Here is a 69,764-nt window from a genome sequence, read left to right on the forward strand (position 1 = left end):
GTGAAAATTATAAATGTAATTGCTGAAAATCTTTGCAAGATCAAGGATAATGTTCATTCAAGTTGTGCCTTCTTATTCAGCTCTAAAATAACTTGTCCCACATTGTCTTTCTGCACTGCATAAAATTTCCTCGTATGATTGGATAACTTATCACCGTATAATTTAATAACGTTAAAATTGTAAATACTAATAAGGTAGCATTCAAAGCCTTAGCAGTTTGACCATAAAAAAGCAGTTTGGAGAGAGTAAAGAAGAATATTGCAGTTACTGTCACAAAATTAAAACTTGTTATTCAAATAACAAAACAAAGTACAGCAGTAAAACATACTGTAATATGGAAATCAGAATGTTGAAGTATGCAAATTGCAAAGCCATTTACGATTAATCAATTTATGGTTGTAGATAAGTTATGAACCTGGCAGGTAAAAATGTTCAGAAAGGAAACCCTTTGTTGACAATTTTCTTGGAGGATTCAGCCAATCTCTTACAACCTTTTGCCTCTTTATAGAAGTTCATCAACTCTTGAGCAACATCTTTTGGGTGACACAAAACAAATACCTTAAAAAATCGCTTTTCTGTCATTCTCATTGCCCTCACTATCATAGGTGCTTTAATTTGAGGACACAGATTCATGTCCTGTATCTTCCATATGGTAAGCATCCGTGGTTTCAACACGACCTCCAAATTATTATACAACAAATACGGGCACTGAAGGACAACATTTGCAGGCAGCTTCATCGTGCCGACAATGAAGGTCATATTCCTCTGAACTTTATCAACTGATAGTGTCAGAAAAAGCGGAGACCGCCCAAAAAAACCCCAAACTTCTTCATCAGAAAATCCAAACTTCTCAAAATTCGCCACCTTTTCACGAATAGTCTCATTCTTCGAAATGCCAATGAGAGTAACCACATATTTATACATCTTAGACTCCTTCGAAACCCCCGTTTTACGAATATACTCCGTCTTCTGATCATCAAACGAAGTTCTCGGAATCAAAGTGGGCCTCGACAAAAGCATAGGAATCAAATCTTTCTTACAAACACCCATTCTTTCATACAATGCAATAGCAGGCTTAATACTATTGTGAAAATCATATGTCAGAAGTGAAGGATTCCTGACAATAGCCTTCACTAGAACTTCCTTGGAACCAAACAATGTCATAAAATACTCCAAACGCTCATCAAAACAGTTATTAATGCGACAACTAAGGAACCTTGGGCGACAATTAATGATCTTAACAAGATCATCAGACTTAATACCTAAGCTCTTAAGTAAAAAAAGCTTAGACTGAAGGTGAGTAAGATCAGCATTGCGTAACGAAGGTCGGCGTGATAAAATCTTTTGTAAATCATTTTCGTTACAACCCCATTTCTTGAGAACATCAATAGAGTTTTTTGGTTGCTCTGTGCCACCATTAATGCCGTTTTCTAGTTCGGCTTGGCATATCGTCGAACAGGTGGCGTGCTTAGTGGTAATGAAGAAAAGTGGAGACTTTTTAACTGGGTTTTTTTGCAAAAGGAGAAATCTTTGGGAGGTAATGATCAAGGAAATGAACTTTGTTACGGAATTGGGATTTGGGATCATGTCAATTTTTAGAGTTTCGGACAAATTTTTTGATTTTGAGAGTGTTGTCATATAATTAGAGCAAAGACTAAATTTTTGGCTATATAGTTATTGAGAGCAAAAAAACATAACGGCTATCAAACTGTCCAAGATAAGAAATTAGTTTTCTTTATGATAAAAAATAATAATTTCTAACAACGGAAATTACTGCCAAACGCTTATATTATTTGAGTTATAACTCATTGGTAACAGCGGAATGTTTCAGTATTAAAGCTCAAGTCAATTATGAGGATACAATAACAAAAAAATTAACCCAATTCTACAATCCAGTAACACTAGGAAACCATCTGTTCAAACCACAATTAACATTTCTTCTAAAAAAAAACTACATTTGACACAAAAAAGTATAGTTCTAGTCAGCATGATTCTTCCTTTTTTTCACATTCACCAGCTATATTGTCATGTTCAGTGTTGCAGCAGATACTGAAATGTGCCATCTTCAGCATGTTTTTGCTTCTATCTGGTTGTATGTAGTCAAATTTGAGCTCTCGGTGCTATTTTCACATGCAGGACTAGCTGATCTCCCACAAAAACCTTCTACAGAATTAACATACCATACATAGTTAACACTAAGATTAACAAGTTAAAGATAATAATTTATACATTAATGGTCATTAAACTTAAATATCGTGCATCGAGTTAAGAACCTGGTCACACGAGCAAGTTGAGGAAGAAGATTCCTTGGAATATAGATTCCGCTGAGGATCAAGGACCAATGTATCAGACACTGAAATCCAATCAATATAAGCCACGTCATCACTCAACAGACTCCTAGAAGATCCAGTTGCTGTAATTTTATCAAAATCACTCATATCTGCGGAGCTTTTTCTACGCAAATTATTATTAATTATCGTCACTTTGCTTGTAATTAGCAGCAGAATACTTGATGATCAACCGAGCTTTTTGATCTCTGAAAATTGCTTCATTTCGTAGAAGAAGTATTATCGCCACTTTGCTTGTAAACGCGTCATGTTCTTTCCAGAATCATCATTTGCAGTTCCTAGAAAGGGCAAATTACTTCTCAATTTTTCTGTAGAAGTGCGATGTTCTTTGTAGATTGTAGGAGGCTGTATCCCCGAGACTTTTTTAAGCTTTTCTCTTCCATTAATTTTCTCATTTTCCAGGCATTGTCCCATGCACCAGCTCCAGCATATATGCTTGCTAATACTACATAGTTTGCTGTATTATCTGGATCCATCAAGAAAAGGCGCGACGCTGCTGCTTCTCCCAGAGACCTATCACCGTATATACTGCACGCCCCTAGAATCGCACCCCACAAAGAGGCATCAGGCTTGATATCCATCTTCCATATCATACTCAAAGCTTCTTCCAAGTTCCCTCCACGTGCTAGGATATCGACCATGGAAGAAAAATGCTCCGGTCGTGGTGAGATGTCATATTTGTTAATCATATTGTTAAAGCATTCCCATCCCTCACTGGTCAATCCTGAATGACTGCAGGCAAAGAGAAGAGACAAGAATGTAATATCATTAGGCTTCAGACACTCACACTCCATCTTCTTGAACAGAGCAATTGCATCATGTCCATATCCATGCTTCCCATAGCCAGTAATCAACGAAGTCCAAGAAATCACATTTTTCTCTTTCATCTCGTGAAAAGCGCGGGTAGCATCTTCAATTTCTCCGGATTTTGCATACATATCGATCAAAGCATTGCGTGTGGCTATATCATGACTTGGTTTGTGTTTCAAAGCCAGAGCATGAATTTGTCTTCCCATGCTCAGGGATGCTACATTGGCGCATACATTAAGCATAGCGCAGAACGTGACATCGTCTATCTTCATGCATATATGTTGTGCATCTTTGAAGAGATCCAAGGCCTCATTAGCACAAGAGCTGTCGTGTGCATATCCGGTCATGAGTGCCGTAAAAGATATTGCATCTTTCTTTTTCATACTCTTGTATAAATCATAAGCATTTTTTGTTCTTCCACATTTTGCATATGAATCAACGAGCGATCCATTCAAATCAACATGTGACCCAAATCCAAGATGTATAATAATTCCATGTATTTGACAGACTTCAATGACGCAATTACCTCTGCCGCATGCCTTCAAAACACTCCCCAAGGAGAAACAATCAGGGATCATACCTATTAAATTTCAGTATTTCAAAATACTATAGAAATCTGAATATCAAACCACAAAACTCAGTAACGTAACAAGAGCATGGTAAAAAATGTTCAGAACAGGCTCATCCTAGTAGGAAATTTTGATTTAAAAGCATCCAATAGATTATAGCTGGATTTTCTATTATATTAATGTATTTTACCTTGTACAGATCATAAAATTTGTCTCAAAACAGACTCATCCTAGTATCAGCTTATCTATTTATCTAATTTTCACTACTAAGGTGACCTTTTGGGTTTACATAAACAGTATGCCTATGACATCCACCAAAGGAAGAAACATACGATAATCAATGGAAAACATTAGTTTTTTCAAAGAACAATCATACCTTCCTTCAACATTGAATGAAATATTCGAAATGACTCATCAGCGAAACCCTGAGCAGCATACCCACCAATCATTGCATTCCAAGAGACCAAATCCCTCTCAGACATTGTTTGAAACAAATAAAAAGCATCGTCCATGCTTCCACATTTCGAGTGCAAATCAACCAATGCACTCTGCACAAACAAATTGCCAAAAAACCTACTCTTCTGGATACAGCCTTGTATTTGCATCCCTCTCCCCAAACACCTCAAACCAGTACATGCCCGCAACACACTCCCATAAGTAAACTGATTGGCCCTAACTCCTGCTCGAATCATTTCTAGAAAAACTAACAAAGCATCATGGCAGAACCCATTTTGCGTATAACCAGAAATGTGGGCGGTCCATGACACTACATTTCTCTCTGGCAATCTAGCGAACACCTTGCGAGCATAAATTGTATCCCCAAGTTTACTATAAAAGATTATCAATTTATTGCCTAAATGGATATTTGAAGCCAACCCCTCTCTTATGATGTGGCTATGAATCAAACGGCCTCGTTCCAAAGCTTTCGTCTCAAGGCAGAGTTGCAAAATTTTCATGTATAGAGAGGAGCTCATATGAGTTGGGATGGGGGGTATAGTTCTCTGCATTCAGTGTGATATTACTCACAGTTTATGCTATGGTTTGTTTGTGGGGACACAGTTCTCAGCTTGGTTTGTTGAATACCCTTTTAATTTTTTGGTATTCAATGGTAAATTGGAAACTCGACATATTTTTTTCTAAAAAAAACATTGAAAAATATCACAGCTTATCATTACTGATAAAAAAAAAACTTACAGCACAAAATTTTCAAAATATGAAAAAATACAAGTGTTACTATATATTAAACTACAGAGACTAATAACTCAATGGGTGTTCTAATGTAAACCAAGACAATTTTTGAAGAAACCTTCAACTAGAGGCCAACTTGCACCAGTGCCTGAATCAAAATAGAATTGTCAATCGTAATCCCTCTATGCAAAAGAGAGACTAAAAAGATTCTACCAGGAAGACCATGTTTAATGTATGTATGAATTCTTTCGTCATCTTCTTGCACAAAGTTGACATTGCCAATCTCATCACCTTCTCTTGAATTTCTTCGACGACTTATTATGCTTGAAACCCAAGTATTTTTCTATTTCTTCTTCCTCACCCTCGTCTTTACCTCTTCTCTTCTTTTTTCCGTCAGCATTATTCTTTATACTCTACAAAAACAAAGATAATTTCAATAATCAATTATTCCTTCAACTGAAAACAGTAACAGCAGCAACACAGTGGATACTGTAGGTTACAGCTCAGGTAATCGAACCAAAAAAGGATAGACATTGTTAAGGAAAAACAATGTTAAAACTTGAAAACAAGCAACTAATTGACAGCTTGAGATATTAACAGATATGAGTTTGAATAAGTTAATACCATCTGGGCAAATCTTTTGGCTTCAGTGACTCGCTCCAGAAAATACAAGACTTCCTTTTCTTGAGCATCATACTGTGGTAACTTTTTACCTGAAACAAAGCAAACAGTTTAGTCTACAAAGCATACCCAACAAAATTAATGCAAAAATAAATATATGTAGCATGAACAGCTTACCAATAAGTTTCTCTATCTGTATAAACCATTCAACTTCATACTGATTAACAAGTGAGATTGCAACCCCAGACCGTCCCGCACGAGCAGTCCTTCCAACACGATGAATATAATCCTGCAACCTCCTCTAAATCAGTAAAGGGAAAACAAAACTAAAATGGGCAGAAATTTCTATTCACCATGCCAACAATCTTCATAACACGGTCAATCACCCAAAAAAATACATGTACTTTTTACGCGGAAAAAAAAGATTCTTCTAATTTTTCTGATAAGCAGTTAAGTTATTCACTTAAGTAATCCATACCCATAGTAATCCCAGAGTGTATAACCAGTGGTTCACAATTTTGAGTAAATCTCTTCCTAGCTCTTAGTAGGAGAGGAAGTAACTATTTGTACAGAAGGGAAATAACAATTAAATCTAACAAACCAGACCTATAACATAGAAAGCTAAAAAAACAAAAATATTACCTTTGAGTTCGTGGGGATATCATAATTCATAACCATATCCACAGAAGGAATATCAAGTCCTCTACTTGCCACATCTGTGCATATAAGAATATTGCACTCTCCAGCTTTGAACTTATTTAAGGCTCCTAGTCTTTTTGACTAACATAAACATTTCACTAACAAAGTGAGCCAAATTGTTATGACAAGAAAAATGATCTTGCTTAGAACATAATTTTGACGTAGTCATACCTGAGTCATGTGGCCATTGATAGGGATGGCCCTTAGACCAAGATTCCGAAGTATTACGGCCAAAAGATTAGTTGCATCGCATGTTCGAGTAAAAACCATGGATGTACTTCCAGACTTCTCATTCAAAATATACACAAGATAGCAATCCTGAAAATGTAACAAACATCAATGAAGTTCACAAGTCATTAAAACCAGTACTTAAAACATCACAGTGAGTGCAGCAGCATAAGAAATAGAATTCACAACTCCTTGTTACTGATGGAAAACTGATATTTAAACAAACCCAAAGGGTGAGTCCAAAGGCATGTCACAATTATTGCAGATTACAAGCATAAATTCATTACAAACATGTCAGACCGAGTGTCATTTCAATGTTCATTCAGACGTTTGCAAACTCTTTCGACAGAACAGAACTCATTTCTACAAAAAATTCCAACTAATAATAGATATACTATCGAGGGTCCATAAAGTGAAATTCTAACTATAAATACAGTCATATTCTTGCATAGTAGTCTAGCCCCCATTTTTAATTAACAAAAACTGCATAAGTAATCTAGCAAAGAACAAGAGTCCACCTTGTACTTTGCAGGTACAAAGCAATATTCCTGCTTCAATGTGTCAACAGTAGAATATTTAGAAGATGCTTCTATCTGAGAAAAACACAGGACTCAAATGAGTTACCAAAGGTATGAGTAATGAGTATGGAAAAAGATTAATATGGAAGGATGGTATACCTTCACTGGATTTCTTAAACAAGCCCTCTGGAGCTTCTTCACCTATAAAAACAAGAGAATAACTTCATCAAACACTTGTTTATTTTTGAGCCACTTTGCAATCACATCAACAATTCTTAAAGTAGTGTTACAAGTCTGTTCAACCACTCATTCTTAAGCTGTATTAAAAAGCTAACATTTTCAACATTAAAAACTGCAGCTAAGCGGCTCCCACTGACAACAGAAAATCACAGTACTAATTTTGGGCAAGTATCTATAGCACTGATCATTTGAGAGCATAATATTTTGAAATGAGCTTTTATAGCTGATTGTAGATAATGTAATGTCTATACATTCTATGACTCTGGAAAACAATTCGCCATCTCTTTGCATTTACCAATGCAAATTTCACAGGCAGGTAATACGCTCATCTAGAAACTGATCAACCTCTTTAGGCAATATGCATAGGCCACAGCCATTAGAGCATTTCAAAAAAAAAAAAATTAGCAATAAAAGAAATTGAGTGTCAGCTCTGAAATTATGCATAGTCCATGACCTTAAAAAAATGGAAAAATGTGCAAAAAAACATCAAGCCTTCAGAATGATTTGCAGAGACCAAGTTTCATGTGCACAAAATCACCACATATTTTACATACCTTCTTTGTCATAGTTGCAGAAAATAAATATGTTCTTCGCTGCCCTGGAATAACCTTTAAAATTTCATCAAGTGATTTCTCAAAATCCTCATTCAGCAATCTATCTGCCTCGTCCAAGACCTTTTCAATAGCAAGAAAAAATAAATCAAACATTGAGCATGGGTATAACTTAACAAGTCATCCTATATTTTAGCTAAGCTAGCGGTGAAAAGTTACTTAGGAAGATAACAAATAGATCATACCAAGAACTTCAATGTCCGAAGAGAAAAACCTTTCGTATTTGATAAATGATCCACAAGACGACCAGGCGTAGCAACCTGCAAAGGTGCGAGAAACTGATCAAGAAAATGAACGGCCCTATTTCTGATTGCCAATGTCATCACTAAATATGTATGCCATGGTACGGAAATTACGGAGTATCAGTACTAGCAAAAACAATCACTTACAACAATATGTGGTCGTCTTCCTAGCGAAATAGACTGTTGCATCATATCTACCCCTCCAACAAGCTGTCGAAAAAAAAAACAGATAGTCAGAAATTTAAATGCCAGACTAATATCAACACCATAGCAAAGTTCAATTAGAGCGCAAAAAAAAAAGACGTACCACAACACATTTGACACCAATGTCAGACCCTAAAGCTTCAAATTGCTCAGCAATCTGAATTGCCAACTCCCTTGAACAAAAAACAGCAATAATTAAAGCCAACAGAAATAAGCCAAAAACAAAATTAAGGGGTAAAATGGGCAAAATACCTAGTAGGAGACAGGACACAAGCAAAGAAAGCTTGCACAGATTTCTCAGAAGCTTCGAGAAGAGACTGTAAAATCGGAAGAGCAAAAGCTCCGGTTTTACCAGAGCCGGTTTGAGCAAGACCGATCAAATCTTTTCCTTCAAGTGCATGAGGAATAGCTTCCACTTGAATCTTTGTAGGGTTTTTCCAGCCTAAATTATCACAAGCGCTTATCAATTGTTCGCATACTCCTAATTCCTTAAATGTTTTCAATTCTTCTATTTCATCTTCCATTTTTAACTGTTCAGCTGGTTCTAATTCGTTAATCGTCTTCAGTTCTTCCTTCTCGTCTTCCATTTTTGTTTTCAGCTTCTAATTGAAGCTTTTCACGGTGGCGCGTAGGACAGCAGTTAAAACAAGGGAAGGAAGAAGAGAAGAAATGGTTAGGGTTTAGCAGAGGGGTTTATCTGCGCGTGATAAAGAAAGAGCGAATTTTCTGGTTAAAGGTGCAAAATAATCCTACCAGTTATTCAAAAAGAATTTATAGACCTATTAGTTTTATTGTTGTACACTTGGGTAATCAACGTTCTCAAACATTGCAAAAAAGCCCATGAAACCTTTTTAATTTATTTTCCAAACACTTTTTTTTGTGTCAGAGATAGATCTACTCTAAGTTAGTTATTAGTGGGGATTAGCAAAAATTAATATGCATTTTTGAAATTTAAACTAGGCAAACTACGGCCTGACTTAACCCCATAAATGTTTAGTTATTTCTGTAGTATTTTTAACTATGAGGTTCATTTGTACCATTTAAAATTATTACATACTTAAAGTAGTTTATAAAAATTATAACGATTTATGTGCTCTTTTTGAATATCTTGAAGAATTTGTATATATCTAATTTTGCCAATTTGGTTGACTAAAAATTATTTTAACAAAAGGTTTATTTGGTCCCTCAATTTAATACAAAATATTAATTAAGGACAAGTTTATAGCTTCTAACAAAAACACCCACAAAATTGGTTAATTTGATTCATATTATCCCTTTTACTAAAGTGGTAAAAAATAATTGGAAAAATTAGGAGTGAGATGACAATTTTATTGGTCCATTTAGATCTAAAAGGGTCAAACAAGACAAATTTTTTATTTTTAAAAGTTTTGTTCAAAACCATGAGCTAAAATGAACCTTTGTTGAAAATTATTTTTTAAAAACAACGACGGCCACGTCACATTATTCTCCCGCGAACTGGGCTTGTTTCAAGACCAAGGTAAGATGGGCTTGTCCAGAGTCCATATCGGCCCATATTGAACAGAGAAAATATTTGAGCCAAAATCGACGTCGTTTTCGTAGATTAAAAAAAAATACTGTCTCCCTCTGCAAGAAATCTCGGTTGCAGTAGTCTAAAATCAATCTCTCCCTGTAGAAACCCTCAATTTGATCAACTGAATTTGAAAAACCCTACTGCAAATCAAAAGTTTTAGCTACACTAATCAGTAATCACAGTTATTAGTGCATAATGGGTGATAGTCAGTACTCGTTTTCTCTCACAACTTTCAGGTAAACTAGCTCCCTTGTTTTTAATCCAATTCAATTTTTTTGATTTGTTTAATTAATGTATTTTCATTTCCAGTAATCTGATTTACTTTGTCGTTATGTGTATTATTGTTGAATTTGCAGTCCTTCCGGAAAGCTTGTTCAGATTGAACATGCCCTAACTGCCGTTGGATCCGGCCAAACTTCTTTAGGAATTAAAGGTGGTTTAATTTGTTTTTTTGCTTGATTAAACACGGTTTAGAATTAATGTACTTGAAAATTAGGTGGGTTGCAGCTAATTATTGTATTGTATGTTGTGGATTGTAGCTGCTAACGGCGTTGTCATTGCAACCGAGAAAAAACTGCCTTCCATTCTAGTCGATGAATCATCTGTGAGTCCCGTATTTTAATTTTATTTATTTTACTTGTATTTCCTGTAAATTTAATTTGTAATGTTGTTTTATTTGGATATTGTTGATGGCCAGGTTCAAAAGATTCAGACTTTGACACCCAACATTGGAGTTGTTTATAGGTTTGTTCTCTTATGCTTGTCATTATCGCAGATGCCGGGCTGTTTATTTTTGTTTCATTATGTGATTACATGTTAACTCATAGCTTCACTTATATTTTGCAGTGGCATGGGTCCTGATTTTCGAGTTCTTGTTAGAAAAAGCAGGAAGCAGGCTGAGCAATATCACCGATTGTACAAAGTAAGTACTAAAACAGCTACCTTCTTTTACCTTTTTAATTGGTTTAACCTTTCGTTTCTCATCATAGTTACCAAAAGGATACACTGGGGTTATGTTTATAATTATATTTTGTAGTTCATTATTGTACTACTGTGTGTACAGTTGTCCATTTTGATTATGCTGCCATGAGTTTTAATGCAAGGAATTGTTTTGATTCTACTCGCAGGAACCAATCCCTGTTACACAACTTGTAAGGGAAACTGCCGCTGTTATGCAGGAGTTCACTCAGTCTGGGTAATTATAAGTTCTGTTGCTGTTTATATCCAACCACTTGTTAAGATGAAATGAGACTGGTTGCTGTTATTTATTGTTGTTTCTTGCCCAAATTAAGCAATTATATGCAGCGTTCTACAGATACCTGCTAATTTTTTATTTTTTTATTATTTTAATATATAGTGAGATTGCTGATTTTTCTACTTCTAATAGGTTTTTTGTTTAACTGCTAATTTCTTTCCTATTTTAATTCTGATAGTGGAGTCAGACCTTTTGGTGTGTCACTGTTGGTTGCTGGGTACGATGACAAAGGTCCACAATTATATCAGGTATTTTCATTTATTCACGTTGAATTTTTATTTTTGCTGTCATAGCATTAAATTGAATGTCATAGGAGATGCTAATAACCTGGCCATGGCTGATATTACCATCTTAATTGTTGCTTAAATATTATTTTGAGCCTCCTCCAGAAGTGATATTATTTATGGCAAGTGCTTGTGTACTGTTTAATGATCGCGATTTTTGTTGTTCATAAACTCTCTCATTTTTGCCAAGTTTGTCCCCTTAATTAGTTGTTCAACCGTTCAGCGTCACTTTCTTGTTTAGAGTTAAATCATTTTGGTTGTATGTATTATTCATAGTAGGAAAATAATACTGTTGCACCAAAAGCAGAGTATTAGCATTTGAACACTTTTCTCTCTGATTGAACTTTTTTTGCTATGAAATTATGCCTCTACACAACTGACATGGTTCGTTGGAATTCTGTGTTTTCTGTTTTACCTTAGGTTGACCCATCAGGTTCATATTTTTCCTGGAAGGCTTCAGCTATGGGGAAAAATGTTTCTAATGCAAAGACATTTCTCGAGAAGAGGTGAGCTTAAGTGCATTGCTTTACGTTGCAACGATATTTCTACTTGTCTTTTTTGTCTAAATTTTTTAGTTCTTTTCCAACTTCCTATAATTGTTTTTGCTGAACTTTAGGATTCTGAAGCAGAACAAATTTACGGATTGATTAATTTTACTTGTTAATTATTATCCATTCATTTTTTCTGCTGTGTGCACCTTTTAACTTCCTGAAATGGTACACTTCAAATCAGTTTGTTTGTTTGTTTTCTTATAGGTATACTGATGATATGGAGCTTGATGATGCAGTTCATACAGCTATATTAACTTTGAAAGAAGGGTAGGCATTTAACTTCTTCAATTTTCCTGTGGAACAGGATCTGTTTTAGTACTTAATCGCCATCATACATGAAAAGTGATATCCATTTTTCATCTTTTAGATTCTTTATTGTAGCTAAGAATGATGAATAAGCTAAAGATCATGTACTGTAAGCAAATAACAGGTTACCTGTTTAACTGTATCTAGGACTTTAGGCCTAATGCCCAGCAGAATCTACTGAGTGGGTTTGCTGAAGTGCCAAAATTATCTTGCACTGGACTCTGTGTGCTTATTTATGTTAAGATGATATAGTAATCCTTGTTATGAATCTGAAATCAATATCATTGTGTAACTTGTACTCCTGCTGTTCTGCAGATTTGAAGGACAGATCTCAAGCAAAAACATTGAGATTGGAATCATCAACGCTGACAAAAAGTTCAGGTAATTGATCATTTCTTTTTCTACTAAACTACCTGGTTGCCACTCTGTATTTTATTGAGAATTATCATTGTGCTTTTCCATGCGGGCTTGTGCTTAGAGTAGACATTTGATAGCTAATGTGGCTTCGGTGTGTTTCAGGGTATTGACACCAGCTGAAATTGATGATTACTTAGCTGAAGTGGAATAGACTGTTTCTCATATTCCTGCCAATTTCATTTTTCAAGATAGAAATTATCAGACATTTAAGATATTGACCTTCAACGTTTGATCATGTGCTCCTCAGCTGTTGTAGTTATGCCTCTTTTTCCAGTCCATGGAAACTTATCACACAGAATTTATATGTTATTCATTTGCTTTTCATTAGGAACAAAATATCCTGCCATATGCATTTTTTTACTCGGTTTAGTACTTATCAAAATATTAAGTACATTTTCCGCTTCATCTAAAGAAAATTAGGGCTGGGATGATGTATTTAGTTATTGGTAAATGGATAACTAAGAATGTATGCTCAAATGGTGAAATGCTTTCTTTGGAAAGAAAAAGGGCGGTTGACCAAACTGATCAATGCACAGCAGAACTGATTGATTATATGTGGTTGTCTGATGCCAAAGGTATATCATGTTTTTTTTCAGCTCAAACAGAAAAATCATAGAATAAAAACAAAGAATTGAAAAGCTCCATAGGACAGCTAAATGATTTTAATAAGCATTTAGGTCAGTTTGGTTTTTACGATTTTTCAGTTACAAAAAACAAAATAAGACCAAATTCATATTTTCAGTCTGTTCTGGTTCAGTCTACATATTTGAAAGAAGAAAAATGAGAGATTCTTTAGGTCAACAGCTAAAAGGGCTTTCTACATTTGGTGAAGTGGGAGTAGCTATGGAGAAGACAATTTAATCTAGATCAAAATTTCTAGAGAATAAATAACTTGTATCACCAATAGTCAGCACAAGAACATTTACCTTCGCTGAAATGGTGAAAGCGATAAGGGTCTTTTAATGTGATTTTCCTCCCAAGAACTTCACTAACAAACTTGTATACAGAGTGACAATCACCACAAACACGAAGGTTCTTGAATACTTTTAAAGTTGAAGATTCAGGACTACTTATCAAACCAAATGCAAGAGCCAGTCTTTCACTGTGGTTCCAAAGATTATGCTCCTTTTGTTCTTCATCCGTGTCATGCAAGGCATTGCTCGTATCAGGAACATAACCTGCTTCTTTAACCATCTTCTTCAGCTCCTCCAACTTTGCATATATCTGACTGCTCTGCGGATGGGACTGATCCCCCATTCCAAATGAATTGATTGTGTTTTTCAATTTCACCCAACTGTATGCAGGTTTCTTTTTTATCTTGTTTGATCCCATTTCATTCCTAATGGTCTTCGCATCGTCCCACCTTCCGGTTGAGGCACAGATATTTGAATAGAGAACATAAGCCGAATCATCCGATGCATCTAATTTCAAGAGGTTTTCTGCAGCTTTTCTTCCAAGATCCAGATTGCCATGGGTTTTGCAGGCTGACAATAAACTCCGCCAAACAAAGTCTGTTGGGGGAACAGGCATTTCCCTGATAAACGCATCGGCCTCAGCAAGTCTTCCTGCTCGTCCTAAAAGATCGACAATGCATACACAATGCTTTATATCTGCTGAAATACCAAACTCCTTTGTCATTGAATGATAGTACTCCAGACCTTCCTTCACTAGACCTGCGTGACTGCATGCGGAAAGAAGAGAAATAAAGGTAACATTGTCGGGTGTCATCCCAAATTTTAACATTTCATGAAAAGTTTCCTTGGCCATCTCGAAATTCCCATGTCTCGCATAAGATGATATCAGTGTGTTCCATGATAATCGTGACCGCTCAAGCGGTTGAGGAATTATCCTTCGCACGTCATCCAACTCCCCACACTTTGCATACATATCCATTGTAGCGTTTGTGACAAACGGATCCGAGTCAAATCCCAGTTTTACTGCCAAGCTTTGAAGCTGTTGACCTTCCTCCAACATTGCCAACGTAGCAGCAGAGGAAAGGCATCCAGAAAAGCTAAACTGATCTAAATCTACCCCAGCTTGTCGCATTTTGACAAGAAGTTTCAAAGCCTCTTCCATCTCACCGTGATGAGCATTTGCAGCCATAATTGTATTCCAAGCTACAGCATTCTTCTTACTTAACCCATCAAAGATGTAGTTGCTTGAATTGAGATCACCACACTTGGCATACATTAAAATAAGCGAGTTTTGCACATACTCAGCCGACTCCAATCCTGTCACAACTACATAAGCATGGATTGGCATTCCATGTATCAGTAAGTTATTTGGAGACGAGAAAGCACCCAGAACGTTAGCTATAGTAATATAGCTTGCTGGTATACTTTCTCGCATTAATTTGAAGCCGTTTACTGCCTCATCCGATTCTCCATTATTTGCATAACCACCAATGAGTGCATTCCAAGTCACTTCATCCTTCCCGGACATAATCTGAAATATCTTATTTGCTTCAATCATTTTACCACACTTTGCATATAGAGTAACCAATGCATTGCCAACAATCAGACTTTCATGTAGGCCTGTCAGAATTACAAGGCCATGAAGAATCCTGCCTTCAGTTAAGAAATCAGAATCTGAGCAGGCAGCCAATGCACTTGTAAACGTCACAAAGTTAGCACTTTTTTTCTCATGAAAAATTCTAGTAAAAATTTCCAAAGCATCTATGCACTTCCCACCCTGAGCATAGCAGGCCAACATGGAGTTCCATGAAATCAAATCCTTCTCAACCATTCTATGGAAAACCAAGTGTGCATATTCAGAATCCCCAGCACCAGAATACATAGCTATAAGAGTGTTGCATACACAAACATTTGAGTCTAACCCGAGCTTGATTACTAAAGAGTGAATTCCTCTACCCCATTTTATATAATCGACAGAACCACACCCCGACAACAAAGCCGAAATTGTGGTGGAATTTATATGGACATGAACATGGCGCATCCTGTGAAAGCATATCAGTGATTCTTCACAAAGACTATTATGCACATAAACAGAAATCATCGAGTTCCATGAGATTGTATCACGCTCATTCATATCAATAAAAACATGGCAAGCGTCTTGAGCTCTCCCTAAAGCACCAAACATCGATATTAAAGAATTCTCAACAGAAACATTAGTTCTCAATCCAGACTTTACAACATGCCCAAAGACTTGACGGCATAAGAATTCATCCTCAAGTGAGGCACAAGAACTAACAACAGCAGCCAAAGTGTTGGCATTGCAAATCAGTCCTTCCCATCTCATTTGTGAGTATAAATTCATCACCTCCATCGGATCCCCAAAATCCGCATAAGCAACCATGATTGCAGTCCAAGAAACAACATTCTTCTCAGGCATCTCCTCAAAGACCTTCCTTGCATTAAAAGCCAACCCATAAGTACCATACAAATGCAAAAGCGAAGTCCCAACAAATACATCACACAACATCCCAAATTTCACAGCCAAATCATGAAACTGAATCCCTTCACTCAACATACACCCCGACCTCTCACACCCACTAATCAAACTAGCAAACGCAAACCCACTAGGCTTAACACCAAAATCCCGCATCTCATTAAACAACCCAATTGCTTCCTGATAAAGCCCAGCTCGAACAAACGCAGAAAATATATGGTTCCATGAAGCTTCATTTCTCTCAGGCATTTTATCAAACACGTGACGAGCAAGAGTTATATCACCAAATTTTGAGTACATATTAATCAAAGTATTACTGGAAAACACACCTAGATTAGATAGACCAGTAATGCAGATAGCGTGTAAGGCTTTCCCGGTAATCTCATTGGTGATTTGAGAGAAACCTTTCTGATAAAAGCAGGAAATTTCGTGGTTCGGGTGGTTTGAGAGGGTTATGAAACTCCCATGATTTACAGCACTTGTGTTTGTGGGTTCTTGTTCTAGTTCTCGGCATGGTGAAGAGATTACTGAGATGGGTCTTGATTTTAAGAATTTCCGGCGGATATGAATGCCGGGAATGGAAGATTCTGGTTTGAAATTATGGAATTTTATAGAGCACCTAGCCAGCATATGAAAGTTTTAGAGGTGCTAATGAAATGACTAAAATCGCAACATTTACACTGAAAAAATTAAAAAATTAAGGTTAATTATTACTCCTACACTCATTAATAAAGGTTTATTTGCACTTTAAATTCTGACTTTTTTTATTTGTAGCGATTTTAAGTTAAAGTTTAAAATGTTTCATCGAATATTATATATTTGACAATTCTAGACATTATGTATCATGTAGTCTTTTTTAACAAAATATGAAAGTGTAAAATGTGTGTTAAAATGGTTGTTTTAGTATTAAATTATATCGAAAAAATAAAAATACACTACACAATATAAAAAAAATTGTAAAACAAAATATACCATTCAATATTTTAAACATAATTGATGCCCTTTTGGCAAAAAAAAAACATAATTAATACCCAGATCTATCAATTATGTTTAAATTACTCCAAACAAAATATATTAGAACTCAATATATTAATAACCTTTTCATAAATCGAAAATTGAATTCAATTTTTGAGTGATATTAAATATAAATAAAATAATTTATAATAAAATAGAATTGTATACTATATAGTATATATTTCAATTTTATCATATAGTATAAAATAATAAATTCGAATTAATAAATTATTTTTATAAAAATAAGTATTATAGTATCATATTGTTTTTTTTTTAGTTTTTTTTATTATTTAAAATTAATATAAAATATGTCGTATTTAAATTTAGGCCAAATTTAGAACTTTGTTGCATGAGTGCCATTTGTCATATAAAATTATAAAATAATTAAAATTAAAATCCAACTATCGTTTTATCATCTTCTTCATTGACTTCCAACTATTGTTTTTTTCTATCTGCAGATTTCCACACAACAAAGGTTTCAAAACTAAAACATATCTGCAGAACACTAAGGTTCGAATCAATCCCATATCCAACGATTGATTGCTGTCTTTGAGATTAAAACCGGATTACGGCAGAATTAGTTGACGGAAAATGGCGGGACCGTTAAAGGGCAAAGTATGCGTGACCGGAGCTGGAGGATACCTAGGTTCTTGGGTCGTCAAGCTTCTCCTATCCAACAACTATCTTGTCCACGGAACCGTCAGACAACCGGGTTAGTATATCTATTCTATCTGTATTGGGTCATTACCCTTTTTGTAATCTTTCATTTTGATGCAGCCGATGAGAAATACAGTCACCTGAACAAGCTTGAAAAGGCAGCTAATAATCTGAAACTTGTGAAGGCGGATTTACTGGACTACACCTCTCTGTCTTCTGCTATTCAAGGTTGCACTGGAGTTTTTCATGTTGCTAGCCCGGTTCCGTCCGCTGCTGTTCCCAATCCTGAGGTAAGGTGCCGATTCTAGCTTCTTTAAGATCAGTTTCAATGTGAATTAATGGACAGTTTGCCTTGCACTCATGGGCTTTAGGTGGAATTACTAGAGCCGGCTGTGAAGGGAACTTTAAATGTGCTTAAAGCGTGTGCTGAAGCGAAGGTTAAGCGTGTTGTTGTTGTGTCCTCTGGAGCTGCTGTCTCCATGAATCCGAGCTGGCCTAAGGGGCAGTTGATGGATGAGAGTTGTTGGTCTGACAAGGAATATTGCAGAACGACGCAGGTCAGTCACTAACCTTAAAATAGTTCCCTATGTAAAAAATGAAGTGTTGCTACTGAAACGTCAAGTGTCCGAAACATTTCTGAAACGTGACACGTCGATTGAATAAAATGTCGGTGCTACCTAGTTGTTTAATCATTTTTTAGCTTCATAAGTTTGCATTGTTTATTCCTTTTGATTTTGTTTTATAATCTGTAGTTCTTTGTTCGTCCTAGAACTGGTATTGTCTTTCCAAGACGGAAGCAGAAAGTGAGGCTTTTGAGTTTGCGAAACGGAGTGGTCTGGATGTTGTAACTGTTTGTCCCACCATCATTCTCGGGCCAGTTTTGCAGTCGACAGTTAATGCAAGTAGCCAGGTCCTCATCAAGCTTTTGAAAGGTACTGCTATCAATATCCTGCCTATGTTATGATACTTCGCTGGGCATGAATGCAACTAGATGGTCTTTTTTTTAACATGAGATTATATGCAAATTGCGATTATGATGTGAACTATTATGTTTTCTGGATGAAAGCTTGCGTGCTTATGAATTATGATTTCAGGATTGTTGTAATTTCAAATGTTACTTTGTTTTAAATTGTCAGATAAGTTTATTATTCTGAATTCTGTATGTATGCAATGCAGAAGGGTATGAGTCCCTGGAGAACAAACTTCGGCCGATAGTAGATGTACGTGATGTTGCTGAAGCACTGCTTTTGGTGTATGAGAAGCCTGAGGCAGAAGGGAGATACATATGCACGACACAAGCGATCAGGACAAGAGACATAGTCGATAAGTTGAGGAGCATATATCCTAATTACAATTATCCTAAAAGGTACGAGTCTTAATAGAGAAAATATGTTCTGCTGAAAAATCATGATTTTACCCTTTATACTCATTAGGACGTGAAGTTTTAATTACCTAGTATTTATCATCTCTTATTCGTATAGTTTAAAATTTGTTTCCCCCCTAATTTGTTATGCATATCTGGTTGTTACTTGCAGCTTCACTGAGGGAGAAGAAGGAGTAAAGCTGAGCTCTGAAAAATTGCAGAGATTAGGATGGAGTACCCGTTCACTAGAGGAAACGTTCATCGACTCTGTGGAGAGTTATCAAAAGGCTGGAATGTTGGACTAGTTTGACATATGGTTTTTATTCGGAGGTTTGTAAACTTCCTCGCACGTCTGTCATCATGGCTATTACATTGTATAAATAAAGGGACTACTAGTGTATTATTAGTTCACGAGGTTATGCTAAGTTGTTTAGGTGGAATTTTTTTTATATATATAGTTATCAAGTTTGTGCTTGTGTAATGAAACTGGGAATCTGGTATTTTCAGTTTTCTTCAACTAAAATTATCCTTTATAAAGAGGTTCATTTATATAAAACATAAAAATCAAAGAGGGAATAGTAATTTTTTTCAAATTGAGACGGTAACAGTAGATCTGAACTCATGAAATAATAATAATAATGAACTTATAAATTAAAAATGATATTCACAAATTAACTTTTTTTTTATTCTATCACCGTTTCAAATTATCGATATTGATCTATGATGAATTTATATCGATATGACAACTGACCCTATGCTGCCTTCAGATCCGGTTATCCCATCAGCATTCATCAAAATTTAATTGCATTTGCAAAAACCCCAAATTTATATGATGATGCAGTTTATTCTGTTGCATTTAGCTTCAAACAAAATGAATCAATATTGCAGTTCATAAAATCAAGAGATCAAAGACGAATCATAGAAAAAATTGAGGGATACTACAATATATAAATCGAGTATTATAGAGAGCTACATAAAATATTTATCCCAAATTCATTTCGAGGTCACTTTCTCTAAGAAAATTCGTGAAAAAACCTGAAGCCCTTTTAGATCTCAATCTAGTTAAGCATCCTAAAGAAAAGTAAGAATTCTCTCATACAGAATGCTTGTTAACATATACAAACGATAACTACTGATAAAACAAATACCATCTATGCTATTTTTAGTTACTTCCGAAAACTCCAGCTATGAGCACACCGAGGCCCGCTTGAAATGCCTTCGTAGTATCGTGGCTCCAGCTTTCGATTGTTCCAGTCTTTGACAAAGCCAGAAAACTTTTCCCGTGCAGACTCAGAAGAAAGATCAGAGAAAAATACATCTTTCTCCTCCTTTAGCCAGGTTGCGAACTCATTGTTCTTGCAGAAGTAATCATCATTGGAAATCTCTTGGAAGTTCTGCAAGAAACCCATAACCAAGAAATATCAATAGGATTGATATCAAGCATAAACCATTAGATGATTCTCTCATAGTATAGATTTCATGCAAATTCTAGACATCCTGGAACTCTTGCAAGCATGGTAAATTTCTACATATAAACTGTTGAAGTCATAAGTAGAATTACACTAAAAGTGGAAAATAAGCATACTGAAGAAAATCATGCATAGAGGACCAACTCTAGCCAATTAATCATTTTAATCAACGAATGTGTGTCATGAGAGTTTAAAATGGCACAAATTACAGCAATCGACTCTTATCTCACAGGAGGTGAGCTGTAATGTTATCTTTACTTAATGATGCTAGTTTTGTCCGTCACTCAAACTATAGCTGCTACCAGCCCTAATTGTTTTAAGGCGTAACGACAAGTTCAAACACATCTAAATTTTCACCAACACTCGACAAGCTTTGTATTTCTTTCCACTCAAGGATTCCTATTAGGTGTAAGTGCCAATTAAGTTTAAGTAAGATATTTGACACACAAGCAATGAAAATAGAACTTAAATGCCATGAAACACGAAAGCTCACTGCTATAGGTAACCGAAAGAAGTCACATACCGGAATATGATAGCTTTTGTGTTTGTCATGTTTATCTTTGTGCTTATCCTTAGACTTGTTTTCTGGTTCAATAACAGCTTGTCAATTTCATAGACACGGATAATTTTTTAATCACAGGCAATCCTAATTATTAATTAAGTCAGAATGAATTTAATTAGCCATATTTATGTTGCCTAATTGCCTTAATTTTTTTTTTGATAATTACCTAATTGAACTTGATTAATTAACAAAATAAACCTTTATGGGAGCGGTGTTTATGAGACTTCTTGTCCTTTCTCTTTTCACTCCGCTCAGTTTTACTGCTTCGCTTTTCACCTCCGTCTTCTCCTCTTCTGTGCCGTTTCCGGCGATGTTCTTCATCTGAATTATTATTTAGATTCAAAATTAAACCAAAACGATTTGAATTGAAAATTTAATATAAATTAATATACAATACGATATGAAATAAATTAAGAAATTACCTTACCATCAGATGTTGATAATGGCGGGCTTCTCTTCCTGCTTTTCTCCTTCTCCTTCTCGCTTACCATTCTTCCGATCAGATTCTCCCTCTGTAATACAAAATCGGATTGCAAATTGCAGCAAAAACGGGTCAGAGAAGCAACCCTATATCGCATCCGCTCTTTTAAGCCCAATTAATTTGTAATCCTCACATTTGGGCTTTTTGGCCTGTGCTATTCCAGCCCATTATTCAGCCCTTCTGTAAAATTGACAATTACACACCAGCTAGAGCTCGACTCGACTCTAAAATCTGAAATTCGATCTCGATCGAATTTCATTTTAAGAGCTCAAACTCGAACGCGACAGAATAATTGATACTAAATCTCGACTCGACTCAATTATTTATATAAACAATTTAAAAATAAATTTTAATATAACAATAAAGGTATTATGATAAAAATATATAAATATAAAGGTAAATTGGTAAATTAATCGAAGTTCGATTAGGCTCGCGAGCTCATCGAGACAAGTATTTTAACACTTAAACTCGACTCGATAATTAACTCGAGTAGCTCGAACTCAAACTCGACTTTTAAGTATTTTTCGATTCAATTCCGAGTAGATCGTGAGCTAGTTCGACTAGGTTACACCTCTACTCTTAGTTGCCGTTCAATGAGAAGGGTATTTTGGATATTAAGAACATAACCGCCTCATTCCTTAGTTTCCCGCTCTCTACACCAACAACCCTCTCTTTAATTCTTCTACAACTTTACACTGAGAAAATAAACAAACAAAAATGGCGCATTTCCTAAGCAAGAAAAAATATTTCGTTGTGGCTATGCTCATAATAGGTCCTGTTCTTCTCTCCCTACGAACTCCAAAGATTAACCAACTCGAAGACATTAATTTCTCAGTTTTTCTACAAAGAGATGAGATTCTTGGATCCTATTCCATGGCCGATACTCATGATCTCGAGTACGATTTCTATCGCCAAATTTGCCCTCAAGCTGAGTCCATCGTCAAATCAAGAATGGCTTCCATTTACTCGTACCGGAATGATATCTCTGCCGCTCTCTTAAGGCTCTTTTTCCATGATTGCTTTATCAAGGTGACGATCTTTTTTGAATCTTTTTGCATTCTTGATTCTCGTTGCGGCTTTTTCACAAACGGGTTGTGTTCGTTTCTTTATTATTGTTGTTTATGCTCTTCTTTTCAGTGTTCTGTTGCAATTTTGTGTTTCTTGATTAGGGTTTTGATTTCTTGCTGTAGACGTAATTGTTCATTAGTTTGATTTATTATTGAAATTGATTTAAGAGAGATTACTTTATATGGTTGTGTTTTATTTCACTCGAGATTTTATGATTTAGGGTTTTATCATGAGGTTGGTTTTTGTTTATAAATTTGTTCACTTTAATTATTTTCTCATGTGGGGATTGAAGATTTATGTTCAAATTCAAGTGAAGTATAAAACATTTTAGTATGAAATTTCTTGATGTTGATACTAGTTTGATTTTTTTCAACATTGTTGCTTCTTCTGAAACAGGGTTGTGATGCTTCGGTTTTCTTGGATGATAGCAATGGAAATGCTAATATTTCCATTGAGAAGCAAGCCATTCCCAATCAGACCTTGAGGGGTCTGGATAAAATAGATATGATTAAGGAGGAGCTTGAAGATGCTTGTCCGGGCGTGGTTTCTTGTGCTGATACACTTGCACTTGCTACTCGAGAAGCCGTTGTTCTGGTATGCTCTTCTGCTCCTTTACTTCTTTATATCAACTTACTTATAGCTTTAAGCTGTTATGTCACTGAATCATTTAGATGGTTAATTCTAGTTGGTATTCTAAAGAAGTTAGAAAGGCCTTTTTGCTTAAGTTTAGATATGTGATGCGTTTTTGCTTGTCAAATGTGGCAGGCTGGTGGTCCTTATTATCCAGTATTTACAGGCAGGAGGGACAGTAGCCATTCCTACTATCAAGAAGCCATGGCTGAGATTCCGAAGCCCACTGAGAACATCAGCCGAATTCTCAACCTCTTTGCCCTCAGGGGTTTTAACGACAGAGAAACAGTCAGTCTTCTAGGTATGTTATTCTGGATATTTATTTGCAATTGAAGATAATAGAGAACTAGGTATGTGGACTCATTGATTTCTTAATTGGCTATAGGAGCACACAATATCGGAAAAATCGGCTGCGATTTCATCAGGATTCGCCTATACAATTTTGAAGGAACAGGGCAGCCAGATCCTTCTATGCCTTCTGATTTCCTCAATGTGATGAGACTAAATTGTCAAGACAATAACCACACTGCCAATGGTGTCATGACTGCAATATCATCTGGATCAGGTTTTGATACTCACTACTATAGAAACTTGCTGAGGGGTAGGGGACTTATGTATGCTGACCAACAATTGATGGGTGATGAGAGTACTGCAAGATATGTTAGGCTTTATGCTTCAGATGATGGAACAATCTTCCGAAAGGACTTCTCTAGGTCTATGGTCAGGATGTCGATCCTTAATGTGCTAACCGGAGCTCAAGGTCAGGTCCGAATTAAATGCTCATTGCCTGTCACAAGCTCTTAAATTCATATAAAACTTGACTCGTTTAGTTTGATTTGATTTGATTAGTGAGTTCTTTATCTCTTACAAAAATCAAGCTAGTGTGAGAGTAATGCTAATCTAGCAAATCCCTGACTGTTGGTAGAGGATAAGTGGTGCTATCTGTGAACATTGTACAGAGTTTCTTGTGAGCTGATAGTTATACTAATTAGTAATTACTAATTAGACAATGTCATGTAAATGTGATTCTGGTCTGTCAAATTCTTTTGTATAGTATTAGTGACAGATCAAGATGCATCTGATGCTTGATATCATGATTTACTCAAGTTCTTATGTTGTTCAGCCGAGCGCGAGAGCAGCGAGTGCCAAGGTCTTAAGCGTATCATGTATATATGTTATGCATTCTGCTTCGGTTTCAGTTTCTGATGAACATAAGATGTATGATTTCAGGTGTCAGGATTTTATTTTTCTCTCTTTTTAGTATGAATTTGGAAAAAGGTCTAAATTTGCCCTTAATGCATTGGTTAGGTTATCAATAAGGTCCTCATGAACTTTTTGTCCTGAATATACTATAAAAACTTTTAAATATGCCCTTCTTTCAATAGTGTTAACACTCTGTTTCACGGTAGGATATAATTGATTTATTTTTAAAACATTGAGAGTATATTTAAGACAAAAAAAATTCAAAAATGTATTATTGATTTTTAAGATAAACCTTAAGGGTATTTTTGCACTTATTTTCTTTTTTATTTTGATTTTTTAAATGAAGATCTAAATTTATTACATAATGACTAATTTATTGAATATTAAAATATACCATAAGTGGTAAATTATATCAATTTTAATACAAAAAATGAATCACACTGAATTTTAAAATCTCGGAATATAAATTAATATTTTCTCAAAAACAATTGAACAAAAATTTGTAATCTATTCACATGATGACATGATAAAAATTATTGTTAATTTCAAAAAATGACAAATCTACGAGTGTAAATTATTTTCCAATTGATAATCTTATTTATTAACTGATATGTTTTTTAATTAATCGACTTTTTTCACATTAATTAAATAGGTTCTATATATTATTTAATTAAAAAATTATTAAATATTATATAAATTTTTCATAAAAAGTATAAATGAATTTATTAGGTAAAATAATTAATTATTAACTGTAATACAAAAAATTATTAAATATTTTAAAACTACACAATTTTTAATTGTAATTTTAAAATGAAATATTTTAGGCAAAAGGTATAAGAAACCACTGTGGTTTTTCAAATCATTCAAATATCACCCTAAAGAAAGAACAAATATAGCCTAAAAGTCAAAAAAACTGACCCTCATTCAACACCATTAGTAACGAGTCTAATTTAATTTCATTAAATAGTTAGAGTGAAGTATTTATACTTTAATATATAAATTAATTATAATTAATTATTGAAAATTATATAGGAATTAAATTGTAAATTTTATTAATTAAGTTATTATATAGGAGTAATTGATTTTCTATATTTATATTTCTATCAGAATTTATATAATTTCTTTAAAATTTAACTATTTTCTTTTTTTATTTAATGTAATTCATCGTTTTATAATTTTAAAAATAAAAAATATACTAAAAATAATTTATAAGAGCAATAAATCTCAATAATATGTATCTATTGACAAGAACTACTATAAGCTTTTACTTAACAACTAAACCTTGGCACACAAAAAAACAACTAAACCAAACGGACTCGTAATAGTCTTTGAAAATAACAGGTTACTTTAAAACAATAGATTTAAACAGGATTAATGGAAACAGAAAATGTTAGTTAAGCAATAAAGTAAAAAACCATATAAACATGTTAGTTTGATGAACATTTTAAACTTCAAAAACAGTGGGTTTTACTCAAAATTCAAGGTGGTTTGAGACAAGTAATAATTTTTCTGCAAATGTAGACATATCATTATTTGTTATGTTCACATTATGGTCAAGATTAATTAGACAAAGCTTGAGTTGATTAAGCGAGTAATTTGATGGATGATCATAAATAAAGCTATAGAATACACCTTTTAATTGATAGATCACCTGATTACATTTTTTCATAAGTATCTCTATCATACACTTAATATGACAAATCTCAAACTTGGGAGCAAATCATTACCATATTTAAATCTACTTGTTTTCTTGTTAATTCTTATATAATAAGCATGGTTTTTGATGCTTTATTTTTAATGTTATAACTGCAGAGGTTCAAATGTCTAATTTTTTAATTGAGGAGATTAATTAAATACCTAATATGTTATTTCAAAATTTGGGACTTCTCATCTGATAGTCATGTCAAATTAATTAATAATGTTTACATATTGGTGATAAAAAAAAAAAAGACATCAAATTCATGTTGAAAAATTATTATCTAAGCGGATCTATCAAGAATAAATATGAATACGATAAATCAAACATTAAAAAATAACAAAAATAATTTTAAATTTTTTAAACGTGTAATTGGTTTTCATCAATGCATCTTGCATATACCGGATCTAGACAAGAATCTCACGTAAGTGAGAGATATGTGTGTCATAATCCTGTTGGCTTAATATGTGTATTTTTCCACAACAAATATAGGTGAGTGTGGTAGCTAGGAGAAGTCGCATAATTAATCTGTATTGTCATCTGATGAGTTTCAAACTGAAACAGACAGAATTCATAAAATAATTATATAGGCATTGTATCGGCTCAAAAACATGAACCGGCCAATTACCAAAACAGGACATATATGATGTATGCATTCTCATTCATTTTCCTTAAGCTTTAAACCAGCAAAGAGTTATTTGGGTCCTTTTATTTATATGTCGAAACTCGAAATTAATTAACTCGCACTTAACCATTTTAATAAATTGAGGATAATACTCTTTAGATTAACTACCGATAACGCAATGATAACATAACATAAGGACGAAACAATCTCACGAACATATAATATCACCAAGTCAAACAACAACCGGCATATTTCAGATAGATCTACCGAGATAAACATGCAGCTAGTCCAAAGAATATCTCGGCACACACCTGGCAGCTCATCCGATATATGTAAGTCGACTCAAAACCATTTCAAGGTAACCCAGATATTCCACTGGGCGATAACCGAACTATCATATTTGAGATAGCATAAGTATGCCTAACAACCTGAGGAGATCATAGAAAATTTGCTAACTCGCGAGTGTCCCCCGCGTTGCAAGCACTTGACACAACTCGAAGCCCAGCAAAATTTGCCACCTCAGCTAACAGAAAGTGGGAACTAAGGAAAGAAAATTTCAAACGGCCGCGCGGGTTGTTCTATATAAACCAAATTAAGTGCAAATCTTAAAGGTATTTTTTCATTCATCATTTTGACTCTACTCCTTTCTTTTCTCTGTTCTTTTCTCCACTAAACTGACTTGAGCGTTAGCGTTAAAGAGAACAGCCGGAGAACTCCTTCGGTGTTCCATCTGACCTTTGTGTTCTCTGTTGCACATGACCTTTTTTAGCTCGGAGACCTTTGTAATGCTTCAATGATTTAACAACTCTCAAATTGTATAAAATGAATGAGTTCAAAAATCTCGATAACTCAATTATGGAGTTGATATAAAAACAAAGAGTATTGTCCTAATTGATCTTGACGTACAAGTTCAGCATCGCGATATCCTTTATTTAGCTTTAAATTATATAATTTGTGTAAAATAGTACGTTTTGGTTCAGTTTGATATTATAAAAAAGTTAATTTTTCATTTCGGTTAGGTTAGATTTTGAATATAAAATCTTCAGTTATATTTTAATGCAACCGGACTAAAAAAAATCAAGTGAGTCTACTAGTTAGATCTAAAAAATAATAATTCTTAAGAAATAATATTCAACTTTAAAAATGAAAATAAAATGATTTTAATTTTTAGTTTGATTCAATTTAAACCGAATGTATATTCTTTGTTCCATTTTGTTTAACCGAAGAGGATATTAGTTAGTTTAGAAAAAAAAAAAAAAAAAAAGAGGATATTAGTTATATTCATAATGATACTTCATTATATATGGTTAGACTTAGTTCTATTGTCAAAATCCCAAAACTAATGGCAATTGTACTTTCAAAATATACCTGGAATTTTCAACATGGTGTGACAGACTTAACGTCACAGTTTAATTTGTAGTGTGATGAGTAAAGTCCATTACCTACTTACCCACTCATAATATATACTTGAACATCAACGTTTTCAATGAGCTTTGAAAAAACTTCCCATTTCTGGCTAATTTCTAACTAATTTACTTAATTCGAATGGTAATTTGATAGATATTTATTGCTGTTATTGTTGCTATTGGTAAGTTTTAAAAGGATAAACCCATTTTCAGGTCTCTATACTATATTATTTTGGTTTATCAGGTCCCTCAATTTTTATTTGCCTTCTTCATGTCTTTAAACTTTCGTTTTTTGATTCATTAAGTCCTTTAAATTCTTAAACGGAGATCCGTTTAAAGATCAAATGAACCAAAAAATAAAGATTTAGGGACCCAATGAACAAAAAAACGAAAATTTAGAGATCCAATGGACCAAAACATAAAATTTTAGAGGTTTGAGAAAGTCAAATAGAAATTGAGGAATCTAATGAACCAAAATCTTATAATTTAAAGACTCCAAAGTAGGTTTAGCCTTTTTAAAAGATATACAAACACCGGCGGAGTCAAAAAAATTAACTTAAAATAGCCAAATCGTAATATACCTCATATATGAGGAGTCCATTTTTAAAAGTTAGAAGAATCCAAAGTGTAATATAGTTCAACTTTATATACTGATTTCAACTATTTTAAAAAGTTGAAAGGGGGGCCAAGGCCATCCCATTGCCTCCCCCCTCTTCATCCATGATTGGATATCAATGCAAATACAAAAAATAAAGATAATAAAATATGATTTTTATTGCTTGCACGGGTTTGATTTAATGATCTAAACTCCAGTTATGTAAACGTCAAGGTCGTGGGTTCAAATTGTATCTACGCCCATTTTTAAAAAAACTGAATGGTTGGAGCTGAGCTGTTAGCCATTATAGCCCGAATTTGACAGATATGTGGGCTTGCGATCAGTCCAAATTCCGAATTTGACAATGATCTTGACTTTCGACTCAGGAGAATGAGTGCTCGTCACCAAAAAAATGATACAACTTTTATTTAGATTCTAGTTTGTTACTATAATTCATCAGTAAATCTATTATTTGATGTTACACTAATTAGAAATGTGAAAATTATCAAATTACTAAATTTAAAATAACAATTAAAGTAAGAGAACAATTGTTTTTTAAAAGTGAAAGTATTTGATATGGTTAAAATTAATATTAAGGGTTAAAATGAAAATTTATACACCAACTTTAACCTAATTTGCAATTACAACATAAACTTTTAAACTTGACAATGTCGGTAATGAACTTTACCCTTTTGGCAAATCGATTCACCGATTATTTTCCGGTGCTGAGTTGGAAGCCGGAAAGAACACGTACACTGACACAATGAATTTCAGTATTTGCCACGTAATTTGGCACGTTTGCAAATGAAATCACAAACTTTAGCGTAATTTGCAATTACAACACTAATTTTAAAGTTTTAACAAAAACAGGCATCAATTTTTATTTTTTGGCAAATCGAAACACCGTTTATTGTCTAACTTGTCAGCCTACGTGGCAATTCCGACTTCCAACTCAGCTGAAATGTCCGTGAAGAATATCGGTGTATCGATTTGCCAAAAGTGCAAAGTTCTTTACCGACATTGTCAAGTTTAAAAGTTTATGTTATAATTGCAAATTAGATCAAAGTTGGTGTATGAATTTGCATTTAATCCTAATATTAAATTACGGAATAAATTATATATAAAGAAAAAACTGAAGTCTGATATAGGATAAAACTGAAACCAACTGTTAAGAGTTCAGAATTTTTGTGATAATTAAATCTTGCATTCATACTTAAAATTTTAAGCTTTTAAAATTAATTTTATCGATGATTAATTATTGATTAAGAAGTTTTTCTAAATTCTGACAACATGTTGAATATTTGCTATCAACTACTTGGCTGTGGATAATTTCAACTCTATCCTGATGAATGATAAAGTTATGATCAGCTGTTTCATCTGATGCCCTATTTCATAAAAAAAAAATTGATGAATTTCAGGCATTACATTTTTAGTCACTAAACTTTTATATTATTTGAGTTTAGTCTTAAAACTTTAATTTATTGTAATTTAGCCATTAAACTTTAAACTTATAAACAACTTGTGAGTTTTTTTTAAAGATTTCATCCTAACTAATTAAATCTATTGAAAAACTTAAATAGATTTTCAGCGAATTAATTAAATTGAGATAAAATTACAATTTCAAAAAAAATTAGCTAGATTTCAAAAAGTCAAAAAAGTTTATTTTTTTATACTAAGTTACCAATGAGTTATAGTTTAAATGTCATTTTACTAAATCATGAATTCAATTTCCTCCACAAACGCTTCACCTCTTCAATAATATAAAAAAAATAACAGAGAAATTTATTGACTCCAAATATTTAATATGGAAAACCATATTTTTATTATTTAACAACAGAATACATGATCCATCCCTTTGAAGTATTAATTCATCATCTCATATATTTTAATTCTAATATTACTAGTAGTTGACTAGTGTAAACTCTAAAGGATTCATAATCATCATCATATACATCAGCAAAGACCTAATTATCTGTTCTTGTAAAGTTAGGACTATATAATATAATATCACTAAACTCTATAAACCAAAGTCAATTTTACAAAAACTACATTATAATATTTTTGTTCTTCATAGAAAATTAAAGGTTATTTAATTAATTATCTCATAAAGAAGGCCACATATGATAAACTTCTGGCTTCATCGGAATCTCAATCTCATACTGAAAATTCTCAGGTTCATCATTTTTGGATGCATCTTCTAACCCTAACTCGTTCTCCAAGTAACGTAGCCACTTACTATTATCAACTTCACCACCTTTATACGCTTCTTCACCAATATTATTGTTATTATTATTATTCGTGATCGATACGGAAGTATTTAATCCATCTAACATGTTCCAAAAATCCAAATCGGACTCGAACGGAATCTCGAGCTCATCTTCAGCTGTAATTTCTTCACCGAATGGCTCTGTGAAGTTGAAAAGTGGCTCACTGTTTTTAGACTGGTTATGTATATTGGAGTTAATGGATGAAGTTGATGAGGTTGACAATTCTTTAGGTTTTTTCTTGGTGACTGAATCTGCATGATGATCGTTTGTTTTACCAGAAGACATGATTGTGCATGATGAAGAAGATGATGAAGATGTTGTAGTTGAAGATTCGTATTTACTATTACAAGATTTATCGTCTTTGAATGATAATCTTTTCTTTAAATGTGTGTTCCATACGTTCTTGATCTCATTGTCTGTTCTGCCCGGTAAATGGGTTGCAATTTTTGACCACCTGAAAAAATAAAATTAATATAATGATTTATGTGTAACACGGAAACGAAAATACTGAAACGAAAACAAATTGAAATAAATATCGCATAATTTATGAGAATAGATACAAATTTAGAGTTTTTAAGTTTCACAAGCATTTTTATTTATTTGTTTAAAATTAAACGGAAAAACATAAAACTCATCAAACAAAAACAATAATGATAATTGAGGAATTTTACTTGTTTCCCAAAGTTTGGTGCAATTGAATTACGGTGTCCTCTTCTTCTTTGGTGAAATTCCCTCGCTTTACGTCTGGTCTTAGGTAATTAATCCATCTCAAACGACAGCTTTTCCCGCATCTTAGCAACCCTACAAAACCTCCATCAATTTTATTTTTATTTTTATTTATAACAAACCAAACTATAGCTTAATATCCATCTTTCAACCACCTTGACATCGAAATTTTAATTTTTTTTCTTCACATTTTCATGAAATTACAAAGAAATTAATAGCCATAAAAAAATCCAATTTCCGTGTTAGGTTCGTCATGTTATTTAGCTCTATTCAACATTTAAATCGTAAACGACATGGTGGATAAAGTCTATACAAAAAAAAAGCGTAAAATCGTATATGTAATTCTAGTGTAACTGTTTACGTTTGTAATATTACTGTATAGTCTGAATTGTATGTCATTATGTCAACAAAATATACTTTTCATAGGCCGTTAATTACAACATTTCTTTTCTTGATTCTTTTTTTTTTTAATTTAGCATCATCTTCTTGAATATATCACAACAAATTGCGGAAAAATCCATTATAATATTATATTGAGTGAGTTCCAAATATGTATTTTCAATAAAAAAAAATCTTATATCATAAGGGTTTTCTAAAAAAATAAATTAAAATATACCCATAGTATGCAACGGCTGTATATAAAATAAACAAAACAGTATTTATTTCATTGACGGTTTAAGCATGTACAGATAGTGATTTAAAAATTAGCTAAATAATGTATAGTTTATACCAAAAATGGGAGATACGAGTGATTCTCTAAATCAAGATTAAAAATTAATGATGAATGTATGCTAATGCTGATAGCCTAATTCTATGCTGGCATTTCTATATATATGTAAAATAAATAATTTCTATATAGACTTTGTGAATAATCAATCATACTATAACGCATCATTAAAACGATGTTCGTTATATAATTTAATCAATTAAATTTTTCAAATATATATTCAATAACATATAATAACGTAATTGGTTTTATTAACGGATTTTCGAGTGTTTATCAAATAAACAAACAGCATTACTGATAGTGAGACAGTTGATTAGTTCCCCAGATACTAAACGTTTCAAACTTGACATCTTAATATCTTAATGTTATGGTCAACACTCAATATAAACTCCTATTTTCCTCTAAAAAAGTTGATTTCAAAATTTCAAATGGTTTAATTGTTTCCGCTTCAAATTCAATCGACATTCGCATACATAAATAAATTTAAAATAAAATTACTATCAGAGTCTCATCGGGTCTAACAGGTCGAGCTTTCAGACGAATCGAGAAGTAATAAGATATAAAAAAATTATATAAAGTGAAGAAACTGACCAGCTTGTTTAGGGAGAGCCCTCCAATTTTCATGGCCATGTTTCTGAATAAAAGTGATGAGCCTTAAATCTTCAGCAGGGCTCCATGGACCTTTTTTTACTTGACTCTTATCACAGCATGGTGCTCTTCCTTTCCCCATTATTCTTTATTTTCTTTAATTAACTTTTTTTGGGTTAATCACTCACTAATTAGAGAGAGAGAGAGAGATTAAAATGATTAGTGTGGTGTGTTTTATATAGGAAATCTTAGTGAGAGAGAGAGAGAGAGAAGCCTCAAGGTGCATGCCATAAAGTTTGATGCTAAATGAAGCAATAAATAGAAGGAGATCCACAACAGATTTCTTATTATCTTTTTTTTTTCTAGTAAAGAGTATTATTTAAAATGTAAAGTTTAATAATAATGTAATTTGCCATTGGAATATAGTATATTTTATTAAAGCTTAAATAGTAAACTACAGCTATATATAATTTAGGGACGTTTTTATCTAAACCCGGTTCATAAAAATTCATGGACCTATCCGTGTTAGAGAAATGAGAAAAAAGAAAAAATAATGAGAAAAAAAAAAAGAAAATTGTGTTAGATTTTCTAACAATTTATTGGATAGGTGCACGAAAAATTTATGTACCGGAATTGATATTTTTATTCAAAGGTTTAGAGTGGAAATGTTTTTTAATATTTAAATTTTAAAGTACCTTATGGTACGATACTTTACTAACAACTGGTCAACCTGGGATCATAAGTTTTGGCTAATTACAAATAATAATTTTTTGGTTATTCTTTTTTAGGACGAGGGGATGAAAAATTGAATTTTTTTTTTATGACAATTGAACTTAAAACTCCTATAATCGAATTACAATGTCCCTACCCTAGAATATGGCATATGAGGACATATTTTTAGAAGTGGCTCTCCTCATGTTCAAATTTATTATCTTTAAATATTATTTTTTTAACACATAAATTTATGCATACAAACAAAAACAAAAATTATTTTTGTTAAAAAAAAATTACTTATTTCAAATTTTTAAAATTATCGATTTTATCTCAATTTTTAATTTTAGTTGTGTTAATTTTTCTAAATCGGAGTTTTTTACTTTGAAAAATTTAAATATATCTTTCATATTTGATAAATAGCCTACATAAGCCATTATTGTTTTAAAGAAGTACTAGACATCGAGACTATGTGTTAAAAATGAAGGATATATATAACTCTTTAAGTAGAAAAATTTCAAATTGAATAAAATAGGTATGATTAAACTGAAAATTAAAAATAAAATAAAATTAATAATTTTAAAAATTTGACATGTAGACGAATTAAAGTAAAAAATGTAGGATACTTTTAGATAATTAAACCTAATTTTATTAGTAAAGTATGCCTTGGGCACCATCAAAAGTTTTTAACATTCATATTATAATTATATGTAGATTTTAAATTTATTAGATATAAATTTTATGAATTTAAAAACTCTACCGTTTGCATTGATTTTACATTAATAATTCCATAAGGATAATTTCCAACCAATAAGATATTTAAACAAATCATCACTCTTAAAAACAACAATAGACTTTAACTTTTTCATATAGGGATTGATATTAGAAATTGAAAGATTATGAATATTCAATATCTATTAATTTTTTTAATATTTTTTTTCATTTTATCAAAATAATTTAAATAAATATATTTTGTTAGGTTAAAGTTTTTCAATTCAAATGATGCCTTAAATCTATAAAACTCCTCTTTCATTATAATTTTTTGAAAAAGTATTTCTAGATAGTTTTTGAAAAAAAAAATCATTTGAATGTGAAAAATTGTACTATTGTTTAACTAGTTAGGAACTTTGACAAATTTAAGTTGAAAATGAATTAATATTTTAAATCTTTATCATAAAAGTGAAGAAATGGTCAAATAGCTACTCTATTAATCTGCAAAGTTTTTATTATTATATATAGTGAGCATCCACCAAACTGAAGAAAAAAAAACTAGGAAAAAATTGAAATAAAATATGTTGAAAGATGAGTAATTAAATTGCAAAAATAATATACACGTTTTGTCTTTATCGTCATGTATTCTTGCCAAATTAGACCCTATACTTCTCCTGTTCTCATTATAACTGCTATTGTAAATTTGTAAGTTCCAAATATAATAGGATTTCTTGCTGTTTTTGATCATTTTGTGGACTACTTTTATAGATATATCATCATTTTTTAGCCAACTTCCATATATTTTTCCTTTTTTTATCTTTCTAATTTCTTGTTTAATTTCTCATAAACTTGCTATTTGCTATATTAATTACCAAAATTTCTCCATAGCCCCTCTCATTATCTTATAAGGATGCATATCAAGACTATATTTTCAAAACAATGATTAAGAAATGTTAAATTCAAGCTCTTATAATTATATTAGTTAGCCATTAAAAAAAAATTTCACTAAATTCAGATGAAGAATGGATAATAAAATTATATTAATTTTACATATCTTATATAATTAATAAAAAAAATTATCTAGTTCCGATCTATATATTATGAATTTATCTCATAAAGAATTGCTTCATAGATTGTGAACAGGTGTTTAACCTACTTAACATATTTATTATTAACCTATTTAACATTTTTCTAATTAAATAAGTATAATCAAACAACAGACCTCCAGAACAATCATAAATTTTCATACAAAAGACAACAGTTAGTAAATTATTGCATTATATGGTCACATATATTAATTAATATAATTAATAAATAAATTTAAATGTGTTTTAGACGGATTAGACGAGTTTAATCTGTTTAATCCGCTATTTAACCATGTCATAAACAGATTGACCTGTTTATGACCCAAACCCGTTTAATTTCGTGTTATGTCGTGTAAACGGGCCGTGTAGAAAATTTTCAGCCCTACCTGGACTCGATAACAAATTTCCTTATAAAAGAATTTATATATGGTTATTTTAATCGATCATCTGTTGATTTGAAGATATTCATTATAAAATATTTTCCAGCAACTGATAATTAATTAATTAAATATTTTTATGGATAATTTAGTCTAAATGTTTAGAATGGTTTAAAATTATAACTGATATATTTTAGTAACTTTTAGTTAAATATTTATAGGAAAGATATATTAATGATGTGTGAACTTCTTCTGAATTGAAAATTTCAGTGTTTGAATTACAGATACCATTAATATAATTATAAAATACAGATACCATTAATATAATTATTACTGATTTATATATGACGTCACAGGGTATATTTTAATTTGCTACAGTGTACAGCGCACTTGTACTACACGTACTGTAAAATCGCGGAAGACGACGCAGGAGCTGCCATTCATTTCCATGCACCTAAATTGAAGAAAAAGTTTACGACAAGTAAGAAATCAATTAGTTTAAATTTAATGAATAAACAAATAATTAAAGTCTTTAAAGAAAACAATATATAATCCTCTAAAATAATAATGTGATTTTATACCAATACCAAAAATAATATCATAATTTACTAATAATAAAATATTTTATTAAAATAAGAGAGTTTTAAATATATATTTTCATTTTATTAGAGTTATCCATTGAACATTATAAAAAAACCATAATTGAAAAAGTTTCACTTATAACAATATAAGTCAAAATAAGTGCTATAGCTGAGTGAATGCTAAAGTAAATTTTTTTAACAGTAATGAAAACTTCATTCATACTAGACAAATACGTATATCACAGCTCCAAAAAGGTATAAATATAGAAATTACAAATTTAAAATTATAATTAAAGGACGTAAACAGTAATTTCACAATCTAGCTAAACAATTGAGAGATGTCAAATAAATCAGGCTCTTTGTAAGACCTGAAATAGGAAGGATCCGTTGAGGAGTAAAATACCGAAAATCCATAGATACTCAACTAGAAGTAAGGTAAATTCTAGATTTCTTCAAGGATATCTAATAAATATCTTTAATTGTAGAAGAAATTTAATTCTTTTAAACCGTAAAAACTCGCATCTCTATTCGAGAAGGTGGAGAAGATACAGAGTACAGTTTGAACATAGAAAAAAAATAAGTACATAACATAATGACCAGATAGAATAGGGTTGGCATTTTGACAAATGTGGGACTGCTTAGAGAATATAAATTGAGCAGAAACTATTGAATTTTATTACTTAGCTAGTTTTTATGTAGACATGCACGCTGAAGGACCAATTTGTTATTCTTTTGGTCGGGATAATTAGTAAAAAATTTGAGAACTTTTAAAAAAAAAAATTAAGCAAGTATAATTTTTTTTAATATTTGATTGGTCGGGTCTATTTATTTTTCATGAATCACATATAATTAGAGTATGAATCCATTTATATGTAGAGGTTGAGCAAGGAATTTTACTTGGCTAATATAAACGACATGTCATTCGTTTATTTTTATAGGAATAGAATAACTTTTATTATGTCTTTTTTTTTTCAAAACAATAGAAATTCATTAAGAAGATACAAGTACAACATATGAAAGTCATATCACAATCCATATTATGATCTTTCAAATTTGAGCAATTAGAAGCTAAGTAACAATTCCGGATAAAAAAATAAATAATCAAAAGTGAGAAAAAAATATGTGACTATATTCCCGCATAAACTTAACAACGATGAAACTATATTTCTCGTAGACGGAGTACTTGGATAGTTCTTCTTCCGATTTGCTTTTGAAACCGCTCTATCCGGTTGAACCTAACATTCCAATCTTCATTTTCAATGAATTCTTACCAAAGATATAACCCAACAAATCTCCTTACTTTTAAATCAACAAAAGTTTAAATGGATTTTCAAAACTTTCCGAATATAGATATACAAGAATTTTGAAAGTTCTAAAAACCTTCATTTTTTAAGATCTTCAAAAACTTGTATAGATCTAAAAGACACCCCACATATATTTTAGATCTTAAAGAATCGGATCTCAAATTTAAAAACCCACCAAAACCTTGATAGATCTAGCACCTACAAACATCAAAGACCTTTTAATTTATTCAAATATGAAAAATACAAATTAAAATCCAAACAACTTCAAAACTAAAAACTTTATTCAAATCAAAAAGAAACATAGTAGATCTATAGTGAATAGTATTATGGGCGGAGTTTGAGAAGCCTGCACATGTTCAGCTTCCTTAAGCCTCAATTCATCCAATAGTTCAAGCTGTGCTAGCAAGGCTTCTCGTCGCTTATCTATCGGGAGGTCTTTATAGAGCTGTACTCTTAAAGATTCCATCTTAATTTCGTATGGGAGGATGACTTCCATCACATACGTTAGTTATTACGGAGCCCTTTCATAAAGGCCCGTCAGCGTGCGAATTGACGTTCGGTAGCCGGAAAGATCATCTTCTCCCACCCTCAAAGAAGTGGAGAAGATGTGAGTTTTTTTAGAGAGAAGGGAGAGAATAAATTTTAGAGAGAGAAGTGTTTCCTATTTTAATAACTTTTATTATGTCAATATCACTTTTTTATTGATAAAAAATATAAAAAAAATATTGCTTTTCCCCTAGCATGCTTTCAAAATAGTATTATCCTTTTCTAAATACAAAACCATAGAATATTTATTGATTGCATGATATACAAATTTATTGGAAAACACAAAAGTTGAGTATGAACGCAAACCTCATAATTATAATTGGAGTTTAACTGGAAAATCATTCAGGTAAATAGAGTTACTTAATCAAAAGAGATGCATATTATTCTTCATTGAAAATGGCTTTTTACCTAAATTTGTCCATTTTTCACCCTTAAATATTTTAAGGTCCCATATTTTGACAATATGCACTTTCACCAAATTAAGACCTAATACATTTTCACTTATAATATTATTAATAAATTAACTTGGTTTAATCTTTTCAAAAGTGAACCCTATTAAGTAAACAACTTCTCCAATAAATCAACCAAAAACTCAGAATTGGCTAGATTCTAATTGTCTCGATCTACTATGATCAATTTCTTTATTATATCATTAAATTGGAAATAAAGTTGCGAGATTCATGGCAAAATAATTAGTCTTGGCCGTTTGGATAAAATTAGGTCATCCACCAAAAATAGTGCTATTTGAATTAAAAATTCAAGTTTTTCAATGTGTTAGTGAATTTTTGTGAGTGAGAAAAAGAGGTTACTCAGTGCATGCAATCTTACAAAGTCTATGCTATATTTGATTCGTAAAATGAAGTACCTAAAAATTGTTAAATTTGTTCCATAAAAATTGTTAGATAATAATTCTATGAAACTATAATTACTTAAATAAATATGAATCAAAAGCTAAAACAATGAATAACCATTCCATATGTGTATAGCTATTATATTCGTTATCTATTATATTAAACAAATATAGTCTAAATCAACAAATTTACCGATTAAATTTTTGTGGTGTAGAGAGAATCGAATTTGAAACTCTTCACATCAAAATATTTTTTATTACCAATCAAGCTAATAAATTTATTTAAGTTTTTGAATAGTTATTTTGTTAGGGAAACTAACATATAAAGGGTTTAATTAACATTTGTTACCTAATCTTGACATGTTTTAGTCTTGTTGGTAAGTAGCTCACACTAACCTTGGAAGACTTTTTGATGACTACCAAACTATACAAGTCTAAGATGAGAAAAGGAAAAAGACATCCTATAACATATGTATGACGATTAGATTGTGTATGAATTAGTAGGATTAATTAGTCCAAGAGTTGAATTGTATCTTATATTGTTTGACAAATCAATAAATCTACATATATAATTTGTAAGAGAAATGGACATCCGTTATCAAAACCAGCGATATTATAGATCATCAATAAAATAATGTCTTATAAATCGCTAAGTAATTAAGATGGTATTGAGATGAGTCGGGTTAGTTCAAGTGGTAAGAGCGCCTTACCTAAGATGGATAGGTTTTGAGTTCGAGTTGTTACGGCTTCACGGAAGTATTATAATATTATTGATTTTATTTACGGACGGTGGACAAAGTCTACGAAAAGCATTTTCTCATATTTATAGTTGCTTTGAAATAGGTAAGAACCTGGATACACGAATGCTTGGATTTTTGCTGTGTATGTACGATTTTAAGTTACAGGAACACATAGAAATATATATATTTTCCAGTCAATTCAATGACTATGTAACCCACATTTCTATATTTTTGGTTTTCAAAGGAAATGGCGCATTCTTGGATTTGACATCAATTGGTTTTGCGAAAACTATTTTAATTAAGGTTAATTGCAAAATGAATTATAAATTTTAGCTTGTTTTGTAATTTTTTAGATAATTTAAAACACAATATCTTATATTTATATTTTGGAATACTGAGAATCTTTTTAATAAAAAAATGTCGATATGAGCGCTAGAATATACATTGATGTAGTGTTCACGTCGTCATTTTTAACAAAAGATAGTTCGGTGGTTCGAATTAAAAATAATTGATTCTTCGTGTAAAAATTAGGGGTTGGTGGGTCATGTTCGTGTCTTGTCGACCAATATGTTGACACGATTACGGCCAATGCAAACACGACTCATTTAAATAATCATATCAAATCTTCAACCCTAACACAAGACAATTTTTAAACGGATAACACGACACGGTTAACACTTTAAAATAAACGGGTAACACAATTAATACGATTAACACAAATTTCAAACTAACCCGGCATGACTAACATGGCCCGTTTAACATATAAAAACATTTAAAGTATATAAATATAATTTTAATTTGACATATCAATTTATACTCAAATTATAAATTTTAATGTAATTAGTTTTATTTCCATATTAATATAATTATATTTCATTAATTGAAAATTTTACTTTTTACTTTTATTTTATAAAATCATAACTATTTTATTTTTATAATATTATAAATGAGTTAGACAGGTCCGCAAATCAACCTGTGACATAATCCATTTATTTCGTATCATAAACGAGTTAACATGTCCTCGACATGAACCCGCTAAACTCAACCCGAATTTCTAAAAATTTACTTATCAGGCAAATCGTGTTATAACTTATTTCGCAATTAGTCATAATTATCATGAAAGAAGAGCATAATGTTTTGTATTCAAATTGAGTTTAGATATCATTAAGGGAAGATTACTATCAACTTCCTGAATTTAGGCAAGGATTATTACATTTTCTCTTATGTTAGAAAAATCTCGAATTATATTTAAATTTCATGCAACTAAAACCTCTCATGGGAAACTAACATTTCCAAATTGGAGGGAAAACTAATAATATTGATCTAAATCCAAAGAGTTGATAGTAATTATTACAATGATTAATAGAAAAATTGTTGGATTTCATCATCATAAGAATCTATCTATCATGACTCCGATTGTAAAAGAATGAGAGCATCAAGCATATCTTTTGAAACAAAAACTGTAATTTTCAAATTTTCACACATAATATTCAACCCAACTTTTCATGTCCATTTTTCAAATCCCTTATTGCAAGTCACAATTTCTAGATAAAGAAAATTCAAAATACATCCCTCTTTCTTTTCATATTAAGCACATGGACAATATGCAACTGAGCATGCATCAGATTAGATGCTCAGATAAATCAATTAAACATCATATCCAAAAAACATTATTCAGTCCCTCTGGCCATAATACACACTTATGTCCTCCTCTTAAAAAATTAAACGCTATGGTTAACTAAGTCAAAAGACTTAACTTAAGCAAATTCAATTCAATTTAATCCTTAAATTTATTTTTTAGATAAATGTAAATAAAAGTTATATTTTTATGAGATTCGAATATGTTTTTTTTTCCATACATTTTATTCTCTTAAATTTTTTAATTTTCTTACTTCATTAACTTTTTAAAACTAAAAAGTAAAATGAAAAAATCTTATTAAAAAACTAAAACATTTATAAATTTTTAAAAATAAATTAAAATCATCAAGTCATTAAATTTTATAATAATATAACTTTTATTTATTTATATTATAAATGTAAATTTAAAAGCTAAATTAAGCTTTAATTTATTTTCAGTAAAATCTTTGATTTAATTGACTGATAACAAAACTGGAAGAAAGACTAAAACGTTAACGGAAACAAAAATAGAAAATCATATCATTTGATTTTCAAACAAAAAAAATAAAAGTGTAAATTTTAACATATGTAGGGAACTTGAAAATAATTTGCTCTTGAAAAGAACAAGCATGTTTATATACAAACAATAACATACATTAAAACTTGTGGGGCTTAATCACTCAAAAGCCCCCCACCTTTAATCACTCAAAAGCCCCCTATCTTTAGATTCTTTTTCAATTGTACCCCAAAATATTAAATTGACATCTTTTCACATGAAAAAAAAATTAAAATAATTTTTCATATTTAATCTATATTCTAATTAAACACTAAAATTATTAATAATGTAAAAAATCATTCTTCCTAAAATTATATCCAATTACTTTTAAAATCAAAACTATAAAAAATTTCGATTTAGGGTACAATAAAAAAATCTAAAGGTGGGAGTATTTTGAGAGGATTTTCTTATGTCAGGGTGCAATTGGAATGGAATATAAAGGTGGGAGGGTTTTGAAAGAGTTTTTCAACGTCAGGATGTAATTGTAAAGAAAAATTATAGGTGGAGGGTTTTTGAGTGATTGGGCTAACTTGTGGCTAGAGTTTTGGCTCCCACAAAGAATCTATCAGACTCGAATGGAAATTTATCCAAATGTGGAAGGTTAAAAATTTAGTTGAGTCCCTTCAAAACCCCTCATATACCAAAAACAATAACATACATTGAGCTTCAGCATGCCTAATAACATTTACATCGCCTAAACATATAAACATTAGATTTTATATTTTTTAGGTTCGTCAGCTTTTTTTTTCCTTGACAAAATAAACTAGTATAATTGTGGCAAATTTGATAAATTTATTATTGTCCCATCAATTTGTTGTATAAGTTAAAAAAAAGTTATTTACTTTTGAAATAGGCATAACAAATGAGTTTTTATTTAATTGTAGATTTTTAATGAGTATAAACTGAAAAGATCCCGTCATTTAATTAAAAAAATGAATTTTTTTTCATATGTTCATATTATTTAAAGGAGCTCCCTTTAATATAAAAAGTAAAACAAATACTTATGGGCATGTAGTGTTACTGAATAGTCCAAAAGAACACATAAATTTTCTTATATAAATTTTCTTATTTATTATTTCTTGAATATTTGTTTATATTATCAAGTGTAGGTTTTATAATTTAATAGAAATTGATTTATTTATTTTTTAGCTAAAGGTAGAATTACACTAGGTTAGATGTTAGTTGTTAGTGTTTTTAAAAGATTCATTTTTTCAGCCCACTGGCGGGGTGGGTCGAACCCACATCCTCTGCATATACAAAGATGAGTGTGCCCAACTGGGCCAACACCCACTTGCAATAGAACTTGAATAAAAAACAAGAATAGAACTATAAATTTCTTATAGTTGGATTCTGAGACTTCCCCCAGTATTTCTGCTACCAGTTTATTCCTTCGGATCATTTATACATTTAATTCTACTCAAAAAATTGATACTAAATGTAAATTATTTCTCTAATTGCAGAAAATGAATTTCAATTGTACCGAAAAGTCAAAAATTCGTCACTAGCAATATTTAGATGAAGTTCAGCTCTGTTTTAATCCAGTTCTAGTAAGTAGCACAGAGTTACCAAGTAAAAATATCATAATTCAACCTGAACACAACAACGCCGATTATCAATAGCAGCCTTAACGACTACGATGTACACCTCAAAATTGCATTCGGTCTAAATCTCATCCTTGACTGAAACTAACAATACTCAGAAACATAATGAAGCAGATTTTGTTGTAATCATCAAACTCGACAACAGATAACTTGGTCGGAAATGAACAACAATCTCAAGTTAGTTTCCAATATGACCAGAATATCTTCTATAGTCTAAATGTTTATCTACACATCACTAACAAAGACTCGATAACCAAACATTATGTGAAGATACATACCAGTCTAAAAAATACCACCCCTCAAGGCAAGCACAAGATGAAGCACAGAGCCACCCTCAATGTTGTAGTCACGAGCTGTTTTGTCATCTGCGAGTTGCTTTCCAGCATATATAAGCCTGAAACCAACAGCAAGCGTCAATAGAGAACCAGTGTCATAAAAGAACATAATCCGTCGAGTTTTCTAAATGAGCATATCAAAAGTAATAGCGGTTAATCAAATAAACCTAGAATACCTACAGCGACAAATTAACAGAATCAAGCATTATAAATTAAAATCTTTAACCTTGCTCATATGCAAAACAAATTCTTGCTCCCATACCAAAATATCTAGGTAGCACAGACACAGACACGGCGAAACAGTATTATTTTACGGTTTCCTATGTAAAACATGAAATTTCGTGTCCGAAATGTCAAGCGTCCGAAAAGGAACACGTTGAATGAATGAAGTGTCCGAGTTACCTAGCAAAAGATAAACAGACAACATAATGCATAATAATACATTCTAATCACTACAATGCAAGCAAATATCAAGATCGATTTAGTACTCAATTTAAGTATAAACACGGATAACAACGAGACAAAGTCTTAAAACAGGCATACTAAGAGACGAGAGTCATCACCTCTGCTGGACAGGAGGAATGCCTTCTTTCTCCTCAACACGTTCTTTAATCCGATCAATGCTATCATTAGGCTCAATATCGATCTCAATCTCTTTTCCGGTAAGCGTCCTGACTTTGATCATAGTTCCTCCTCTAAGCCTCACAACAAGGTAAAGTGTTGCCTCCTTCTGAATGTTATAGTCAGCCAGAGCACGACCATCTTGCAATTGCTTACCAGCGTACATCAATTGCGTTTCAGGCGGTAATTCTTCCTTCTCCTGATAATTATCAGAGTTTTAAATAGTTATTAATTTTTAACAGTTAGTACTTAAATTTTTTAAAGATTAAGCCAAAAACCCTAACTATTGGTTCTAAAAATGGAGATTAAATTTAAAACAAGAAATAGACATGCAAAATAAGTTGAATAGAAAATAACCTGAATCTTGGCCTTGACATTCTCGGTGGTGTCGGTGCTCTCGACGTCGAGAGTAAGGGTCCGGCCAGTTAGGGTTACGACGAAGATCTGCATTTTTTGTTGGTTTACAGTGCGAGAGACAGTGGATTGATTATGGCGATGAACTGAAATGAAAATACAATGCGGTTTTTCAAAATATTTATTGTTTATTATGCATTTGAAAGTAGGGCCCAACAATTTATTTCAAATTAGAGTTTGAGATGCCCGGCCCATATCGTAGTCACTCGCTTACTCCATGGGCTTAGATTGTATACCCAAAATCAGACCAAATAATAAAGAATGAAGATTTTTAATTTTATTTTTGTCAAAGGATAATATTTTAAGGCAATAAACGGATTACAACCTAAATCGTTAAAGTACATCGTAGATCAAATTATAAAAAATTAAAGCAAACTGAAACGCTATAATTGATCCACGAAAAGAAACGAAACAACTAGGGGTGAGCAAAAACTGAACTAATCCATTAATCCGATCCAAACCAACCGAAATTAATTTTGGTTTGGTTAAAATGGATTGGTTTGGTTTCAAATTATAAAAAAGTATGGTTTTTGGTTTTGGTTTGATTTCAACTAATGGTTAACCGAACCGACCGAAAAACCGAAGTTTATAATAATATTATTTTTATTAATATTTATATATGTACAAATAAATATAAAATTTACTTATTGAAATATTTATATATAAATATAATATGTGTGTATAGATACATGTATGAAAATAAAACATATAAACTAATACACACGTATAAGTAAAAATTATTACGTATAATTTTAAATATTACGTATAATTATATATAATTTTTATCTAAATTTATATTAACCAAACCGAATCAAACCGAACCGAAACCGATGCTAAAGTTTGGTTAACCGAACTGAAATTTTACATAAGTATTTGGCGTGTTTTGGTTTTTATATTTTCCTTAAAATATAGTTTGGTTTTGGAGTTTACTGAACCAAACCGAACCAAACTGAACCATGCTCACCCCTAGAAACAACAACAGAAATTCAAAGACGCAAATTCTGCCGGTGTTAAATATCCAGGAAGAATTCAAGTGTTGAGAATTCCATAACACCAATTGCACCTTCAGAACTTCTATTCATCTCTTGTTCCGTTACTAATATACCTCAAACGATATAAAAAGCTTGAATTTTCAAGAATTTCAATCTGAAGCTTGAACAAACGCTGAAAAATCTTGAATAATCCAAGGATCTATAAAATACAGATTGTATATCGAACAAAACACATAAAAATCACACAAAACTCTTAAGAGCGAAGTAATTTATTCTAGAATTATTTTCGTCAATTTTAACAATGTAACAGTACTTAACTAAATGACGTATAAATTAATGTTTAAAGGCGGTTTGTAAGAAAAAAGATGCAGCATCCTTTCATCTAACTTTAAAATGAAATAATAAAATAGAAATCTAAATATGAAATTTTAAAGGTGAAACATAAGCTGAAAAAAGTCGTATACTTTAAATCTTCATAACACTGTTTACTTTTAATGGTTATTTTTACGGATGTCCCATTTAAAAAAAAATCATTTAAGATTTAATATTTTAATCAATTAATAGTCTTTGACATGCAATTAAAAAAGACAACTCTAAATTTCTAGATCGAATTAAAGATATCATACATATTTTTGTTAATGAAATATCATACCTTATTTTATAACGAGTAATTTATTAACCACTAAAATAGGCTATCAATATGTAAAATATGATCAATTTCAATAAAATTACACTTATTGTTAGAATCTAAGAATATAAATTAATTATGTTACTAATAATTATTTCTAAACTATCCACCTGATTATAAAATAAAAATTATTATCAAATTTCAAAAATAACAAGTCTATAAAATGATGTTAGGCTGCCCGAGTATTTTCTATTAACATTTGATGGTATATTTATTTAGCCTTAAAAATAATTCAAACATTTAGCAAAAATCTCAATTATCTCAATTTATTAAAATATTTAAATTTAAATTTAATTGATAATCTTATTGTATAAATTGATAATTTTGATTAATCAATTCATTTTCATATCAAACAATAAAATATAATAATGATTTTTTGTAGTTATTAACTATTGTATAGAATTCTATAACTAGTACAAAAAACATATATGGATTTTTATAACTAGTACAAAAAAATATAAAAATGAGAATTTATATAACAAATTAATTTATTAGGTACTAAAATTTATTAAATATTAAAAACTTACACTTTACAATATTTTTATTTTAAAATTAAATGTGTTTGCTTGTATTTTTTTGTTGGAATTATTTTTTTTATAAGAAAATGTGCAGTTATGTTTATTATGTGTAGTATGTCCCTCTTACGTTTTTTTTCTTGTCTACATCTTTAAAAATTTGAAAATGGCTCAATCATGCCCTTATTCTGAGAGGGAATATGAGCACCATTTGGATGAGATATATAATTAAACCTTCTTAATATTTGAAGGGTACATTTAATTTCGAAGGACTTATTAGGAGTAAATTTACACATTTTTCCTTTTCCACTGTCTCTCTTATGATGAGAATGAGAAACAAATTGAAGTAATGAATAACTTTGCATAGGTTTAAGGATAATTTTTTGAAGATAGCAGAATTAAAACAGAAAAAAAAATATAATGCTACAATTTAGATTTTAATTTTAAGCACGTACAAGTTTTCTAATGCAATATATATAGAGACTAGTATTATTTCATATTTATAATTTTGATATTTTACGTGAAATAAACTTATATTAATATATATACTATTAACAACGTGATGTATCTCAACCGACTTTTTTTCTATTAAGTAGAATAATATAGAGAAAAATAAGTCTGACTTTATTATTTAAATGTTGCGTCTAAAATTAAATGAACAAAGGATCAATTCACCCCCTCAACTTGGCACGAAATATCAAATGAGTCATTTTGAACGTTTTTAGATCAAACAGACCCGCAACTTGCGTTTTTCGCTCAAATCAGCCCCTCTGACACAAAAACACCCCAAAAAGAGAGTGAGATTTCTAAACCTAAAAATTAATTCTAATTAATTACAATTTAATTCTAATTAATTACAATTTAATTCTAATTAAACACATTCAAAATTATAATTAACACTAATTAAATTTAATTATTCTAATTAAATAAAAAACTAATTAAACCTAAACTCAAGTTGCCGCCGCCGCCACAGTTCCTTCCATCGCCACTGCTCTCCTCGGCCTCCACCGGCAACAAAAATCATTCAACAAAAAGCAAACAAGAAATCGTACATCAAAAATCATACAACAAATCATTTCTATCCATCACTTTACAGTAAGAACAGCAAACAAATCAATGGTGAAGCAACAGTGAAGCAACGATGAACCAACGGTAAAAGCAACGGTAAACCAGCTTCAGTTCAAACCATTTCCGGCCGTTAGGTTTGTCCATCTCCATTTGAAGCAGCAGGAATGGGCGATAAAGAAATCCGGTGACAACGAACGAAACCCAACTGCAAATAAAAAGAACGGAGAAGAAGAAATATGAAGGAAAAGAAAAAAAACAGAAAACAGGAAATAGCAAGCAGAGGCGGTGGATTCCAGGCGGTGGCGAGAAGAAGAACGGAGAAGAAGAAAGTTTGAAGGAAAAGAAAAAAGAAGATTGGGGACGGTGTGATGAAATTTAGGTTAAATTGGAAAAGTGCAAATAAGTTCTTCATGTTTTTCAAGTAATTGATATTAATATTTAAAGTTTAAAAATTATAGGATATAATTGAATTTTGAAAATGATTAAGTATCAATTAAAGAAATAAACAATAAAATAAGGGTTTTTTTTAAACTTTTTTCCATTTTATAATGGAGAATGTAATACACGCCGGTGGATGAGAGTGGGAAAGGGCCTTTTTGATGCTAAAGTGTAAAGTTGCGGGTCTGTTTGATCCAAAACCGTCGAAAATGACTTATGTGATATTTCGTGCCAAGTTGAGGGGGTGAATTGATCCTTTGTTCAAAATTAAATCAGAAATCACAATATTGGTCCAATATTTTTATAAAATTGAATAAAAACAGGAGAGGCATTAAAGTTTCAAATTAATGCCCTTCAACAATAAACAATGAAGAAATTAATATGGATGAACTAACCGCCGATAATATTGTAAATTACTCAACACTAAAATTCTATATTCATATTTAAGATTTTTATATATATTCATTGAATGTTTTAAAAGCTCATGGCTTCGTCACCAAGTCATCATCTTAGGGGTTTTCATCATATTAAATGTTGCATTAAAAACTATGTAGTATCTTAAATGCCTACACCTTCTTTGAATATAAACATTTATTATCATATAATGACAGAATTAAATGTTTCCTCATCTAATTATTTATTGACCTAAATCTATTTCCAATAAAAAAAAACATCTACATAATTGAAATATAAAAATAGAATATTTTTATATGAAATCAAATCGTTAATATAAGAAACAATTAAACTTTCGAAAAGGAAATTAAATTTAAACAAGGAAAAACAGCTTTTATTTTTTTAAAAAAAAAGAAAAAAAAAAGGAGGACATTAGTGTTGATTTTGTCAATAAATGATGTGCAAAAATATACATTATTGAAGATGAAGGGGCAAATGTGCAAAACTAAAAGAAATGAAGAGCCAAAGAAAGATGTGGACTGAGATTTATTTCAAAGCAATTAATGCGAACATTTACTTAGATGCCTTCCTTTTCTTGAATTCTCCTCCCACAACCCAAACTTCATCCAAATACCATAAATATAAAACTTTGATTAACCCTTCACATTAAATGTATCAATTAATTTAATCAATACCAACAACAACAAATCATTTACCGGTCAAATTAAGAATTAAAAAATCCTTCATCAATTAACACTTTCTCTTTCCCAAAAATTTAAACTTTAACACACAATAATATACAATATACATTTTTCGTGCATAATTAATAAATTTAAAATTATTTTTAACATTTTAAATTATAGACCACTTTCTTTTTTAGTGTAAATAATTTCACAATTTAAAATTTTATTTACTTCTGATAAATATGTATGTCTATCTTCAAATAAATTAATTATTTTATATTTTAGTGTGATTTAATGTTTTTTTATAACAATACAAAATAAATTGAAAAATCAATTTAAATTTAATATATTATCTCATTATTTTAACATTTCAAATTATAGGACACCTCCTTTTTTAGTAATTAATTTAAGAATTTAAAATTTTATTTACTTATGATAAATATATATGGCCATCTTCAAATAAATGGAGTAATTAATATTTAATATTTTAGTGTGAGTGAATGTTTTTTATAACAATGCAAAATAAATTGTAATATTCAATTTATTTAATTCAAAATGCATCAATTAAGAAATAACAATTTTAATTAATTTAATTATATTTTTTTAAAAATTATATTTGTTCAAGTGACCTATCATTTTTGGATTAAATAATAACTGAAATATTCACTATTCAATGTATTTCTATTAGATAGTGATTCAAAATTATCTAAATATACATATAACATTATTATTATCGTGAGATTATAATTAATTGAATTTAGTTGGTTAAAACTAATTCAATTAATAAATACTACTTATTTGATTAACTAATTTTTAATATCAAAAATAAATTTATAATACGTGGCACTCATTTTGTGTTTATATTTGTTTTGTAAATATCATTAAAAAAAATAATTTGTTTTATTTTTATTTTAGTTTTAATTATAACTTTAACTTTTAAAAATACTCCTAATCAAATAGAAAAAGGAATATTTTTATCGAGAAAATGGAAGATAATCAATATTTTATTGATTAAAATTATTAAATACATCTCTATGTATTAATGTGTTTTCTAATAACGCACCATCTGTCTGGCTTTATATATATGCACACGGGAATACACGCCTTGTTCCTATTTAATACACAAAAATAACCTTTCATTACTTCCTTTCAAATTTTGCTCTCTGTTTCTTCAAAACAAAGAAGAAAAAGCGAGTATAATCCGAAACAAGAACTATGGCAGCTGAAGTAAGCTCCCTTTTTAGAGTATTGAGCGGATACAACGATGATCGGACGGTTAACAATGAACCCGCCGGTGGGAAATCAACGGCTTTGATAACCAGGGATTTGCTTGGCGCTGGTGCCGGTGACTGTGGTGGTTCGTTTAAGGATGAGTCTCAAGAACTAGACCTTGATTTGCAAGTTCCAAGTGGCTGGGAAAAAACACTAGACTTGAAGGTAATATTTTCACTTTCTTTCGTTTGTTTGTTTCTTGAGAAAATTAAAGAAAATGAAGCTCGTATGACTTTATTGTTCTATATGGTTTTGAAATTCGAATAGTATTTTTGAGATTTTTTTTTAATTGGGAATTGAACTCACGACCTTAATAGAATCCCGTGTTTAATATAATTTTATTTGTTTTAAGTTAGTATTTCTTGATATTAAATTAATTTCTGTGTTTTCTTTAATCCTTTGTTTCCTGAGGAACTTTAGTAAAGATCACAAATTCACAATTGACTTGTTCTTTACATTTCTTTTCAGAATTTGATTGCCTTCTTCAAGAAATTAGTTACAATTAAATTTATTTATTGAGCAATATTATATGAGTTCATTAAGAAGAGCAATTAATGGCGGATAGATTGCAATTTCCTTTATATTTTATTGTGCTCTTTAATGCTCTGAATCTATATTCATTACTACGTACCTAAATACCAAATTCAATTACTTTCATTAAGTATTGCCTCTAAATTCTCTTCACCAGAAGTCTGGCCATCTCTTTAGTTTCTGATACCCTGAACAATCTGTCATTAATAGCCTGACAATTTCCGATATGACCCGTTTAAATGACACGACACATAATTAAGCGGGTTTAGATATATTTGAGTTTTATAGGAGTTTCTATTAATATTTTTTTCTTATTTACTCTAATAATTTGTTTATTTCTAATGGTTGCAGTCAGGAAAAGTTTATTTACAAAGATGCAAATCTTCAAATTCACCATCATCATCCTCAGATCATTGGCAACAACAAACCAATCAAACAGTTTCAAAGCTACAAGATTTAAATTTCCCGCCATCGCCTTCAAAGATTACGTTAAATCTTTTCGATGAGAGTAACTTGGAACTGAAGTTATTAGCATCATCGTCATCATCTCCAGCAGCATCAAGCTATTATCAAAGTGTTTGCACATTAGACAAAGTCAAATGTGCACTCGAACGAGCAGAGAAAGAACCGATTAAAAAACGATCATCATCGCTATGGAAATCATCGTTATCGCCTTCGTACTCTTCTTCGTCATCTTCGATTAAGGAGGTTCAAGACGATGAAATTGAAGAAAAATTTGTACCGTCGCAGATTGCTGTAGGGTGCCCGGGTTGTTTATCTTATGTATTGGTAATGAAAAATAATCCGAAATGCCCTAGATGCAATACAATTGTGCCGGTGCCACCGGCTAAGAAGGCTCGTATCGATCTGAATATGTCGATTTGAGATTCGGTTAAGAGTAAATTAATTATTTAGGTATGAGCTTTGATGATTAATTATCGTGATATTTTTGTAAATAATAGATGGAATTTAAGGGCTCGAATGATAGGAATATAGATATTAATATTGAAGCAGTTATGATTTTTACTTCCAGTAGCAGATGTGCATTTTTTGCATTGCCTTCTGTTGACTTATATATCAATTTATTCCCCAAACCTATATGTCTGATTAATTAGTCCTTTGAACTTGTAAATTTTTATCAATTAGCTCAAGTTATGATCAATTAATTAATTGTTTTTAGTCAGTCAGTTTCTTATGATTATTTTTAAAATTGGTAAAAAAATTAAAAGGCTCAAGGGATTAATTGATAATAGAGTTAAGTTGTTAATTACTTATCGTGTATAAGTTCAGGAAGTAAATTTAAATTTAACCTGATTTTATTTAAAAGCCCATTACATCAAATTTTCATTTCTGTATCAAGAAGATGATTAATGGTTAGTTTTTTTATTAGACCAAGTCAGTCTCATAATTTTAATTTATCTGACCAAGTAATGGGGACCTGTAATATTTAAATAGTTTATGCTTCATACTTTGCTGGTGGGCTTAAAAAATCAATTAAAACAAGGATGTGTTAAATAACTTTTGGAGCTTTAATTAGGGATTAAGATTGATGCATGAATTTATAATAAATAAGTTGAGGTAGTTCATATATGTAGAACTCAGGGGTGTGCAAATGGCCGACCCGGTTACGAATTGGTCAGTTTAATCAAAATTAAATTAATTAAAATAAGCGTTATTTACATATAAAAATTAAATCTTTCTCGTTTGTAGCGATTTAATTACAACTTTTAAAATTTCACATAAGAAAGTTCAGTTTTTTTATATTGCTGGCATTTTACAGTTCAAAGTTACTTCCGATATCGTTTCCGTCATTAAAAACCATCAAAATAACCACATTTGTTTTGTTTTGAAGTATCAATTCAGTTAAAATTTAAAAAACAATTAGAGAGTCTGAAAAAGAAGCAAAAGAGTTGGGCTAAGGGGATAGTCCATTAAAGGAAACCAATAAATAAGAGAGTGCGACTCGTATCCATGCAATTGAAGTGCTGAACAATTAGATGGTTGATGATCATAAATAAAAAAGGAGTGTGAAGTGACAATTTATTTGTCAAATAAATGTTTGATAACTGCATTCACCTACAGTTCGTCAAATGATGATGAACCTTAATTATGGTTGCTCCTATTAATTCCCATTTACTACTCCAATTCATTAATATTACCTAACTTTTATTTATTGACACTTTATTTTCTTTCGTCATCCCTCACCTAACTCCTCATCTAAGTTTAATGCTTTTTTTTCTCAACCATTTTCCCTATTTTTAGTTTCTCTTAATTAGGATGAATAAACAAACGGTTAAATTGAATTAATCAATTTCTTTTGGTTAACTTTAGTTTAATTTCTTGGTTAATTTGATTCGGCTAATAAAAAAATTCCAATTCGATTGTGAGTTGTGGCTAAGAGTTTTATAAAAGGGTAGGGATTTTCGCACTCCCCTTATGATAACTGCACTCCAAATTTGATGTTTTTTAGTTAACAATTACTTTATTGTCCTCGTCAAGTATTCTAGACTTATCTTCCAATTATTTTTTCTTACTACTTAATTCTTTTCTCTTTTTCTAATTCTTAATTATACAGAATATTTATCTACTGCAATTTTAAATTTATAAACCGGAAGAATTAATAATTCACTTTTAATACTCTAGTGGGAATTTATAGAAGTATAAAAATTAATAAACACTTTTAACTAATAAATAACTTATTTTCATGTAAATTATTTATTATCATTGAATATGCTTTAACCATACAGTCTACCTATTATACATTATGATAAAATTTAAATATATGATATCCTCTTAATCAATTATTTCTATTTTGAATATTTTTTGCATGAAAATTGAACATGTTTTTATGCTTAATTAAACTTTGTTAGCATATATATCCCCTAACTGTTTGTAGTTTATATAATTTTATTTAGGAATTGTTCTCAAATTTAAAATTATATATAATATCATATGATATGTTTTATTTCTATTTTCAATAAAATCTTAAAATATGGTTATTAAATATTAATTTTTTCATATATATATATAATCTAAAAAGATAAAATCAATACATGCATAAAATAAATTATCTATTAACAAAAGCTAAAAAAATATATTATAAAATAAATAGATAGATAAAATCAGAGGATGAATAAAAAACAGAAAAACATATTTGAATTAAAAATTAGTCATCAAACATTTTAAGAGCTAAAATATAAGTAATAATAAAATTAAAATAGTGTTAAAGAAAATAAATTTATAGAACACTTAAATACATAGTAAGAAGGGATAGTTGTGTCATATGTAAATAAATACTAAGAAAATGGAGTGCGATTATTAAAAAGTGGAGTGCAAAAATCCTCACCCTTATAAAATTAATTAACTAAATTAACCAAATATATTACTATATTTGTATTTAAATATAATTCTTTATATTTATATCGGTAAATTAATAGATTAATTTGATCAGCTCGGTTTGAAATTTTTAACATTGTTGTTAATTCGATTAAATTAAAAATTTGATCGGCTTGATTAAATATATCAATTACTTTAATTTTAATTAAATCGACGAATCATCGACATAACTGACAGTTTGCTTACACATGCATGAAAGGAACGTTCTTAGCGTAAACTTTGAAATTATTGTTTTTTTTTCAAATAAAAAGCAGACCGGTCAAATTTCAATTTGATTTGGTATGATTTTTCAGTTTTGTGGAAATGCAATATTTTTTAAATGAAAGGTCTAAACAAATAAGTGATATTGAATATAGAAATAAATTTTCAAGTTAAAATGTAATATATATCACATATTTTAACAATTTAAACACATAAAAATAGTCTTATAAATTAATTTTATTTTTAAAAAATAACATTATATATATACAGATTTCCATTTTAAAAAAATTATAAATCAAACCAAACATTTTTTTAAATAATAAATAAAATAAACCGACTTATTCAGTTTGATTTTTCATTCGGTTCAATCCAATGTGCACTCTTATATCAAAGTGTTCAAATTATACCGTGGATGAGTTGTGAACTTTGAATGAGAAGATATTTTGAGTTTCACATTTAGAAAGTATTACTAATTTGAACTTATTATTGTATTTTAATTTGGATCATTAAATATTTGGATTATTGTTTTTTATGATATTCAAACTATCATCCTCGTTTTATTTTGATGACCAGATTTTAATTCAATTTTTTTCAATAATTACATTTTAAAAAATTAAATTTTCGGTCAAAAAATGTGGCAATCAATTTATATTAAAAACTTGTTATGTATGAATAATTTGACATAAAAACTTTCAACAAAAATTAAATTTGTATATGTGATGAGTATTCGAGTAAAAGTAAGAACGATTCGGCTACCAGATTTATTTTTAGAGAAAAAATATATACAATTCGGCTGCCGGATTTATTTTTAGAGAAAAAATATGTCGTTAAAATGAAATTAAAAATTGAATAAACGAATTAAATTTTAATCACTAAAATAAAATAAAATGATAATTTGAATATCTTGTTCATTAATTACCCTTTAAGATTGAATATTTCAAGGTTTATGAATCAATTCAAATTGAATTTGAACAACCCTACTAAGAGGATCATGACATAGTTTAATAGTCAAAGAAATTTGGTCAGTCATTTCATTTAATTAACAACAATTGTATATCTCCAAAAGCCATTAATTGCAGTCATTATATTCCAAATTGATTACATTTAAGAATCAAACTTGTAGGCATTAGTATAAAAACTCCATGTTTTAATGAATTGAAAAGAGCATTTACCTAAACTTTTATGAACTTTCACATTCATCATTTGTTTTCTTAAGGGCAATTAAAGAGCGATTTATTTGTATACCTAACATACATTAAATGCGAATTATATTTTTCTAATAAGTGGCTTACCTACCATGAATTTAATTTTATATAACTTGAAATAGTAATATATACTCTCTTTTATATTTATTCTTCATTACTTAATTTCTTGCATGTTGTTATATTTTTAGAGTTATGGTGTGACGTTTTAACCAATAATTAAATATCTTTGTTCTTCTTATTAAATCATTCATTAACGTTCTAACTACATCCCATATATGCATACAGATTCTCTTAAACAATATACTCCCTCCGTCCCGTTTAAGAAGGGACATATCCCATTTTTATTTGTCCCATCTAAGAAGGCCATATCGTGTTTTCTGTGCCAATTTATATTGAAATTCCACTTTTATCCCTTTAGTTATTTCAATATGTATTAAATGCAACTCAATTTACAATACATATATTCTATTATTAGAAGAAACCATACTAATTAATAGGGGTAGACATGATAAAATCAAATATTGTCTTATTTTATTAATATTTGTGCAAAACTCATTTATCCCTTCTTAAACGGGACGGAGGGAGTAATTAATTATTGATCTTACTTAGTAAATGGATTAATTAGATAGAGAAAGCAACGCAGAACGGTAGGAATTAGGGGCTATTGTTATATCCTCTCCTTCCGTAATTGGTAGGCTGAAAATTAAAATTTTTTAATTTTTTAATTGATTTTTTTGATATTTCGTACCAAGTGTTGAATTTATCATTTATTTCATAAAAACTCAATAGAAGATGACTGCATTTATTTGAGTAATATTTATGAATATTCAATTGACTGTCTTTTTGTATTTAATGAATTACCACTGTACGTACTCTCGGATTGCTGCTGGATTACTTCAAATTAATGGTGCAGTACTCTCCTTGATTTGACTACCAATAACCATAAATAAGATCATGGTTGTCAAACCCGGCCCGGTAATAAAACCGTTGAGACTAGAGGGTCAAGGGTTAAAGGTTCAATCGGGGTTCAACCGGAATTAAACCCGTATTATAAAAATAAAAAAATAGAAAATTATAACTATTAATAATCATATATATATTATATAATAAGAAATATAGACATAAATAGTAAGTTAGCTTGGTGGTATTGAATGCTTCCACTAAAAATACTAAACAATCAAGGCTCAAATCCGAACAATAACATTTAAATTTCTTATTTTTTTTAATAAGGGCTTGGGTTTTAAAGTGATTGACCGAACCGGACCAGGTTTTCCGGTTACTTGACCGGTTAATTGGTCCAATTCAGCGGTTATCCGGCCGGTTCGATTAAAAAACCGCGGATTTGTGATTATAAGGGTTTTTAGTGCAAACTGAACCGTTGATATGGCCGGTTCGAGGGTTTTCCGGTCGAACCGGCCGATCCGGTTCGGATTTGACAACCATGAATAAGATTACATCTTTTATGCAGCAAAATTGTCTTTAAATTAACATTGGCAGGAGCATCCTACCAACAACACTCAATTGCCCCCTTCAATAGTATAAATTTTTCGTTTTAAATTTTAATTTCTTTTAAAAATTGTACATAGTAAAGTTAGGGTATCTTCAACAAAAATCACCAAACTTATGTATCAACATATATTAATTTGATGATTATTTACCAAGTTCACTCTAAATTTGTTACTTGTAATTAAAAGGGTTAATTGCAAATTTATACGCGAACTTTACCCTAATTTGCAATTACAACATAAACTTTGAAACTTGGCAATGTTAGTAATCAACTTTACACTTTTGGCAAATCGATACACCAAACACAAAAAAAACTAACGTGGACATTGTAATATACCGCCATGTGTCATTGCGTGATTGGTCGGTGTACCAATTTGCCAAAAAATGAAAATTGTTTACTGACATTGCCAAGTTTAAAACTTAAGTTTATGTTGTAATTGCAAATTAAGGTAAAGTTCGTGTATGCATTTGCAATTAACCCTAATAAAAACCATATAAGTTATTAATATTAATATAATAATATAAATTCACATAACCGTAGTACAATCGATGAACTCTAGCCGAGAATAGATTTTGTAGCTCTCCTCAATTTCCTTAGACACTAAAATGATTATTTTTTTAAATAATTTTGATTATTTTAAAAAAATAGTTATTTAAAAAAAATTATTTTTTACTTTTAAAATAATTCCTTTAAATAATTATTTTAGATAAATATTATAATCCGCCGCTAATTAATGACAAATAGTAATTTTCACTAAATAAATCGGCGCTTAAGTGTTGGCGCCAACGTCACGCCTTTGCTGACGGGTTTTGTCTCTAATTCGTAGATAATTTTTTCGTCGTTAATCAGTCGCTAAATTTGTTAGTGATTTTTCATTTAGTGACGAATTTTTGATCCGTCACGAAAACATCATTTTCTAGTAATGTAAAGAAATTGAGAAATTAAGGTTAAAATTAATCCTTACAGATATTTTTTTATACAAGTATAAATACAAAATATATTTTTATGAGATCAAAAATAATTTAATAAATATAATTAATTTTTTACTTTCTTATATTTAATTTATTTATATTTTTTTACATTTTTTTCTAAATTTTAAAAAATAGTTTGTAGTCGCTAATGCATATTAAAAAATTAAATAGAAATCTCTAAGTCATTAAATTTTCAAAATAATATAATTTTGTTTTTATATATATGAAATATAAACATAAAGACTACATTAATATTTTTTTTTCACTAAGTCATTTGACTTGTTGACTAACACGAACGGAATCACTAAAACATTAGGAGAAACAAAAACGACGGATCATATTTGATTTTTAAATAAGAGGGATGAAAGTATAAGTTATAATATATTTTGGGGGTATGAAAGTAATTTTTTCATTAAAAATAATATTTAAAATTGTTAACTACTAAAAACTGACAAAAAGTTTGAGCAACAAAATAAGTTGACAGCTCTTTTAAGATGAAGAAAGTAGTATTATTTGAGAGTCAACAATAAAAAATAGAAAAATTAACTCTAAGTAAATTATATAAAAGTAAAAAAAAAAGCAAATTAACAATATTTTCAGAGTATGTATTATTTAATCATATATGAAAAAAATTAAAAACGACATTGTGATTTAAATCTTGACCATTTTATTTTAGATATGGATGTCGTTATCTATAAACTATTTTACTCTTAAGTTGTGACATAATTTAAAAGTTCAACAAGAATTTAATAGCAAATAAGACTATTTTAAAGTACAATATATACTAAAAACTAATTAAATATTGCAGTGACTGATGCAATGTATTTTGATATGTCATTGTCGCCTTTAAAATTAGTTCAACATACGATTCATATAAAAGAGAAAAAATTATTCAATGCAGCCGTTGCGTCATGGCATTCGTGTGTAACAAATCAATTGTGCATTAGTCATATGAAATTTTTAATAATTAAAAAATTAAAAATAATTAAAAGATTTCCTATTGTAAATACTCATTGACTTGTTGCAAACATTACATGACACAACCAATGCATGAGATAAAAAATCTATGAAAGAGTTAATATATTCAACTTAGCGCAAGTATAAATAATGAATGGTATATGGCGCACAAAAAATTTAACGATGATGCTAATTTATTTTGGCCTAATCGTTAAAAAAGTATTCAACATTTTTTATTCAAGGTCGAACTTTTTAAAAGTCTTTAATTTTAATGTAATTTCGATAGGTATATTTAACTTGTAGACCATTAGACGTATTTATTTTTAAAAGGAATTATTTTTTATTATCAAAATCGATATTTTTATTGAAATATATTTGTTAAAATAAGGCTATTGATAAAAAAAAAGTTGGTCATAAGTAAAAAATTTGAAAAAGTTTGATTCCTTTTTAAATTAAATTGAATAATAAAGCATAGTTATAACTAACTTATCAGAATTAGATCCATAAAAATCGAGTTATAAATAATTAAAATTTGATAAATGGAATAATTTTAAATGTGTTAGGCCATTAGGTTGTGTCGTATAATTATGATCAAATTACGTTGAGATTCTAAGATATAACACAATTAATAGTTTGATACCTCTTTTTTCAAAAGTATACTTAATGGTCCTTCAATTTTAGTTCCGCTAATTGAGAGACCCTTTCATTAATTTGAGGGACTAAATTATTTAACGGAATTAAAATTGAGATATCAAATTGTTTAAAAGTAAAATAGCAAATCGTTTAATAAAATTAAAAGTTAGGGACCAAACCGTTTATGAAATTAAAAGTAAGTACCAAATCGTTTGAACGGAGGGATCTAATAGTTAAAGGAATTAAAATTAAAAGACCGTTAAATACTATTATGGTTCAGTCCGTTGTTGTTGGAATAGTGCGGTTCATATTCATTATGTGGGCACGGCATGAACCAGCTTCACACCTGGTTCAACCCAATCAACCTGCTGTAAACCCGATTCAAGATAAAATGTGCAGATTTTGAACCGGTATTTCTAATCAGGTCGGCCAGTAAATCAACTGTAAAACTGATTTAGATACAAAAATTAAGTGTGAACTCAGTGAACATCGTAATTATAAGGTTGTTCAACTAAACAAAGTTCAAATATTTATGAGACACTTGAAATTTAAAGATGCTAAATTTCCCAATAAAAATTGGAGAAAGCATGAACAAAAATAATTTCAGGATTGGTCCAATATTTAATCTATAAATGTTGCCGGGACCATTGCCTCTTACTAATGTAATCTTATTTTGTAGTTATGGAAATAGCACGTGTGCATGCATCAAAACTTATCAGATTGTGACGTTGTGCTTGCTACAATAATTAACCAATTGAAATTAAATTGATTGGGTGAGCACAATTAATGTCATCTCCATGGAAAAAATATTTTGAAATATAACATTACGTAATTAAAAAGTGGCCTTTTGATTTTAACAACCAGGCACCCAACGTCTCATTTAAAAATTAAAATAGGGATTTGGTTGTTCATATTTTAAAACGTTAGAGCCATATTTAAACATTTCTAAACGTTAAATGATCCATTTCCCTAAAAAATTGAATGATCTTTTATTCTTGTCTCATTCATAAATTAACATTTAATTATTGTCAATATCATTTATTTCTTTATACTTTCAAAACTTTAAATATTGATTCCGCCTCTTTCTCTTCCTCATTTAAAAGATTTTTTTTTAACATTGCATACATTTTATTTTAAAAATTAAAAACTCCTTTATATTATCAACGTTCTAATTATTGTCTTCCTCCAAACTACCCAACCTTAATTATTTTGTTCTTCTCCAATGCAATCATCGCTTCCTTTCCTTGTCGAGCAGCCAGCCACCATCGCTCGTCTCCAACATCAGCGGCATCGAAAAACTCCCGTTTCTTCTTCATTTTTCTAGCGAGCCATTCTTCTTCATTTTTTATTCACCGTCTATTATCACTTACTAACGCAACAGTCCACACGTTCGTAGCAGCAACCACATCGGAGATGAACATCTCAACGCGTTGACGTTGTTGCTCCGTCCTGTTGCTACTCGTCATTTTTTTATGGTGAAGAAGGTGGTGACCGAAGATGGAAGCAATAATTGGGTGTTAATTAGATTAGGTTAATTTGAATTATTTTAAGTTAAATTTAGATTAATAGGGTTGGCTAAAATTAATTACAATTTTCATTAAATTTGTAATTAAAGTTATAATTAAGAGTTTAATTATAATAAATTAGAGTTAGATTTGATTAATTAGTATTGACTATATTTAGTTAAAAATCTCACTTTCTGTTTTTGCCAGAGGGGTTGAACCATTGCGGTTTGACATAGTGTGCGCTAAAATATTCCAATTTGATCAGCTCTGACCTTATTGATGTTTCGTGCTAAGTTGAAGGGGTGAATTGACCCTTTATTTCATTAAATTATATATGTTCATGGATTTGGATACCCGCCCGGCCCGAGGCCGTAAAAATAGTGCATTAGGGCCGGATTTGAATAGTATATTTAAAGTTCGGACCGAGCTTGAACTGGATTTGGGCTTACCTTTAAAAATATCAAGCTCGTCCAAACCCGACCCATGAATAGGTCTACATTAAGCTAACCAAAAATTATAGGTATTTTTTGACAAATATTTATCAAACACATACTTATTCTCAAAAACACCTTTTGACCAAAACTAGTTGAAATTTATAGTTTGACCAATTTTTTTTTCTTCTGAAAATACTTTTTTTATTTGCAATAATACGATTTCAGTTTCTAACAGTTTACTAAATATTTGTTTTCACTAACAGTTTACTAAATGATAAGTTAATTTACTAACCGTTTACTAACGTTTTACTAAAAAATAAATCAGACTCTTAAAATTCATAAATAGAAAATAATGTAAAAAATTAAGTATATGATAAACCAAAAAGTCATTTTGTTCAGTACTTTGATACCAAAATTTAAAACCAAATTGAAAATATAGGCAAAAGTTTGGTACCTCTTTAATATGAAAGAAATTTGGGATTTCAAATTGAAAAATAGACAAAGTTTTAGTACAACTCAAATTTTTTATTCACAAATCTGTTCCAGCTAGCCTTAATCATAATTTCAACCGAATCCAGCCTCATTATTGTGGTTGTCACTGCTCTTGTTACCAGAAATCCCACCGCTGTCAGCACCTCCGTCAGAAAATCCAACAATCGACAACCCATTGTCGGCCCAGCAATTGATAACCCATCGCCGTCGACGTCAGACCCATTAATCGACAACCCATTGTCGCCGTCGTCAAACTCATCAATCGACAATCCTTCGCCGCCGCCATCGCCAGCAAACCCATAGATCCGCAACCCATCGATGTTTTAGCGGCAGCGTTAGGATACAAAATACCTCTGTTATTGTTGGTGATGAGGATTCTGTATTTTTCAATATTTTGAGCGTAAAAAATATTAAGAAAAATCGTAAAGAAAAAAGAAGGAAGAAGACTGATGTATTTTGGCAAGAGGGCAAGCGTGTTCGTATTACTGAGATTAAATAGAGATTGGTTGTGGCTGGTCTAATTTCCTCAAAATTATATTTTTAAAAACTAAAAACTGTTGGGCTTCAGATAAACCTCAAACTTCGTATCTTTACAGCTAAAGCCCTACTAAAGCCCACAAAGGGCCCATAAGAAAACAAAACCAAATCCTTTCCATCGCTAAATTAAAAAACTTAAACCCTAAACCCCATTTTTCTTTCGCATTTGAATCCAACGTCGACGTTTGTTTGGTACAGCAATTCAAACAAAAATGACGAAGAAGAAGCAAAAGCAGAAGATAATCTTACCACCGGAGCTTCCACCGGAAGTAAAGGAGGAGGACATTGATGTCTCCGACGAGGACTTGGAATTCGTCAATGAAAATCGCGATTACGCTGGTTTTGTTTCTCGCTTAGACACTGCTTCAATCACCAGGTAACCGTTTCTACTCTCTGGTTTATAAGTTGTTGACCGTTGCAATTATTAGTTATTTGAAAATATTGCTGTTGCTGTTGTTTTTATTATGTCGCTTAAGGCAAGTGACGCGCGTGGCTGATTTAGAAGGAGATGAACTAGAGGCAGCTTATGAGAAGCGATTAAAGAAGAAGGCACTGAAGCAGAAGCTGAAGCAAGAAGACGAGAGTCGAATTGAAGTTGATCGTGTTGACGCGCTTCCGGTCAAAACCTTAGACGGGAAACTTCATTATCGAACTGGTAATTGTTAATTTACTGTGTTTGAAATCGTTTCATATTAAATGAAGTAATTTGATAGTGAGCTCCGGGAGTTATTATGTGACTGTTGCTGTTTGAAAATTTAGTTTCGAGGAAACCGGAGGATGGAGATGATGAGAAAGATAGTAATGCTGCTGGCGGTGATAAAGGTTTGACAAAGTTGACTAAACCGGAAAAGAGAGCGAAGCTGAAAAGGAGCAAGAAAGAAGCTAAACAACAGGAAAAGGACTTGGAGAAAGATCAAGAAGTGGAACAAGCTCCGCAAACGGCTGTGCTGGTATCGTAAATTGATTGGAATATACTAGTACAAACTAATGTTCTTAACATTGAAATGGAAAATTTGCATGCTCGCATCGAATCAAATTATTGAATGATAAAGGTGTGACATGTTGTAATTTGATCTTAGACATGCTACAGGGTCATAGTATTTGACTGTTTTTATAGTGCATCAGTTGGTATTCTTTCATTAGTTATATCTATGTTTGATTATTTTGTCCATTTAGTATATGCATTATTTTTTTCATTGGAACACCTGCATAATCCCTTATCCTCTAAATATTTTGCATTCATTTCATTAGGCTGAGATCCAAGAAGATCTCACAGCTGAAGAATTATTTGAACGCAAGAAGCTTAAGCTGGCAGAGCTAGGAATAGCATTGTTGGCAGATCCCGAGTCTAATATAAAGTCGCTCAAAGAGATGTTTCAGTTTTGCAAGGATGCTGACCATTCTATTGTGAAACTTGGATTGCTATCTTTGTTGGCTGTTTTTAAAGACATAATCCCTGGGTAAGGTGTCTGCATCTCTTTAATTATGTATTTACTATTCTTGCAAATGAAAATGGTATCTTATTTTTCTTTTGAATACACATGACAGCTATCGGATCAGGCTTCCTACTGAAAAGGAGCTAGAAATGAAAATTTCCAAAGAAATTAAGAAAATGCGGTTCTATGAATCAACACTTCTGTCCACTTACAAGGTTTGCCATTTTGCTCTGTATTTATGTAATTCTATTCTCAAGTTTTGGAAATTTGATGTTTTGTCTTGATTTACTTTGGGTATCATTCCTTTAATTACCATAACTAGCTTTCTTTGCAAATACTTTTGCATTGAGTTTCAGTCTTTCAGATGCTGTTGTATTATTTTATTTTTTCAAACAATATCTAAACTATGAGGTTCACAAGATAGATGTTTTTTTAATTCGATTTCTAAAAATGATTTAAACAGGCATATTTACAAAAGCTGATGGTATTAGCAAAAGACTCAAAATTCAAGCATGTGGCTACTCGGTGTGTTTGTACTTTACTTGAAGCAGTTCCCCACTTCAACTTTCGTGAGAGTTTGATGGACGCTGTGGTCGAAAATATAGGCTCTCCAGATCACATCATAAGGTTAATTACCGCAATTTTAATATTTCCTGCTGGATATAATTTTTTTATACCAATAAATGTTTAGTAGAAATGATAAAGGAAAGAAAAGGACATTTAATTTGATTATTTTTCTAAATTTTGCTCCACTCCTTTAGCTACTCATTAGATCCCTTGGTTGGTTAGGCTGTTTGTACCAAAGATCAAGACTAGTCCCTAATTTCTTTTTCATTTGGTATTGATCTAAAATATTTTTGTGTACTTATATGGTATGATGTTTCCCCTAGTTGATCACAGGTCAATTTTCTAATCTCAAGCTGAATTCCATTGGATAATTTCTAGTTTTATACTTTAGTTGAACTCTTACTTTATATTTGTTTGCAATTGTGTGATTGCTGTTTAAGTCTCTTTTAAACTATATCGTTGTTAAGAAGACATCCAAAGGGCACAATGAAACTCCTAAGATATGTAATTTGCTATGAAATTCATATTAAGTTGATCATCCTAATGCAATTAGGGGCACTGTACTCTTTTAACAGGAAACTTTGTTGCGGTGCCATCAAATCACTTTTTACCAATGAGGGAAAGCATGGCGGTGAAGCAACTGTGGAGGCTGTCCAGCTGATAGCTGGTCATGTTAAAGCTCGAGATTGTCTTTTGCATGCTGATTCTGTTGAGGTAAAATCTTGTTGATTTTTCCTTTATCTAGTTAGCTGTTTCTAAAGAATGACTAGTCACCTAACAAACTGGCGTTTATTATCTTAATCACTATCATGTAAATTCTTAAACCTGATATGTTTTCGCTATCATAGTATCACTCAACTTTTTTTTTAGAGATGTCAATTGCTCGAAATCCATTTTTTTGTGTAGTAAAATTGTGTGAACTTTTATAATTTAAAATTTTTCATTCCCAATACTTGAGATAAAGGTTGTCTAATCTCCCATTCTTTACATGTATCACAGGCATTATCTAACAAATTTAAGATGTCATGAATAAAAAGATGATAGTGTCTATTAAAGAACTTCTGTTGGTTGAGAAAATTAACAGCTTACTAACCAGCTTTAGTCATTCGAAAATTTGTCTTCTCTCCTATCGTTGTGAATCTTCTGTATAACAAATTTACCAGGTCTTCTTGTCACTGTCATTTGATGAAGATCTTGGAAAGCATAAAGAAGAGGAAAAGGAACGCGGAGGTAAATATAAGAAATACAAAAAGAGAAAGAATGGTGAGGAGCCACTTCAACTGCAAGAAAATGATAGAAAAAGGAGTAAGAAAGAAATGATGACAAGAATGAGTGAGGAGGTATTGTTTGTGTGGTTAGGGAATTGTCATTCATATCAATGTCTTTTGTTTCTGGTTTACAACGGCCTTATTATTGGCTTTATACAGGTTGCTGCAGACTATAAGGCTGCTGCTTTTACCCCAGATGTTAAAGAATTGAGAAGGAGGCAAGTTGAGACACTTTCTGCTGTGTTTGAGACGTATTTTCGCATCTTGAGGCATACCCTGCAGTCAACCATAGCCAGGTTTATCCAAATCACTGAACTCTTTAGCGGGGGTGTTAGATAGTTTAATTTATGGAATTCATATTTATGACATATGTTCAGATTCTTTCTAAATCAGCAACAATTGTTTTGAATTGAAGTGGTAATGCTACTTGATAAGACAATAGCTTCAAGATTGAGTAGTCCAGGAAAAAATTAACATTGGTTTTTATCTATCCAATTAAGAAATGCTTTCCCCCCACCTTCTTGATATGAACGTCAATAGAAAAGGAATTATTTTCTGTTTGTGATTATCTCTTCCATCTCCAATTATGTTTACATTGTTTTTATTTATTTTATTGTTTCAGTTCTAAAAACGATGGTAATTTAGCTGTGGATGCATCTGGGAATCACCCACTACTCGCTCCTTGTCTGAATGGATTGGGAAAATTCTCTCATCTAATAGATATGGATTACATTGGAGATCTTATGAATTATTTGAAAAAGCTTGCTGGTGGTGACAGTTCTTCGGAAAAACCTTATAAATGTCTGAGTATATCTGAACGACTTAAGTGCTGCATTGTTGCCTTCAAAGTGATGAAAATCAATTTAGATGCCCTGAATGTTGATTTACAGGGATTCTTTGTGCTGCTGTACAATCTCATACTCGAGTACAGGCCTGGAAGGTTTGTGTTTTTCCCTGCTGCATTTGGAGCTGGATGTACACCTTACTCTTGTAATCTCTCATTCCTTTCGTAAAACACTTTTGCAGAGATCAAGGTGATGTCTTGGCAGAAGCTTTGAAGGTTATGTTATTTGAAGATAGACAGCAAGACATGCAAAAGGCTGCTGCTTTTGCAAAACGTTTAGCCACATTCTCTTTGTGCTTTGGATCAGCAGAAGCTATGGCTGGTGTGCTGAAAATTCCGTCTACCATTTTATAAATTTATTTGCTCTCTTTGTCACATATTTATTATTTGAATTCTCTTGCAGCTATGGTAACTTTGAAATCCATCCTACAAAAGAATGTCAAATGTCGAAATCTATTGGAAAACGATGCTGGGGGTGGCTCTGTTTCTGGTATCATTGCGGTAAGCTGATGTACTCAAATCTTTATTATAATGGATAGCCTATCCATTATCTTTTGGAATTGACATATTAAAGGAAATAAATGGTAGCATATTGTTAAGGGAAAATTGCAAAACAAATATGAACTGACATTTTTTCTGTAATTCAAAAATCTGATAAACAATGCTGATTGGAACAATTTTTATTCTGGTGTCCACATCAAGTTCTCGTTTTATTTTACAATTAAATCTATTGTTAATCACAGCACTATGTTAACCCAAATCAGAGTGCAGTTTCGTATATTCATCATATAGTGGAATATATATGTTTAATTTCAACAACTCGCTAACTTATTATCGTTTTGACGTGTCATGCAGAAATATCAGCCATTTGCTTCGGACCCTAATTTAAGTGGTGCACTTGCTTCGGTCCTCTGGGAACTCAACCTTCTATCCGAGCATTTTCATCCTGCTATTTCAACAATGGCATCCAGCATATCAAGCATGAGTGCGTCGCATAATCAAGTATATATTTCTTTAATGTCTCCTCAACAAGCGTTCGCAGAGCTGAGTCTCCAACGGGAATTACTCAACCCAAAATACGACGTTAGAAAATCAAATAACAAGAAAAGAAAGGGGTCTTCTAAAAAAGTTGCTGCCGTTGAAATAAATCAAGATGCAACTTCAGCTGATGAGGATAAATTGAGAAAGAAACTGTCGGATCATTTCGTGCTTCTTCGCGACGTGAAAGAGAATGAGAGATTAAGGTGTGAATTAGATCGTACCACGCTAGCCCTGCAATTATATGATGAATATACGAAACAAAAGAAACTAAAGAAGCGGGCTTAAAATGAGGAAACACAACCGTACAATTTTGCAAAATCATTTAGTCATTATTTTGTTGTAGTGTGTAGGCTTGGAGTTCCATCTTCTTTACAAAAAGCCCAAATGGCATTTAAATTGAATTTGTATTGATAAATTATCAAGAAAACTACAAAACTATTAAAAATATGCTTTTAAGTTTTTTTTTTCTTTACCTGAAAATAGTCTTTTTACTTTTTATACCTACAATGAATGCATTGCTTATAAATTTTTGATATGAAGAGTATATACTTAAAGAATTATGTATAAAGTGAAAATATTGAATGTTTAAAGATTTTTTTTAAAAAGAGTACGTTTCTTAAGACTTTTCAGTTGTTTGTTTATCCTCCTCCAAAGTTACTCTACATAGGCACTCCTGTTCATTGCTAGATTTTCGTCACTAGCGTAGAAACTAGTAATTCTAGCATATCGGGTCGGATTGCCAAAAAAGGTCGAAGGACTAATTATATAAAAATAAAAATTAGTAACAATATTATTTTAAAAAAAAGTCTAAAACATGATTTTCTAAAATAAAGTTCGGAGAACGGTTGCTCTCACTTTAAAGGGCTGGATCCGCACCTGATCGCTAGGGATTGATCATCCTTCCCCTTCATTAATCGCAAAAACTCTTAATTTGAAAACAAAAATTGGATCCCATTGCATATATATTTTTATCTATTTTTATATTAATTTTGTAAGCTTTTCTAGAATCATAA

The 69,764-nt window shown here is 31.1% G+C and overlaps 11 protein-coding genes across 11 annotated transcripts; 5 read left to right on the forward strand and 6 right to left on the reverse strand.

Annotated features, from left to right (window-relative positions):
- Positions 1-432: 432 nt before the first annotated feature.
- LOC126673118 (transcription termination factor MTERF9, chloroplastic) lies at positions 433-1,638 on the reverse strand. The gene has a single exon (XM_050367107.2). The coding sequence runs from the start codon at positions 1,636-1,638 to the stop codon at positions 433-435; it is 1,206 nt and encodes a 401-aa protein (XP_050223064.1).
- A 132-nt stretch (positions 1,639-1,770) lies between these two features.
- Positions 1,771-4,781, reverse strand: LOC126673115 (pentatricopeptide repeat-containing protein At3g20730). The gene is made up of 3 exons (XM_050367105.2): positions 4,104-4,781; positions 2,274-3,738; positions 1,771-2,163 (listed from the first exon to the last, which is right to left on the reverse strand). Exons 1-2 carry the CDS (start codon positions 4,732-4,734, stop codon positions 2,648-2,650), a joined length of 1,722 nt encoding a protein of 573 aa, XP_050223062.1. The 5' UTR covers positions 4,735-4,781; the 3' UTR covers positions 1,771-2,163; positions 2,274-2,647.
- A 94-nt stretch (positions 4,782-4,875) lies between these two features.
- On the reverse strand, positions 4,876-8,996 carry LOC126673117 (DEAD-box ATP-dependent RNA helicase 10). The gene is made up of 12 exons (XM_050367106.2): positions 8,531-8,996; positions 8,382-8,451; positions 8,222-8,284; positions 8,018-8,092; positions 7,776-7,895; positions 7,141-7,182; positions 6,982-7,056; positions 6,407-6,553; positions 6,179-6,316; positions 5,714-5,825; positions 5,540-5,628; positions 4,876-5,328 (listed from the first exon to the last, which is right to left on the reverse strand). Exons 1-12 carry the CDS (start codon positions 8,863-8,865, stop codon positions 5,203-5,205), a joined length of 1,392 nt encoding a protein of 463 aa, XP_050223063.1. The 5' UTR covers positions 8,866-8,996; the 3' UTR covers positions 4,876-5,202.
- Positions 8,997-9,927: 931 nt separating this feature from the next.
- LOC126670967 (proteasome subunit alpha type-2-A) lies at positions 9,928-13,003 on the forward strand. Its single transcript, XM_050364636.2, has 11 exons — positions 9,928-10,066; positions 10,187-10,263; positions 10,370-10,434; positions 10,528-10,574; positions 10,677-10,752; positions 10,958-11,025; positions 11,264-11,333; positions 11,790-11,875; positions 12,125-12,187; positions 12,542-12,607; positions 12,746-13,003. The coding sequence occupies exons 1-11, from the start codon at positions 10,026-10,028 to the stop codon at positions 12,792-12,794; spliced, it is 708 nt and encodes a 235-aa protein (XP_050220593.1). The 5' UTR covers positions 9,928-10,025; the 3' UTR covers positions 12,795-13,003.
- Positions 12,593-21,731, reverse strand: LOC126672975 (pentatricopeptide repeat-containing protein At3g49170, chloroplastic). Its single transcript, XM_056105102.1, has 8 exons — positions 21,544-21,731; positions 21,315-21,437; positions 21,078-21,139; positions 20,255-20,479; positions 18,926-19,119; positions 18,495-18,675; positions 17,918-18,033; positions 12,593-16,691 (listed from the first exon to the last, which is right to left on the reverse strand). Exons 1-8 carry the CDS (start codon positions 21,692-21,694, stop codon positions 13,541-13,543), a joined length of 4,203 nt encoding a protein of 1,400 aa, XP_055961077.1. The 5' UTR covers positions 21,695-21,731; the 3' UTR covers positions 12,593-13,540.
- LOC126670966 (cinnamoyl-CoA reductase 1-like) lies at positions 17,467-19,622 on the forward strand. Its single transcript, XM_050364635.1, has 6 exons — positions 17,467-17,777; positions 17,843-18,012; positions 18,094-18,279; positions 18,492-18,654; positions 18,899-19,088; positions 19,258-19,622. Exons 1-6 carry the CDS (start codon positions 17,657-17,659, stop codon positions 19,388-19,390), a joined length of 963 nt encoding a protein of 320 aa, XP_050220592.1. The 5' UTR covers positions 17,467-17,656; the 3' UTR covers positions 19,391-19,622.
- A 414-nt stretch (positions 21,732-22,145) lies between the features above and the next one.
- Positions 22,146-24,493, forward strand: LOC126671614 (putative Peroxidase 48). Its single transcript, XM_050365396.2, has 4 exons — positions 22,146-22,626; positions 23,062-23,259; positions 23,431-23,596; positions 23,681-24,493. The coding sequence occupies exons 1-4, from the start codon at positions 22,315-22,317 to the stop codon at positions 24,097-24,099; spliced, it is 1,095 nt and encodes a 364-aa protein (XP_050221353.1). The 5' UTR covers positions 22,146-22,314; the 3' UTR covers positions 24,100-24,493.
- Positions 24,494-30,618: 6,125 nt separating this feature from the next.
- On the reverse strand, positions 30,619-33,402 carry LOC126671687 (transcription factor MYB63). The gene is made up of 3 exons (XM_050365477.2): positions 33,132-33,402; positions 31,759-31,888; positions 30,619-31,541 (listed from the first exon to the last, which is right to left on the reverse strand). Exons 1-3 carry the CDS (start codon positions 33,268-33,270, stop codon positions 30,923-30,925), a joined length of 888 nt encoding a protein of 295 aa, XP_050221434.1. The 5' UTR covers positions 33,271-33,402; the 3' UTR covers positions 30,619-30,922.
- Positions 33,403-43,768: 10,366 nt separating this feature from the next.
- LOC126671332 (ubiquitin-NEDD8-like protein RUB2) lies at positions 43,769-45,282 on the reverse strand. Its single transcript, XM_050365099.2, has 3 exons — positions 45,121-45,282; positions 44,706-44,962; positions 43,769-44,201 (listed from the first exon to the last, which is right to left on the reverse strand). Exons 1-3 carry the CDS (start codon positions 45,211-45,213, stop codon positions 44,090-44,092), a joined length of 462 nt encoding a protein of 153 aa, XP_050221056.1. The 5' UTR covers positions 45,214-45,282; the 3' UTR covers positions 43,769-44,089.
- Positions 45,283-51,055: 5,773 nt separating this feature from the next.
- Positions 51,056-52,851, forward strand: LOC126671141 (uncharacterized). The gene is made up of 2 exons (XM_050364857.2): positions 51,056-51,391; positions 52,109-52,851. The coding sequence occupies exons 1-2, from the start codon at positions 51,170-51,172 to the stop codon at positions 52,640-52,642; spliced, it is 756 nt and encodes a 251-aa protein (XP_050220814.1). The 5' UTR covers positions 51,056-51,169; the 3' UTR covers positions 52,643-52,851.
- A 10,868-nt stretch (positions 52,852-63,719) lies between these two features.
- On the forward strand, positions 63,720-69,223 carry LOC126674290 (nucleolar complex-associated protein 3). The gene is made up of 13 exons (XM_050368722.2): positions 63,720-63,971; positions 64,072-64,250; positions 64,355-64,545; positions 64,847-65,055; positions 65,144-65,246; positions 65,495-65,658; positions 66,174-66,312; positions 66,762-66,938; positions 67,026-67,162; positions 67,489-67,806; positions 67,893-68,032; positions 68,114-68,211; positions 68,566-69,223. Exons 1-13 carry the CDS (start codon positions 63,808-63,810, stop codon positions 69,034-69,036), a joined length of 2,490 nt encoding a protein of 829 aa, XP_050224679.1. The 5' UTR covers positions 63,720-63,807; the 3' UTR covers positions 69,037-69,223.
- The last annotated feature ends 541 nt before the right edge of the window (positions 69,224-69,764 follow it).

This window comes from Mercurialis annua, linkage group LG3, assembly GCF_937616625.2.
Source record: "Mercurialis annua linkage group LG3, ddMerAnnu1.2, whole genome shotgun sequence".
Classification (NCBI taxonomy): domain Eukaryota; kingdom Viridiplantae; phylum Streptophyta; class Magnoliopsida; order Malpighiales; family Euphorbiaceae; genus Mercurialis; species Mercurialis annua.

Bases quoted from the DNA above. Each gene is read 5' to 3' on its own strand.
- LOC126670966 (XM_050364635.1), top strand. From the start codon at position 17,657: ATGGCGGGACCGTTAAAGGGCAAAGTATGCGTGACCGGAGCTGGAGGA. The intron at 18,013-18,093 runs GTAAGGTGCCGA...CATGGGCTTTAG, and splicing joins CTGCTGTTCCCAATCCTGAG to GTGGAATTACTAGAGCCGGC. The intron at 18,280-18,491 runs GTCAGTCACTAA...TGTTCGTCCTAG, and splicing joins AATATTGCAGAACGACGCAG to AACTGGTATTGTCTTTCCAA.
- LOC126670967 (XM_050364636.2), top strand. From the start codon at position 10,026: ATGGGTGATAGTCAGTACTCGTTTTCTCTCACAACTTTCAG. The intron at 10,264-10,369 runs GTGGTTTAATTT...TGTGGATTGTAG, and splicing joins AACTTCTTTAGGAATTAAAG to CTGCTAACGGCGTTGTCATT. The intron at 10,575-10,676 runs GTTTGTTCTCTT...TATATTTTGCAG, and splicing joins AACATTGGAGTTGTTTATAG to TGGCATGGGTCCTGATTTTC.
- LOC126671687 (XM_050365477.2), bottom strand. From the start codon at position 33,270: ATGGGGAAAGGAAGAGCACCATGCTGTGATAAGAGTCAAGTAAAAAAA. The intron at 31,889-33,131 runs GTCAGTTTCTTC...GAGGTTTTGTAG, and splicing joins GGCTCTCCCTAAACAAGCTG to GGTTGCTAAGATGCGGGAAA. The intron at 31,542-31,758 runs GTAAAATTCCTC...TTATTTTTTCAG, and splicing joins CACCAAACTTTGGGAAACAA to GTGGTCAAAAATTGCAACCC.
- LOC126672975 (XM_056105102.1), bottom strand. From the start codon at position 21,694: ATGCGATATAGGGTTGCTTCTCTGACCCGTTTTTGCTGCAATTTGCAA. The intron at 21,438-21,543 runs GTAAGGTAATTT...ATAATAATTCAG, and splicing joins GCCATTATCAACATCTGATG to ATGAAGAACATCGCCGGAAA. The intron at 19,120-20,254 runs TAACTAAAAATA...ATGATTTTTCAG, and splicing joins ATAGCTGGAGTTTTCGGAAG to CAGAACATATTTTCTCTATT.
- LOC126671332 (XM_050365099.2), bottom strand. From the start codon at position 45,213: ATGCAGATCTTCGTCGTAACCCTAACTGGCCGGACCCTTACTCTCGAC. The intron at 44,963-45,120 runs GTTATTTTCTAT...GATAATTATCAG, and splicing joins ATGTCAAGGCCAAGATTCAG to GAGAAGGAAGAATTACCGCC. The intron at 44,202-44,705 runs GTGATGACTCTC...TGTTGGTTTCAG, and splicing joins ATTCCTCCTGTCCAGCAGAG to GCTTATATATGCTGGAAAGC.
- LOC126673115 (XM_050367105.2), bottom strand. From the start codon at position 4,734: ATGCAGAGAACTATACCCCCCATCCCAACTCATATGAGCTCCTCTCTA. The intron at 3,739-4,103 runs GTATGATTGTTC...GAAATTTAATAG, and splicing joins TCATTCAATGTTGAAGGAAG to GTATGATCCCTGATTGTTTC.
- LOC126674290 (XM_050368722.2), top strand. From the start codon at position 63,808: ATGACGAAGAAGAAGCAAAAGCAGAAGATAATCTTACCACCGGAGCTT. The intron at 67,163-67,488 runs GTTTATCCAAAT...TTATTGTTTCAG, and splicing joins CTGCAGTCAACCATAGCCAG to TTCTAAAAACGATGGTAATT. The intron at 68,033-68,113 runs GTGTGCTGAAAA...ATTCTCTTGCAG, and splicing joins ATCAGCAGAAGCTATGGCTG to CTATGGTAACTTTGAAATCC.
- LOC126673117 (XM_050367106.2), bottom strand. From the start codon at position 8,865: ATGGAAGACGAGAAGGAAGAACTGAAGACGATTAACGAATTAGAACCA. The intron at 8,285-8,381 runs GTACGTCTTTTT...TTTTTTCGACAG, and splicing joins TTGGTGTCAAATGTGTTGTG to CTTGTTGGAGGGGTAGATAT. The intron at 5,629-5,713 runs GTAAGCTGTTCA...GCTTTGTTTCAG, and splicing joins ACAGATAGAGAAACTTATTG to GTAAAAAGTTACCACAGTAT.
- LOC126671614 (XM_050365396.2), top strand. From the start codon at position 22,315: ATGGCGCATTTCCTAAGCAAGAAAAAATATTTCGTTGTGGCTATGCTC. The intron at 22,627-23,061 runs GTGACGATCTTT...CTTCTGAAACAG, and splicing joins TCCATGATTGCTTTATCAAG to GGTTGTGATGCTTCGGTTTT. The intron at 23,260-23,430 runs GTATGCTCTTCT...CAAATGTGGCAG, and splicing joins CTCGAGAAGCCGTTGTTCTG to GCTGGTGGTCCTTATTATCC.
- LOC126673118 (XM_050367107.2), bottom strand. From the start codon at position 1,638: ATGACAACACTCTCAAAATCAAAAAATTTGTCCGAAACTCTAAAAATT.
- LOC126671141 (XM_050364857.2), top strand. From the start codon at position 51,170: ATGGCAGCTGAAGTAAGCTCCCTTTTTAGAGTATTGAGCGGATACAAC. The intron at 51,392-52,108 runs GTAATATTTTCA...TAATGGTTGCAG, and splicing joins AAAAAACACTAGACTTGAAG to TCAGGAAAAGTTTATTTACA.